The sequence below is a fragment of the Apodemus sylvaticus genome, chromosome 16 (genome assembly GCF_947179515.1).
Source record: "Apodemus sylvaticus chromosome 16, mApoSyl1.1, whole genome shotgun sequence".
Lineage (NCBI taxonomy): Eukaryota > Metazoa > Chordata > Mammalia > Rodentia > Muridae > Apodemus > Apodemus sylvaticus.
In genome coordinates this window covers 28,580,462-28,652,550 of record NC_067487.1, presented here as the reverse complement: position 1 = coordinate 28,652,550, position 72,089 = coordinate 28,580,462, and positions in this window count along the sequence as shown.

The window sequence follows — 72,089 nt, the reverse complement described above, 5'->3', positions numbered from 1 at the left end:
AAGTTGTTAGACATTTTGCTTCCTTCTAGGATCTCTCTTTAGTTTATGAAGATCTCCTTCTGTGCTATCCTGAAACTATTCCTCAGTGAGTACATATGCTTCTCCCTTTGCTTTAAGGATAGAATTCCTCTTGACAACTCCACTCTTTGACTTTCACGGCTTTTCTAAAAACCAGAACTATTAGGGACTTAGAAGAATTTACATGAGAATGAGCTGTGGTTTCAACAATTGTTACTAAGATACAAAGACAGATTCAAAACTTTGTTTGTACTTTATGGGACAATATATTTAACAGAGCTTCCTTGGTAGAAAGGATCATGACACTTATGCTCCCACTTCTCCTAGCTTGTACTTTCTGCATTTTGATGCTACACAGTATTGAGACTCACATCTTCCTTAATGGTTCCATTCCCACTACTTAGAGTCTATCTCTAATAATGTCTCCACTATTATGAATCAAAATAAATCTGCTCTCCTTTAAGTTGTTTCTGTCATGTCTTCTGTTCCAGTTGTAAAAATAAAATGAAATGTATATGAGTTCCATGTGGATTTGTAGTTTCGCAATTCAATCACAATGAGTCATTTTTGTTTGGAGAACTACAGAATTCTGATAGATCATAATCTACTCCCTATGTTACTTCATACTTTTCACAGTGTGTGTTATATCCCACATGTCTGCTCTCATAGAATGAGAAGTCAGTGCTCATTAGCTCCTGGGATTCAGCTCATTTACATCACAGTGCTGCACAGGATTTCCATCAGAACTTACAATTAACTTTCATTTAACTTATTCTTGCAGACATTACAGTGTCTTCTGAATACTCATCTCAGTACTGATATTCATAGCTTGGAGTGGCCATGCCATTAGGAGATCCAAATCATGATGAAGACAATGCTTCATTGAAATCAACGAGTTCCATTAAAATATCATTAAAATGAATGAACTAATTAAAGTTTTAAAAAGCAGCAAGGGCTATAAGTTACTGAAATTTCACTTCTATAAAAATAGATTATTATTATTATATTATTATTATTATTATTATTATTATTAATTTAAACGAATGGGAGCAAACCTGATAGCATTCTTGTTAAAATAATCCTAATTAAATGTATTCTTCTCTACCAACATTTTATTAATTTAAGACATTGTTAATACATATAACACTTTTCTGGGATTTCAGGATAGAAAGATAAATAAATAAATAAATAAATAAATAAATAAATAAATAAACAAACTTCTGATATCATGAACATTTGTTCTATCCAGATATAATTAATCAAATATTAAATTTCAGTCCATAATTCAAGACTGTTTCAGGGTGGTTAAAGCATATTTATCAATATTCAATTCATAAACATACATTTATACTATTGAACACACAAATTCATATACTATCACATTTCAACAAAGACCTTGATATACATAATATTAAAAGATAAAATAATAAAAACATCTATTCAGTTGTATTTACTAATTGTAAATGAGAACATGAAAAGACAGCCAATGTATAATTAAGAAATTAGGCTTGTTGGGGAGCAAGGAATTTTAAGTTCTCAGTGTTTTCTCCTCAAAGGAGAAAAAAAACAAAAACAAAAAAACAAAAACAATAAACAAAAAAAACAAGCATATATATTTCATTAGAAGGCTGGTGAAAGCCCTAGTGCTTTAGCTAATAACCTAGCAATATATGCACTACCTGTGAGGCTAGTCTACAGTAGTTTCTCCCCCAAATTATTGTATTGAGCATGCTTGTCTCAGTTTCTCTCCAGTGGAATTCTCCTTCAGGCTTTATCTTAAACTTATCTTCTAAATTAATCTACACAACCTATCTTTATGAAAAATGTCACTTGTACTTTAATAAGAATTACAATGTAGTCATGTCTTAATCTGTTTTCTGCACGAGATTGAATTACTGATCATCAGTAAATGTCTTTTTGATCTTGTGCTTAAACTCTTCCAATGTAAATTATTCAAGGTAAGACATGAAGTTTGAACCAACAACTGTTACTAAATCATGTTGTACTGAAATACCTTCTTTTTCCCCATTAATTAATTGATTTATTTATTCCCTTTACATCTTGACCACTGTTTTTCTCCTAGTAACCCCTCCCACAGTCTGTCTACATGCCCCCCTTCCTTCTACTCTGAGAGGGCAAATCCTCCCCCCACACCAACTACCTCCCACCACCACCATTTAACATCACGTCTATATAAGAGTTGCCTCGGTTATAATGTTTTTTCACAGCAATGGAAACCCTAACTAAGACAGAAATTGGTACCAAGGTCTGGAGATATGGCTATGATAGGCCTGATCATGTTTTTATTTGGAGGAATAGAGATTTTGGTACATTGGATTTGGAAAGCAGTGCGATGTTTTAAGAAAGCCTTATTGGGTCATCCCACTAGAAATATTGGGGGATATTGGTGCCGAGGAAGATTTGAACTGGCTCAAGAGTTTCCAAAGGAGAAGAATATTATTGTGTGGGCTACAGACTATTTTTTGTGATGTGTTGGTGAAGAATATGACTGCTTTTTGTCCTTGTCTGGAATCTCTGCCAAAGTGAAAGTTTCAGATTACTTGCACCAACAAAGGTAGTCTCAAAAAAGCCTAGTTTAGACACGATGCTGGGGTTCAGTTTTATGAGGCATGTTTTGATCAAGCACAGCAAGCTTAAAAACAAAAACAAAAACAAAACAAAAAAAACCTATAAAATGTATGGTCCAAGTTAAAAAGGTACAGCAGGAAGTGAAATGGAGTTAAGTCCTATGTTCAAGGAGATAAACAGAACAAGGGAGTGGTGACTTTGTGGCGAGATGCCACCCAGCTAAACTTATTGTTTGCTTAGTTATGGTTTTCATTTGGCTTTTAATCTGAAATGAACTACAATCTAGAAATGGAAAACGCATGCTGTTAATCCGGATCTTGAAGTATAGTGGCCATGCAAAGCTTAGGCTCAGGCATGGTAGCACACACCTTTAATTCCAAGAGACAAGGAAACAGATATCTGAATTTGAGGCCAGCCTAGTATAGAGCAAGTTACAAGAAGAGAAAGCCTAGGTGCAGGTGTGGTGGTATACACAATCTTTCATTCTAGAACATTCTAGAAAGGCATGCATATCTTAATTTAAAGTCAGTTCACAGAGCAAGTTGCAGGATAGCCAAGCTTAGGCAATGAAGGATATAATAGAACAAAGAGGCTGTGTTCCAGATCCAGCAAGCAGCAGAACTTTGGCAGCTTTAGCCACATGTCTCTGGCTTTAGAGTCAAGAAAAGAAGGAACTACTCGGGCAATTGATGCTGGTTAGCTGGAGCTAAGAATTAGCAGTGATTAGAGAGACTAGTTTAATTGAAGTGAAATCCTCTGGGAAGTGTTTTATGAATGTACAAAGCAGCTGTGTTCCAGAAACATCCAAGGTTTTGCTTCATACTGCAGCTGGACTTGGTAATATGTACCAATCACTCGGGTGATGTTTATTTTGAAGGCATGAAGGGATCATGGAGAGCAACTGATGCGTGGCACTGTGAGAGGCCATAAAGGCCATTGCTGAAGGTGCAGCCTCATTTGCAATTTGGCCAGGACTGAATGAATCATGCAAAAAATTTGAGGTTTGACATCCTGAATGGAGACAATGAAAGAACATGGATAAATCCTAGTTGTAACCTAAGACTCCAGGAAATTAAATATGTCAATACTTAGGGATGATCACCAAGAACAGCAGCAAAAGTGGAGTGGAATCAATTAGAGCCTAGAGTATTCAGGAGGACAGAGATGGAGAAGAGACCCAAACCATTTGGAGGATCCCAGATCAGCTGCAGATCCCAGGCATTTGATAAAGAAGTTGTGAAGTTGAAGTTGCCTTAGAAATTCCAAGATATTTGAGACGTAGGAGTTGTGAGATTCCTGTTTTAGAAAGCTGCTGTCAGGGAGCAGAATCAGTCAAAGGAAAACAATTATGCTGCAGACAGCAAAGCAGAAAGGAGATGGACATCTGAAGAGTGCTTTGACATTAGATATGTGGAAGCAGAGTTTGTCCAGCTGGCTTTTGGTCTTGCTTTGGTCCAGTATTTCCTCACTGTGATGTTTTGGAATGGTAATGAATAATTTGTAATGTTGGAGGTATGTGATTTCTTTTTTGATTTTGGTTTTATAAAGGATTACAGTTAAGACACTGCATAAATCCCAGAAGAGACTTTTAACCTTGGGCTTTTAATATTGTGGCAACATTTATAGAGTATGGGACTTTTTAAGATGGGTTAAATATATTGTGCATTATGATATGTGCAGTATGGCCACCATAGACGCATGTGTTTGAACAAACCTATGTGGTCCAGGGAGTAGAATGTGATGGTTTGAATATGCTTGAACCATAGGGAATAGTATTATTACAAAGTGTGACCATGTTGGATGAAATATATCAAAGTGTTGGTGGGTTTTGAAGTTCTTCCCTCTGCAGATGAGTCAGTTTTTCTCCTGCCTGCAGTCAGGTTCAGTTTGAGAATTTTAGCAACTTCTAAGACATGCCTCCCTGAAAGCTTCAATGATTCTACCTTGATGATAATGGACTGACCTCTGAACCTATAAACCAGGGTCAATTAAATACTATCCTTTATAAGAGTTGTGTTGGTCATGGTGTCTTTTCACAACAGTGGAAAACCTAAATAAGATATAGGATAAGTGGTGACTGTTTTCTCCCAATCTGTAAGCTGATAGTTTGTCCTACTGAGTGTCCTTTGCCTAATAGAAGTTTTTTAGTTTCCTGAGTTCACATTTATCAAGTATTGATCTTAGAGCTTGAGTCATTGGTTTTCCGTTCAAGATAATTTCTCCTGTACCCATATATGATCAAGAATATGTTCTACTCTCATGCCTATTATATTTATTGTCTCTAGTTTTATGTTGAAATCTTTGATCCACATGGAATTGAGTTTCATGCAAGGTGATAAACATGTATCAGTTTGCATTCTTGCACACTCTGACAACCAGTAAGACCAGAAACATTTGTAGAAGATGCTATTTTTGTTGCTGAAGTGTGTTTCTTATATGTAACAGAATGAGGTTTACTTATCCACTCTGTTACTCAGTCTCTTTTTATTGTTGAATTGAGTCCATTGATGTTGAGAGGTATTAATGACCAATAATTGTTAGTTCCTGTCATTTAGATGTTGGTGGCATTAGTGTGTGTGTGTGTGTGTGTGTGTGTGTGTGTGTGTTCTCTTCTTTTGGGTTTGTGTTAATTTCATGTTTTCTTGGGTATAGTTATACTCCTTGTGTTGGAGTTTTCCTTCTAGTATTTTCTTGTAGGGCTGGATAAGTAAAAAGATACTGTTTAAATTTTGTATTGTCATGGGGTGTCTTGGTTTCTCCATCTATGGTGATTAAAAGTTTTGCTGGGTAAAGTAGTCTAGGCTGACACTGATGTTCTCTTTGAGTCTGTAAAATATCTCTCCAGTATCTTCTGGTTTTTAGAGTCTTTGTTGAGAAGTCAGGTGTAATTCTGATAGAACTGCTGTCATATATATATATATATATATATATATATATATATATATATATATATATATATATATATCATCTTTCTTTCTTTAATCTGTACATTTACTGATTTGAGTTTTATGTGGTTGGAGGTTTTTGTTTTCTAGTTCATCTATTTAGTGTTCTGTAAGTTTCTTTTGTGTTTACAGGTATGTCTTTTTTTTAGGTTAGGGAAGTTTCCTTCTATGATTTTCTTGAAGATATTTTCTTTTTTTCTTTCTTTTCTTTTCTTTCTTTCTTTTTTATTTTATTTATTTATTTATTTATTTATTTATTTATTTATTTATTTTTGTTTTTTTAGAGACAGGGTTCATCTGTGTAGCCGTGGCTGTCCGGGAACTCACTCTGTAGACCAGGTTGACCTTGAACTCAGAAATCTGTCTGCCTCTGCCTCCCAAGTGCTGGGATTAAAGGCTTGAGCAACCATTGCCAGACCTGAAGATATTTTCTTGAAATTTGAACTAGGAATCTTCTTCTCTTCTATTCTTGTTATTCCTAGTGTATAATTTTCACAATATCTCTAATTTCTTGGATGTTTTGTGTTAGAAATATTTTAGGTTTGGCATTTTTTTTTTACCATGAATCAGTTTCTTTTATTGTATTTTCTAAACCTGAGATTATCTTTTCCATCTCTTGTATTTTGTAGTTGATGCTTACATCTATGATTTCTGTTCTTCTTCCTATGTTTTCCATCACCAGGGAATCCTACATTTGTGTTTTCTTTATAGCCCATTTTTCCATTTTTAGGTCTTCAGTAGTTTTATTCATTTCCTTTACATGTTTGATTGTATTTTCCTGTATTTCTTTATATTTATTTGTTCCCTTTGTAGAGGTATATACAGTTTGTTTGATTTTCTTTTGAGGGATTTATCATCTTCATAAGTTCATATAAAGATCATTATCTTACTTTTCATGTATGCTAGGATACCTAAGGCTTGCTGTAGTAGGAGAGGTGGGTTTTGATAGTGCTATATTGTACTGGCTTTTGTTGGTTTTGTAATGCTTAAAGAATCTCTTCTCTCAAGTTTGTGTACACAAATCTTACCATTTATTCTTTGTCTGCCAATAAATGCTAATCATTCAAAGGGAATTGTTTTCCATTTTTAATCTGGGTCTACACCTGGCTTTGCTTCATTTCTGTGACACACACATCTTTGGTTTTTTTGTTTTTTTTTTTCCTCTAAAGACATCCTATCACTGACTTTATCAATTTCTGGAATTCTTCCAGTCTTTCTCCCATTAGACGGAGTTAGTTCTTTTCATATCCAGACTTACCTTCTCTACTGAGTGACTCAGAAGCAGTTTCTAATGTTTTGTTGTTGTTGTTGACACTATGGTATTCAGATCAGCTGTGACAAACCTGTGACATTAAAACCTGATGTCATCGCAAAAGAAGTTTATCCTTTAGATTTATGCAAAAAAGCAATAAAGATAAAGAATCACAAAAAACTTTATTGTATTTTACGTATGCTTATGAATTTGTGTTAAGCTCAATTCTTGTATATACTTTGCCTCATATAGTTGCAGATGATATTCTGGTCACAGGTTGAATGTGCCTGCCAGTATAAGTCTATTTATAAAGTGTGACAGAATCCTTGCCCTTAAGCATTTAAATGACAGTTTACTGAATCATCAAAAACTGTGCTGAGATAGGAATTCTTAGGTACTGCTGTGTAATCATAATGAAAATAATAGTAGAGTGTGAAAAAAATTTTGAAGATGACCATGTTCATGCCACAGGATAGTTATGTGTGTATTTACGTGAAAACTCTTCAGTATTTATAGGTTGATTTTAAATAGCAAATAAGTTTAGGATTATTTTAAGGAGGTTGAAAGTTTGATATTTTATATTGTTTGAATTAGCTCAATTTTGTCTCTCAGTTGTTCAAAGTTTGTTTCTAATATTTTTATTTATACCAAAATAAGGTTGAGCAACAATTTCTTTGATTGAGCATGCTCTTTTCTATATTTTACTTATTATCTATTTTATGTCTATCAATAAGTATCTACTTACCAATCTTATTATAGTGATAGCCTTAAGAATCTTTAATAAATAAGTCTCTGGACCTATTTTAATACTCTGAACCTGCTTCAATACTCTCCCTGTCTCTCTCTCTCTCTCTCTCTCTCTCTCTCTCTCTCTCTCTCTCTCTCTCTCTCTCTCTCTCTCTCTCTCGTGTGTGTGTATGTGTGTGTGTGTGTATGTGTGTTCTGGGAATAATATCAATGCTACATGTTACAACTGTGTAATGTTCTTTACTTCCTCCTTTATTTATAGTTCCTGATCAGGAAGTCCTTAGAAAATATATTATGTCAAGTTGTGTGAGAATGTGCATACACTAATAATTGATGCTTTCTGAAATATAAGAGAATCTTTCAATGTCCCCTGTGCACATGTCAGCTTCAATTTTTTGTTTTTACATTCTTGGTTGTCCTTTTGTTAACTCCAATTGGTAATGCCACCTTAAATAACTGTAGCATTAGAAAACAGCTACTAATTACTTTTGACAAATTCTCCACAGGTAGGACTGTGGTCACACTGAGAGCGCAAAATCAAGCAAAAGAAAGAGAAATACTGGGAACAGAATTTGTTAACAATACTCAGTCTGATCTCTTGGTCTGTAAATTAAATTCCATCTGATCTATCAGAGTGAACATTTGGAGAACTGAGTTGTATGTTTCCCCATGCCATCATTTCTAGAGACTAATGAATCTTCCTGTGTGTCTATTGATCTCTAACCCTGCTATGAATGCAGATAGAAGAGGTAAGTATCAGAACACTTTGAAATGCATAAATATTTAACATTCATAATCATTTCCTTTAATATAACTAAGCTAAATATTTTTAAACATTTTCAGAAAATCTATTTTAACCTCTATATACGTTAGGCAAATCATTAGTTTCCAAGAGTCTTTGCACAGCTATTCCTGTAGTTGTTCCCCATATATCGTTTCATGATTTTGTGCAACTTAGCTTTCTTCAAATTATACCAAAACAACACTTGACCCAATTATAATTAAAGGTTGTGCTGTTCAGCACTTTTCAGAGACAAGGGGGAAACACGAGTTTGATATTAGTTCCCACATCAGTACAATGCTGTCAGCAGAAATCGACCTACAGGAGGCACAGTGTGATAGGTCTTCTATTATAAGTGTATTATACAGGGAAGATACAGGATGGCTAGAAAAAAAGTATGACTTCAGTCCATGGGAATCAGACTGACTATCACATCTAAGCTCACCTGAGTCTTGGGAGTGACACTCAATACCCTTGCAAAATAGATAAAGACTCAAAAGAATACAGCTAAGTCAGATGATTCAACATAAATTAATATTGTAAAAAGAGAGTTGTTTGCCAGCTTGATAGTACAAGTGGAGGAAAAGTGGAAAATTGGTGATATCCAGTTTGTAGCCCCTCATGTGTTTATTTTACAACACATTTTTAAATGTAATCTAAGTTGTTGGCATAAATAGAATCTGATCACTAGGATGGTAAGGCAATATTTTAAAAGGATCTCATTACCATTTTGAGTAATTAGCAATATACTGGTACAATAAAATACATTTTATGAGGAGGTTTCAGTCAAGGTAAATGTTAGTAGGTTTCTTAAGCTAAAACAACACATTTAAATAAATTCAAAAAAAGCATTAATTATAGCTGTTACACGTGAAATTCTTAACAGTATTTTAAGACATTATAAACTAATTTCACTAACATGAACTTTTCTAACATGTTATTTGTCAAATATCAGAGAACTAGCTTTCAGTGAGTATAGTGTTTCTTATTTCTGGTAATTTTTTAAGATATTGTTACCAAGGAATTGTTCCATGATAGGTTATAAAACTCAGGTTATTGACCCTAAACCATGAACATAAGAACAAAAATATCTAGTATTGATAAGATATGTAGATACATAGATATGTTTTATATATATATGAAACAATAATGGTTGGAGAAAAATCATGAAATGTATAATGGAGAAATATACTAATAATGTGAAAACATTAAAAAGAATGGTAGTTAGAAGTCTGAGGTTTGCAGGTCAGTGATAGAAAACTTATCTACTTTGTTTCTATAATACCTTTGTTTTAGTCCCACTATTGTAACATGTAGTCATGAGATAGTAATAGGGGGAGCAGATTGGAGGTTTCATTATTCAGTAAGTCAATACATGCAGTTCCTGGTTTAGTCAGGTAAAACTATCCTGATTTTATATAACAATGCAGTAATAATATAACAATACATTTTACTCTTTCTATTGTTTGTTTGTGTTCACTGGGAATTGAATTACCTACTTCACATAGAGCAAGTAAATGCCCTACATCGGTTTTAAATAAACTCTGAGGTTTTCTTTTTATATCTGACAGTTAGTACAAACTATTTTAAGTTAGGTAACTATTAGCAATAGACATTTACTTGTCATGATTACAGATACAGATCCTGTAATTAGAAATCAGTATGACATCATATTCAAGTGACAGAGAAAGAATGTGAACAAAAAGTATTTTAAAATATTTTTGATATTATAATTATACTGTTTCCCTTTATTTATCTCTCTCCAAATCCTCCTACATTTCTCATCTTCCTCTTTTTCAAATTCATATTTTTAAGTTAATGGTTGTTAAACACATATGTATAAGCATATATTCATAAATATCTATTCAATTTACAAAATGTTACTCACATACATGTTTTCAGGTTTGGCAGTCTGGTTAAGATATATGAGTTGCCTCTTGGGACTTATCATACATGTATTCAGGTATTTGAAGCAAAGAATAAAATCATTATATTTGCAGTTTAGAACAAATAGCTTCCAGTATGGCAAATAATGGATTTAGCATCATAACATCCAGTGCAACTTCCCTCAATGATTTCTGTGACTGTGATCACATCATTCACATATTTTTATTTATTGAATTCTGAAGAATATAATAGGATTAAAAGAAACATAGTACCTGCATGTAAAAGGATATAAGTATAAACTACAAAAGTCTTCTTTCTCTACTGGACAATACCTTCTGGTGACTTTATTTTTTTAGGAATACAGAAAGCGCCAAATGTTTTCCTGATACATATTACTTTCTGTCTACCCAAGGAAATTTGGCCCATAAAGAAAATATTCTTGAAATACTAAGGTAGGATGTCCACTATAAAATCTTAAACTTTAATGTAGATTTCTTTCCATGAGTCATTGCTCCTGAAGATTTTGTTTACTCTAATTCCTTTGAGGCCTGATTCTATAGGAATATCTCATTCTTCTCTATTATGAATGATTGGGTCTATAAATCTTAAAAAAGCATGCAATTCAAGATCTTTCAACAATTTTATTTCTTACCACCTGGCAGATATCTAGATTTAAGTCAAATCATTAAACTATGGAACATATTGGGTTTGGTAAACAAGAGATTTAATCAAATAATTTACAAAATTCTATGATACCTGTCAGATGCAGCTTGAGAGATATAAGTAGTTCTTAGATTAGATAGTTATTCATCAAAGAGTAAAATATAAAACTGGAACAGAATAATTTATTTACCTAATATTCTCTGGAGGAAACTGATTTCATAAAACAGCATAACTCATAAACTAATAAGATAGCTCCCGGAATCACAGTATCTCAGTGTCCAAGCTGAGAAACTTCAAGGTGCATGAATTGCCTTGTCAGATGATGGATAAAGGAATTAAGAGTTCAAAAAAGTGGACTTGCTAGAGTGGATTTAATACGTGCAGCCATAAGGCACAAAGGATGATGAAGTTTCTTAGGATGGCCCTAAGGACATATGATCCATCAAATACAAGCAATGTCCTGGTATGAAAGGCAACTGCAACACAAAAATGTTCTAAGATGATTTTTCTGGTGCAAGGCTTGAAGGAGGAAACATGGTTAGCAGAACTTCTCAGTTTGATTTCTGAAAATTCTAGGCTTGAAAGAACATTGAAACATTACAGTTCCTAGTGGTAGCACTTATCCAACAGCAATAAGGAACTTTAGCCACAGATTGTGTAGTAACTATTTCAGTGTGGGTAGCTGCTCCAAGCATCAATACAATAACCCATTTAAGGATGGTTAACTGAACATGATATCCTTAGGTATACAATATGCAGGAAAACTAATTCACTCTGTTGCTTAAACCAAAAGAAATAAAAGCTGTGCTACAGAAGTTAGGAATGGTGTATTTTTAATGAAATAATATTGTTTTTGTATAGCTACTAACAATTTTTTGTTAAAATTGAGGCCTACCAAAATACACTATAGTTTTCTGAAATAAACTCTGCTGGTTAGATTTGATCAACTTGACACAAACTAATCACTTAGAAAAAGTGATCTTGGTTGAGGACTTACTTCTATGAGATTGTCCTGTAGGCAAGTTTGTGGCCAGTATTCTTGTACAATATTCTTGATAATTAATTGGTTATGATTGACTGTAATGGGCTCATCCATTGTGGACCATGCCACAACTCAGCAAGTGATTCTCAGTTGTATGTAAAAGCCAGCTGAACATGAAATGGGAAGCAAGCTAGTAAGCACCATTTCTCCATGATCTCGGAATCTGTTCTGGCCTTGGGGATCTGCCTTGTCTTTCCTCAATGACAGATTTTGATTCAAGTATATAAGTCAAATATAACTTTCAACTCCTAGTTGTTTTTGTTCGGTGTTTATTACAGCAATAAAAATCACAGTAGGATGCAAAGTGACACTTCATCACTACAGTATGAATGTATGGTTACTATTTCTTCATCACTCACACAAAATGAAGTACATTTACTTATTCAACTATACCTGAGAAAACAGACTGCACACATGCATGTACCATGCCTATAATAGGAGTGGGTCAATACTCTGAAGCATTGTTAAATACTTCTTGATCTTGGAGGCACTTGGGAAACAAATAATAAAGCAGTTTACACAAATAATTTGTGGGCAACCTATGAAGCTTGAGTGATTAGTTGTCCTTTTTATATTTAGAAAGTTAGCACAGTTTCCTCTAGCTTCCTTGGTCATGGAAGAAAACCTTCACAAATGTGAAATTTAAATGGAATCCTATGAAACTGCTGATTCATAATGATGCTACTTAGAGTATATATATATGAGTATATATATATATATACTGTATACATATACGTGTGCATGCATTGTGTGTATGTCTGTGTGTGTGTGTGTCTGTGTGTAAGAGTAGAAGGCATTTGAACTCCTCAAAACTGTGGAGATAGTCACTCTTATTCTATTTCAACTTAAGTTTTCTGGTATTTGCTTTGAATAGACAAAGTAACTTTTAGAAAGTAAAGTGATGTCAGCTACAACCAATGTGTGCCCTAACTTTCTTTCTGTGACAGTTCTTGGAACAGGTTTTATGGACCTTTATACAAGACATATATTGGTTTTTTCCTTTTAAATGAATAATTTTAGAAAGAATATTCATGTAAGATGATGACGTTTTCAACATTTTATCTTTGGCTATATTAACTTATCTTCCATCTGCTATAACATAGTCCAAATTAATTTGAAATATCAATACCTTTCAAGGAGCATAAAGGGACTCCATTACATTGAGAATAGCATGGTGACCTGGTCACATGACTCATAGCATGATCACCGGAGTGAGAAGTAGTTATATGGCATGGGCAGAGTGGCTGTTGGCAGGGATACCAGCCAAGAGCCATTATTCCCACTGACCTTCAAGAGGCAGCCAAGATGCAAGCAGGACCACTTAAAAATATGAGGCTTCAAACAAAGTTACTATTTTCTTTTGTAAAGAGTAGCATATTCATCAAGAAAGACAGGAGCTGAAACTATTCTATTAGAAATAGAAATGCATTCTGGAGGGCCACCCCCAACCTCCTATATTTCAAGGTTGCCTGTTTCCATTCTTTCTGCTTGTCTTCAGAGCTTCAATCCTTTTCCATCCCCAAATGCCAGATCAGGTTCCCCTCTTCACCTACTCTCCCAACTCCAGTCCACTTTCCCTCCCAGATACCCCCTTCTCCCCACTCGTGATTGCTTTCTTCTCCCTCCTAAGTGGTGCTGTGGTGTCCCCACTTGGTCACTTCAGCTTGTTGATCATTTTGAGTTCCGTGGACTGTATCTTGGGTATTCTGTCCTTTTTTTGGCTAATATCCACTTATTAGTGAGTACATACCATGCATGTCCTTTTGTGTCTGAGTTACCTTACTCAGGATGATATTTTCTAGTTCCATCCATTTGGAACTCAGCAAATAGCTGAGTAGCATTCAATTGTGTAAATGACCCACATTTTTTGCATCCATTCTTCTGCCATGGAACATCTAGGTTGTTTCCAGCTTCTGGACATTACAATTAAGTCTCTATGAATGTAGTAGAACACATAACAGTGTGGCATCGTGGGGCATATTTTGGGTATATTCCCAAGAATGGTATAGTCTGGTCTTCAGGTAGATCTATTTCCAAATTTCTGAGAAACCTCCAGATTGATTTCTAGAATGATTGTACGGGTTTACAATCCCACCAGAAATGGAGGAGTGTTCCTCTTTCTCCACATCCTCTCCAACATGTGTTGTCACCTGAGGTTTTGATCTTAGCCATTCTGATTCGTGTAAGGTGGAATCTCAGGGTCATTTTGATTTGCATTTCTCTGATCACTAAGGACTTTAAACATATGTTTAGGTGCTTCTCAGCTGTTCAAGATTCCTCAGTTGTGAAATTTTGGTTTAGTTCAATAGTTTTTGACTGGGTCGTTTGGTTTGTTGGTGATTAATAAATTTTGAATATTAGCTCTCTATCTGATGAAGGGTTGGTGAAGAATTTTACCCATTCTGTAGGTTGCTAATTTGTCCTATTGACTATGTCCTTTGCCTTACAGAAGCTTTCCAGTTTCATGAGGTTCCATTTATCAATTCTTGATCATAGAGCATGAGCCATTGAAGTTCTGTTTAGGAAGTTTAACCCCATGCCAATGAGTTCAAGGGTCTTTCCCACCTTCTCTTCTTTTAGATTCAGCGCATCTGGTTTTATGTTGATGTTCTTATTCCACGTGGACTTGAGCTTTGTTCGAGGTGACAATATGGGTCTATTTCCATTTTTTTACATACAGACATCAAATTAGACCAGTACCATTTATTAAAGATGGTTTCTTTTTTCCACTGTATATTTTTGGCTTCTTTGTCAAATATCAAGTGTCTGTAAGTGTGTGGTTTTATTTTAGTATCTTCAATTCTATTTCATTGGTCAATGTGTCTGTTTCTGTACCAATACCAATGTTGGGGGACCCTCCAGAATGCACCAGAGACCTGGGAGGTGAGAGAGACTCACGGGACTACAAGGGAGAGACCACAGATGAAATGCTTGACAATAAGGAGAGGGAACTTATAATGCCTACTTCCAGCAAGAAGGCAGGGCATCAAATGAGGGAGAGAGAGGACTTCCTGTCTGAAAGAATTACAGGGATAGAAATGGAGAGGAGTATAAGGAAAAGAAGGTCTAGTGACAGGTTCAAAGTGGGATCCAACCCAAGGGGAGGTCCCAAGGCCTGACACTATTACTGAAGCCATGGACTGTTCACAAAAAGGGACCTAACATGACAACACTCCAGGAAGATCTGACAAGCTGCTGAAAGAGCCAGGTGCAGATATTTGCACGCAACCAATGGACAGAAGTTGCTGACCCCTTTTGTTGAATTAGGGAAGGCTGAATGAAGTGAAGGGTGACCCTGAAGGAGGACCAGCACTCTCAATTAATCTGGACTCCCAGGATCTCTCAAATCATGGACCACCAAACAGGCAGCATAAACCAGCTATTATGAGACACGTAACGCACATACAGTAAAGGACTGCCTCATCTGTGTTCATTCAGAGATGGTACACCTATCCCTCAAAAGACTGGAGGCCCCAGGGTGTTTAGAGGTCAGGTGTGGTGGGGCGGATATCCATGTGGAGATAGGGGGAAGGGGAGGAAGTATGGAATGTGGAACCATAGGAGGGTGGACAGGTGGTTGGCAGAATGGGGAATAAAATATGGAGTGTATAAAAATAATTAATAAAAAATGGAAAAAATAAAATGGGGGAAGAAGTTGGTAGGATTTAAATGAAGTTATTGTTTCTAATAAATTAATCATTATCAAAGGGAAAAAAGAAATGCATATATCTAAGAGTGAAAAACTTAAAAAACAGGAATTAATTATGCAATTATCAAAGACCTAATTTCAGTTACACATCATGTGTGTTCATAGAATGTGAATTTTGAAGAATGAGATAATTGAAGAAGATGATGAAATGTTTCTGTATTTAAGCATATAAGAATCTATTTTGAGACTATGAAATACTAAGTACTTGAATTTCCTTATACTAAAGTCTCTTACATTGTAAATAAATCAACTTGTTTATTACCTTTATTTTCTTCTTGTATTTTTGCATAAATTTAAATTTAATATTTTTATTGTATTAAAAATGTATGTATAATTTCTATAATATGAATAAATGTTTGGGTGGCTTTTATAGTGGAAGTGGTTAAATTCTTTGTGAAAATAATTCATATTGTTACATTTATTTTGCTTCCTATATTTTTTCATGAAATTATAATATAGTTTTCTAATTTCATTAAAATGGTTGTATGGATTTTTGTATGGCTTTTATAATATTAATAAATATATGTACAACTCTTGCAATGGGAGTGGTTAAATTTGTAGATCATCCTGCCAGTGTATTCCTGTATGGGATTTTAATTTTAGTGGTTAAACTAAAAAGAGATGACTATTCACCATGATCTCAGAGGCATCATCCACCAATTGAACACCTAATTAAAAATAATTTGAAAAGGAGAGAATTAATGGGTAACTATTGAATAGGGCTCAGTCTTTTTTATCATTAAAATAACTAAAATATACATTTTAAAAATTGATTTTAAACTTGTAAGAACTTCATATATGAACCTAATATTTCCACTATTGTCACTTCTTCTTCTCTCTCCATCTTTTTCATAAACTGCCTACCCTCACTCAAATTCATCATTATTGTTTTACAAGGACACACACACACACACAAATTCTAAAAATATTCATGCAAACTGACACAAATTAGCTTATACTACTTTGCTAGTTGAAATTTTGGAGATGTTTAGTGAACTTCCATTATCACCCGAGTCAATTTCAAATGTATATGTGTCACAATTGGCTTTCTATTGTTTTTTTTTTTTATTTGATATAATTTACTTACATTTCAAATGATTTCCCCTTTTCTAGCCCCCCCCCCCACTCCCCGAAAGTCCCGTAAGCCCCCTTCTCTTCCCCTGTCCTCCCTCCTACCCCTTCCCAGTTCCCCGTTCTGGTTTTGCCAAATACTGTTTCACTGAGTCTTTCCAGAACCAGGGACCACTCCTGCTTTCTTCTTGTATCTCATTTGATGTGTGGATTATGTTTTGGGTAATACCATGATCAAGGGTAATTTGGGAAATTACGCAAATCAATGAAAAATGGTTTCTTTGATTTATACATCCCGGATCATAGTCCATAACTGAGGGAAATAAAGGTAGGACTTTAAGGAAGGAACATTCAAAGAGTAACTGAAGCAGAGACCATACTAGCTTACTCTTGATAGCTTTTTTTCAGTTTGCTTTCTTATTCAATACAGGACTATCTACTAAGGTGTAGTACTAGCCACAGTTGATTGTAAACTCCCATTCAAATCATTAATCAAGAAAATTTTGGACAAACTTTTTTTGTTTTTATTGAATTCTTTTTTTATTAAACATATTCTTTCTTTACAATTCAAACATTGTATACTTTCCTGGTCCCCCATGAAAATCGCATAAGCCATCTCTTCTCCCTCTGTTCCCCCATAATCCCTCTCCTGCTTCCCTGTCCTGATATTCCTCTACACTATGGCATCGAACCTTTCCAGGACCAAGGGCCTCTCTTCCATTTGTTGTCTAACAAGGCCATCTTTGGCTGCCTATGGGTCTGGAGTCATGGGTAACTCCATATGTAACCCTTTGGTGGATGTTTTTGTTCCTGGGTGCTCTGGGAGTATTGTTTTTCCTCCTGTGGCATGGCAAAACCCTTCAGCTCCTTGGGTCCTTTCTCTAGCTCCTCCATTAGGGGCCCTGTGCCCAGTTCAATGACTGGCTAATAGTGTTCCCTTCTGTATTTCTCATGCAGTAGTAGAGCTTCACAGGAGACAGCTATATCTGGCTCCAGTAAGCAAGTACTGTGGGCATAAATAATAGTGCCTGGGTTTTGTAAATGTAGGTGGGGTAGTCTCTGAATGGTCTTTTGTCGCGACCACCCTCGCCAGCAAGGAATGACGCAATGTAAGAAGATATTCTTCAAGCAGTTTATTCCCAGGGGGGATTAAAAAAACACAGACACGGGTCATTCTGCAAGGAGAATTCCCCCCCTTACCTTACTGAGAGACCAGCAATATATATACTAGAGGCCAGGGAACGGAACAGGAAAAATCAATTATAGTCATAGGTCAGGCACCTGGGAAGTCCGTACCACACCGGTCAGGAAGGCAGTAATCAAGCTAAGCCACGGGATGTTTTGCTCTCAAGAAACCTGTGCAAACAGCTCAGCTGGGGGCATTGAGCCAAGCTCTCTGGTTCCCAACAGCTCCCCCTTTTTATTATTATTATATTTTAAGAATGAATAGCATCTGTCTTAGAACACCTTCTGTCCAACTCTCATTACCCATCTCTGGGAAGCTCTGCCAGTCCCAGAGCCCCTGTCTTAGGTTGGTGTGGACTGCAAAGGAGTTGCCCGTCATAGACTAACTATTCTTCATACAGGCTGAGCCAAATTTGAGCAGATGTATTATCCTGTGCCTAAGCACTTGTTCAATTACTGCTCTGGACTGGTTTTGTTGTTTGCACATATGGTTTAGCAGGAACAATCTCAATGTGGCAGCTCCACAAGCCAAAAACTCCAGTGTCATGGACCCAGACATTTTTTAATCAGGTGTGGCAATAATCCCTCTGATGGTACTACAAGGTGACAAGGAATCTCCCTTCATTATTTAGAGGCATAGACACAATTCCAGGAACTCTTCAACCACAGCAGCATCTTCATACTCTCAGTAGTTTGTCAGTACACACAATCTGCTAGAACAATTCAATTTCTTCTTGTCTTTCTGTTCATTAGAGATTTTTCAAACTACAGAAGAATGGGACTAAAACACATGGTTTAGTATTCATAGAAACATTGCAAAGCACTCTGTTCTACTTTTAATTTAACTGCAGTCTTCCGTAGTTCTTTTATTCTCGAACATCTGATCCTTAACCTTTGTACCCAATAGAAGAAATAACCATCAGCCTACTTGCTCTAGAACTTGAGAAGCTGCTGGCCCTTTTTAAGAGCAGCTTTTCTCTAGCTGTGCTTTACTTGTCCCATTTACCCGGGAATTTTATAGTCTCTCAATACTGAGAACTTTACTTTGTCCCATTTACCCAGGAACTTACCAGCGCGCTACCCTGACTGCAAAAAGTTCTGAGCCGTTCCTTTGAGAGGAGAGGTCTGTGTCCCCGTACGGCCACCACTTGTCGTGCCTATCTCGACCAGCGAGGGAAGATGCAACACACGAACTCTTCTTTAAGCAGTTTATTCAGGAACCTTGAAAAATCTTCTGACTTCTGACTTCTCCCCCCTGACTTCTGACTTCTGACTTCTCCCCTCTTCTTCTTCTGACTGCAAGAAGTTCTGATCCTCCAACAACTGAACGAGAAAGTTCCTGGGTTTCGGCACCAGTTGTCACAACCACCCTCGCCAGCAAGGAATGACGCAACGCAGGAAGATCTTCTTCAAGCAGTTTATTCTCAGGGGGATTAAAAAAAAACACAGACACGGGTCATTGTGCAAGGAGAATGCCACCCCCCCCTTTACCTTACTGAGAGACCAGCAATATATATACTAGAGGCCAGGGAAGGGAACAGGATAAATCAATTATAGTCATAGGTCAGGCACCTGGGAAGTCCATACCACACCGGGAAGGAAGGCAGGAATCAAGCTAAGCCACGGGATGTTTTGCTCTCAAGAAACCTGTGCAAACAGCTCAGCTGGGGTTGAGCCAAGCTCTCTGGTTCCCAACAGTCTTTCCCTTCGACTCTGCTCCATCCTTTGTCTATGTATCTCCTTCTGTGGGTATTTTCTTCCCTCTTCTATGAAGGGCCAGAACATCCAAACTTTTCTTCCTCTTTCTCGGGCATCATTTGATATGTGAAATGTGTCTTGGGTATTCTAAACTTCTGGGTCAATATCCACTTATCAGTGAGTGCATAACATTTGTGTTCTTTTGTGGTTGGGTTACCTCACTCAGGATGATATCTTCCAGTCTGTCCATTTCTCTAAGAATTTCATGAATTCATTGTTTTTAATAGTTGTTTAGGATACCATCGTGTAAATATACCACATTTTCTGTATCCATTCCTCCGTTGAGGGACATCTGGGTTCTTTCCAGCTTCTGGTTATTATAAACAGGGCTGCTATGAGCATAGTGGAGCATGTGCCCTTATTACATGCTGGGGAATCCTCTGGGTATATGCCCAGGAGTGGTATAACACAGTCCTCCAGCAATATTATGCCCAGTTTTCTGAGGAACTGCTAAACTGATTTCCAGAGTGGTTGTACTAGCCTGCAATCCCACCAGCAGTGGAGGACTGTTTCCCTTTCTCTACATCCTTGCCACTGCTGTTGCCTGAGTTTTTGATCTTAGCTATTCTGACCTGTGAGAGGTGAAACCTCAGGGTTGTTTTGATCTTCATTTCCCTGATGACTAAGGATGAACATTTCTTTAGGTGCTTCTCAGCCATTTGATATTCCTCAGGTGAAAATTCTTTGTTTAGCTTTGAACTCCATTTTTTTAATAGTTTTTTTTTTTTTTTTGGTTCTCTGGAGTCTAACTTCTTGAGTTTTTTTTTGTATATATTGGATATTAGCCCTCTAGCAATGAATTACTAGATGAAGAATAGTTTGAGAGATATAACACTATATTTTAATACAGTTTCTTTCTTCTTAATTACTATAAATAATTTTCTTCAGTGTGTTAATAATTACCATAAACAAAAATTTAACCTAATAACATGTTAGAATGTCTTCTGAAGTATCTGAAAATTTATTAGAGTTAATTTTGACAGTCTATGGCTACCTACTGTGCTGTGGCTACCTTTTCTCAACACCAAATCATTATTCTAATACAGAATGTGTAATATAAACAGTTTAAAAATCACACATTCTTAAAAGATGCTGATTTTTTTAGTAAAAATATATTTGACATTTATATATAAAATTACAGATGGAATCGAGGTTTTTTTCACTCTTTAAAAATTAACTCTAGTGTATGTTCCACAATTTCTTTGAATTTCACCATCCACTTATTCCACACATTCTATTTATCTTTCTCTGTGCCCTGTGAACCAGACTTCATTGCCAGTTGACTGGTAGCAGAATTTCCCAGGGTGGCTGCCTCTCTAATCTTATTTCCCAGTGCAGTCACTAGAGAGAAATGACTCTGTGTTCTGTTTAGGAAAACACCCTCTGACAAATTGAAGCATCCATACAAAAGACAATTTTTATGTATATGTCATTACGTGTACGTGTGTGCACGCATGAGCATGCATGTGCGTGTGCTTGTGTGTGGATACATAGCTAATATTTTTAAGGCATAAGGGTTTTTATCAAGGCCATTATCTATTCCATTGTAAAGATGAGTAAATTCATTCTTTATTAGGTAAATTTAATGTGTTAAAGTGAAGCCATGATGAAATGGAGCATCATGGAATAGGGTTACCACCAAGCTTGACAGCCTGAATTAATCCTTAAACCCTATCTAAATCACACACACACACACACACACACACACACACACACACACACACAAATTGAGAAGGTCCGGAGAATTGGTGCAAGTTTGTAGAACACAGGTTACTCTAATGGACTGGAGTTTGTTTCCCAGCACTTATATATGGTAGATTACACCTGCCTGTAACCTTAGCTTAAGAGGATCTAATGTTATCTTCTGAACTCTGCAGACACTGAAGCCACACACACACACACACACACACACACACACACACACAGACACACACACATACATGTTCACTCATGTATACACACATGTATAGACAAAATAACACATTTCAATAACCTGTGATTTACAAATTAAAAATATGAGCTTTTACTCACATTTGTTGTTACTAAAGAAAATTGTTGTTACTAAATTCATAGATGATTTGAAAAAAATCTAAAAATGTTTATGTTTGTTCTAAAACCATTCTCTATCATAAAGCTTTTTCACTCTTACCTAGAAAATAAATAACTTCAAATGTCCTTGCAACAGTCTATAGTCATTAAAATTAAAAAGTTTCCTCCAAAATTGTCTTTCTTTATACTCTTGTTCCAAAAATTACACTAATATAACTCACCAGTGAACCATGATAATAAATTTGTATTTCTATTTTTCCTCTTTTTATTGGGTAATTTTTTATTACTTTTCAAATGTTTTCCCCTTTCCAGGTCTCCCTTTCTGAAACCCCCTATAACACCCACTCCCTGCCTCTATGAGGGTGCTCCCCCACCCACTCACCCACTCTTGTACCCACTCCCACCTTCCTGCCCTGACATTTCCCTACACTGGGACATCAAACACCCTCAAGCCCAAGGGCCACTAAGTTTGTATATCTAAAAACATTATTTAATTAGAAAAAATGATTTGTTATTAAGGACTAAAAATCTTAACTGGACCATATAAATCTCATAATTTCTCTTTTGTTTTTCAAAAAAAGTAGAGCATTTTGCATATATTTAATACTAAACAAATTTATTTTGGAGAAAATTTAAAAAATGACCTATGTATCAAGTACAGATTTTAAAAGTTCTAGTTTAATAGATTTAACATAGTAAATCTATGTTTCTACAAATTAAGCAAAAATATATGTCTTGGATTTCCTGCTTAATTTTCTGCATTGGCTTAAAAAATTGAAAGTGATTACAAATAGGGGAAATTGCAATTATAATAGGAATATTCTTTTTGTTTTGTTTTGATGTTTTTGTTCTTTTTCTTTCTGTTTTTTTTTTTTTTTGACACAGAGTTTCTCTGTGTAGCCCTGAATGTCCTAAAACTTGATCTGTAGACCAAGCTATTTTCAAAGTCACAGAAATTCCCCTGCCTCAGCCTCCTGAATACTAAGTGCATTAAAGTGTGTACTACCATCACCAGTGAAACAGGAATATGTTTGAAGCAATGTGCACAAAATGTGCTTTGGTGAGTTTGCATGAATTTTAATGTTACTTTATTGTATATGCAGCATTGGAGATGCTACATAATGTCTTCAAATGATAGCTCCATCTACTATAAAATGGAGAAAATATTGAGCTCCAAATATACACAAGACAGCTGTGACCCTGTCAACTTAACTGTCATATAATCCACACTTTGGTCTTTGTCTAAGATAATCATAAAATAATATTTGATGTTCCATCTTCTTTTTTTACCTCGAAACAAGTAGGCTGTACTTTGATGAAGAGATGGTCTAAAAGTTGCATATTTTATCACCTTGGCATCACTGCTTGTCAGAGGATAGTTGATTCTTTGCTATCACGGAGCTAACATATCTTTTTTCCTTTAAAAATGTATGCTGCTATTAAATATCAAAACCCAAGTCACATGGAGAAACCTTTTGGCAGGGTGTGCTGCGAGTGTTGTATCATCTGTTCGCTCCATCATTAAGCACAAACGCTTTGAAGTAAGACCGAAAGCCAAAATCCTCCCAGATGTCACATGGAAATAAACTTCAAAAACCATGTACGGTGCTCATTCATAGACAGGTAAACATCTGTGGGACAAAGAAAAGAAAGCAAGGGAGATGGGGAGAGACTTAAAGGCACTGCTGGGAATAGAACAGGCTCAAGGCCTTCTATTTCATATTGATGTCTCTATTTATATGGCTTCCTGTGTCTTGGGTATTTCTGAAGCCTTACATTTGAAGTAATTTCCATTGACCCTTTTCTTGTGTTCCCCACAGTTCTTCTCACAGTGAGGTTTGCTGTCTCTAATGAGCCTCATCTACAAACAAGGGTGACCTAGAAAAAAAATCCCTTGAACAAATCCCATCTGAACTTAGGTTTATTTGTATAAGAAGCAAGAGCATGGGAAAATAGAAAAGCGTACATTTCTTATTGCAGTGGACAGGAAAGCAAACTGTTCAAACTAATTACTAATGTTTTTGTTAATAAAATTCATTTTATATGCTTAGGCTACAGAATAATATAAACAGAACCATATACAGAATATTGCAGACGGTGAACTTTCTGTTTTTTGAACAAGTGGCCAATATTTACATGTTCACTTTAATAAGGGATTTTGATTTTCTTATTACTTTGATCTTATCAACCAGGTGTTATAGTCCTGGTGCCATTACAAAATAAAGAACAGAATCAAAACTAAATTTAGAACAGGTCAATCTATTAGCATTTCTTTCCACTTCTTAATGCCTACAGCTTACTCAAAACGTCCAAATAATTTCATCAAACAATTTTATCACTGAAACAAACAGCCCAGTTCCTTTGAGTTTTCTAGCCAGAAGTCTTCCATTATTAGTTTATCCTATGATACATGCTTCAAAAACCAGGGATCTATCCAATTCCTGCCAGTAAATGTTTTAGTCATTTGAACTCCGTTTATGCTTCAAGGCAAAACAGCCTATGCTGTGCTAGGCTTTTGAAATGCATATTTCCGGCCCTTCATTTACCAGCCAAGCTTCCCTTCCCTTCAAGCATTCTGAAAAGCCTGTTTTCTCTTAACTTCAGTAAGAATGTAGCAAGAGATGGGAGAGATTGTGTGGATGCTGAAGTTTGGGAGCAAGGCACAATATCTCGGAGCTCCACTGAGGTTACTTACCCTGGCTCCAAGTTTCAATTTTCTCCTTTCTTCTATGGATGCCTTTAGGATTGCTTTGACTGCTTGCCTCAGACTCATATGGTGGAGGGTTTCTTTTTTGACTTTACTGCTACTGGATCACGGTTACTTTTGATAATATCTCAAATTGAGAGGTCATCGGTGGAAAAATAAAAGCACAAAAGTATTTGCCTATTAATCAGATAGTAAGAAATTACTTTCCTCTAAGAAATACAATATCTTAACTGTTAATGTTGCTATTATTATTACTATTCTTATCTTTTGATCTATCTGTTCAAAATTCATGACAGTATGATTAAACTTGACTCATAAGCATTATGATCAAGGTAGTTATAAAGGTTTGCAAATGTTATTCAGTTTATTACTGCAAATTCCACTATTATTCAAGTGAGGAAATCCTACAGGCTAAATACTATTGTTATTGTTTTAATTATCTGCATATATCTTAAAAGCATACAATTCCTTCTCTGTATTAACTAAATATACTGACACTGTGTATTAGGAATGCTATGAGTCCCTACATTTCCTATAGTAATCAGAACTTTATTGTTTGGAATCATTGTTCCCAGAAGTTTATGCAAGAGTTTTAGAGTTTTGCCTTTTGGGGAAATATATATAATATTTTTTAAAATAACCAGATAAGATGCTTCTCCGCCATCCGAAGTTCTTCAGGTGAAAATTCTTTGTTTAACTCTGTACTCCATTTTTTAATAGGGTTGTTTGGTTTTCTGGAGTCTAACTTCTTGAGTTCTTTATATATATTGGATATTAGCCCTCTATCTGATGTAGGGTTGGTGAAGATCTTTTCCCAATTTGTTGGTTGCTGATTTGCCCTTTTGATGGTGTCCATTGCCTTACAGAAACGTTGCAATTTTATGAGGTCCCATTTATCAATTCTTGATCTTAGAGCATAAGCTATTGGTGTTCTGTTCAGAAACTTTCCCCCTGTACCAATGTCCTCAAGGGTCTTCCCCAGTTTCTTTTCTATTAGCTTCAGAGTGTCTGGCTTTATGTGGAGGTCCTTGATTCATTTGGAGTTGAGCTTAGTACAAGGAGACAAGGATGGATCAATTTGCATTCTTCTGCATGCTGACCTCCAGTTGAACCAGCACCATTTGTTGAAAAGGCTATCTTTTTTCCATTGGATGTTTTCAGCCCCTTTGCCAAGGATCAAGTGGCCATAGGTGTGTGGGTTCATTTCTGGATCTTCAATCCTGTTCCATTGATCTGCCTGCCTGTCACTGTACCAATACCATGCAGTTTTTAACACTATTGCTCTGTAGTATTGCTTGACGTCATGGATACTGATACCACCAAAATTTCTTTTATTGTTGAGAATAGTTTTAGCTATCCTGGGTTTTTTGTTATTCCAGATAAACTTGAGGATTGTTCTTTCTAACTCTGCGAATAATTGCGTTGGGATTTTGATGGGTATTGCATTGAATCTGTATATTGCTTTTGGCAAAATGGCCATTTTAACTATATTAATCCTGCTGATCAATGAGCATGGGAGTTTTTTCCATTTTTTGAGGTCTTCTTCAATTTCCTTCTTCATAGTCTGAAAGTTCTTGTCATACAGATCTTTCACATGTTTGGTAAGAGTCACCCCAAGGTACTTTATACTGTTTGTGGTTATTGTAAAGGGGGTCATTTCCCTAATTTTTTTCTCAGCCTGCTTAGCCTTTGAGTATAGGAAGGCTACTGATTTGCTTCAGTTGATTTTATAACCTGCCACTTTGCTGAAGTTGTTTATCAGCTGTAGGAGTTCTCTAGTGGAGTTTTTTGGGTCACTTAGGTAGACTATCATATCATCTGCAAATAATGATAGTTTGACTTCTTCCTTTCCAATTTGTATCCCTTTGACCTCCTTATGTTGTCTAATTGCCCGAGCTAGTACCTCAAGTACAATATTGAAAAGATAAGAAGAAAGGGGGCAGCCCTGTCTAGTCCCAGATTTTAGTGGGATTGCTTCAAGTTTTTCTCCATTTAGTTTGATGCTGGCTACTGGTTTGCTGTATATTGCTTTAATGTTGTTTAGGTATGGGCCTTGAATTCCTTTTTTTTCCAAGACTTTAAGCATGAAAGGATGCTGAATTTTGTCAAATGCTTTTTTAGCATCCAACGAAATGACCATTTGTTTTTTTTTTCTTTGAATTTGTTTATTTAGTGAATTGCATTGATGGATTTCCATATATTGAACCAACCCTGCATCCGTGGGATTAGTCATTAGGGAAATGCAATTCAAAACAACCCTGAGATTTGTCCTTACACCAGTCAGAATGGCTAAGATTAAAAATTCAGGAGACAGCAGATGTTGGCGAGGATGTGGAGAAAGAGGAACACTCCTCCACTGTTGGTGGGGTTGCAAATTGGTACAACCACTCTGGATATCAGTCTGGCAGTTCCTCCGAAACCTGGCCACCTCACTTCCAGAAGATCCTGCTATACCACTCCTGGTCATATACCCAGAAGATTCCCCAGCATGTAATAAGGATACATGTTCCACTATTTTCATAACAGCCCTATTTATAATTGCCAGAAGCTGGAAACCATGTATCCCTCAACAGAAGAGTGGATGCAAAAACTGTGGTATATATACACAATGGAGTACTATTCAGCCATTAGAAACAATGAATTCATGAAATTCTTAGGCAAATGGATGGAGCTGGAGAACATCATACTAAGTGAGGTAACCCAGACTCAAAAGATGAATCATGGTATGCACTCACTAATAAGTAGATATTAACCTAGAAAACTGGAATCCCAAATACATGAGCCACACATCAAATGAGGTACAAGAAGAAAGGAGGAGTGGCCCCTTGTTCTGGAAAGACTCAGTGAAGCAGTATAGGGCAAAACCAGAACAGGGAAGTGGGAATGGTTGGGTGGGAAAGAGGGGGAGAGAAGGTGGCTGATGGGACTTTTGGGGAGTGGCGGGGTCTAGAAAAGGGGAAATCATTTGAAATGTATATAAAAAAGTAATCGAATTAAAAAAGAAAAACTAAAAAATTCCTCAGAAGACAGGAAAAAAAAAAAACCCAGATAAGATGAAATCATTATTGTACTATTCTTGTAAAATAATTGCATTATTTTTTACAAAGACTAGCAAACTGGGAGAAACTGAGGAAGTTATTACTAGAGCATATATAGTATGCTATACTACTATGGCTCTATTCAGCCCCAGCCAGAGAAAACCTGAGTTTTCAAATGTTGAATGGTGCAAAGATTCTCTTCTGTAGTCTCCATCAAAATAACTGACATAAATATATGTAAGTTTGGTATCTCACTTCCATAATCATGTACAATGGTACAGTTTCAACCCCATTAGTTTGTGGAAAGAATTTTAAAACTACCAAGGATACTTGATATGCTGTGGGTTTTGTTGTTGTTGTTGTTGTTGTTTTGTTTTGTTTTGTTTTGTTTTTCAAGACAGGGTTTCTCTGTATAGCCCTGTCTGTCCTGGAACTCACTCTGTAGACCAGGCTGGCTTTGAACTCAGAAATCCACCTGCCTCTGCCTCCCAAGTGCTGGGTGGGATTAAAGGCATGGGCCACTACCGCCTAGCATTTTTTTTCACCTCAAATTATCCCTGTATGTGCTAGCAAGCCAGGCCAGTAGACTGTTAGGAAACCCAAATTGAACATCACATTTGGTACATCAGGATTTCCATATGATTATGGAAAATGTAATCATATGCATAGCAAAGGCAGAAGAAAGTTCATGCCTAGAACTGTGAATACCCAAATAAATGAACTAATTATTCCAGGTATACTTCCTAAACATAATGATTAATAATAGATTGGCAGAAAGTCTAAAAAAATGCCTTATGACACAGAGATATACTCTGGAGATATGCAATGAAATGTGAGTTCATGCTGAGAAGAACTTCTTTTTACTGACAAACAATAAGCAAACAATCTAAGTAAAGATCTTTGTATATTACATCAATTGACCTTTTCACTTCCTGGACTATGTGTATAGATTTTCAGGGTTATTGTTTCTATCCTCATAAAAAAAGAAAAGGAACTATCAAACTGAAAATCAATACCTCTTCACAGACACACCATAAAGCTTAAACCTGAGCTGCCTGCTTGGGATACAATAGGAAAAGATATGCTCAGTCCTGCTGGGACTGGATGTTCCTGGGTAAGGGAGCTTTCCTTCTCTGATGAGAATAGGAGAAAATAATGGGGGGAAGGATTTGTAAGTGTGGGATTGGAAGTAGAGAAGAGAGGATGCTGTGATAGTTTATAAAATGAAAAAAGAAAAAGAAAGAAAGAAAGAAAGAAAGAAAGAAAGAAAGAAAGAAAGAAAGAAAGAAAGAAAGAAAGAAAGAAAGGGAGGAAGGAAGAAAGAAAGGGAGGAAGGAAGAAAGAAAGGGAGGAAGGAAGGAAGATGGAAGGAAGGACAGAAAGAAAGGGAGGAAGGAAGGAAGATGGAAGGAAGGACAGAAAGAAAGAAAGAAAGAAAGAAAGAAAGAAAGAAAGAAAGAAAGAAAGAAAGAAAGAATTCAATTTTAGAAGACTCCAGTGCAGTTTCCAACACTTAACTGTCTGTCACTCAAGCCATAGTGATTTGATGCCTTTTCTTTGCCTCTGTGTTTACAGGCATGCCAATCTCTCTCTCTTTCCCCTCTATCTCTCTCTGTCTCTGTCTGTCTCTGTCTCTCTCTCTCTCCCCCCTCTCTCTCTGTCTCTCTCTGTCTCTCTGTCTCTCTCTCTCTGTCTCTCTCTCTCTCTCTCACACACACACACACACACACATTCATACACACACACTCATACATATGAATGTGAATAAGTCTTCAGTCCAAAAGAAACCATGTATAACTGTTTAGCCTTACTACTGGGGGAAAGCCAAAAGCGAGGGGTCTTTATGAAGAACTGGGCTTCACTAGATATTACATCAATTGGAGCCTGTTCAAATATCTTGCAGAAAAGTAACAAGTAAACTTTCATGTTTTATAAGTGATAATAGCAGTGCTTGTATCTTGTAAAGCAACTGATGAATGAACTTACTGTAAGAGAAATAAAAATGTCTTTGCAGAAGTAAGGATCTGACAAGAACATGTTGATGAAATAAATATGAATATTGGTATATATCAGTGGAAACTTCTCATACTGAAATAGAGAAGTAGGGGAGAGGGGAGTGAGGGCAAAATTAGGATATTCAGTGTCATGGTACACACATCATTTATCCCAGTATTTTGAAGGCTGAGCTGTTCTCAAGTCAATCAATTCACATTGTGTGACTCTACCATAAAAGGGGACAATAATAAAAGAAGCATTTTAATAAATTAGAAAAGAACTTCCAAACTATTAGCCAATTGTAAAACTAGCAGAGGAAATTATAATATGGACAAATTGGTTGAAGTAAATAATGATAGGATATTCTATATAATTAATTGCAGTTACCAAATATTCAGAATGGAAATCTGAATATTCAGAATGGAAATCAACTGTAGATTAAAAAAGTGAAAGAAGTTGAGAAATGGGTGAAGAACAACTCATGTTGTGGATCTGAGGGAGAAAGAACTGCAATTGACTTCTCAGAAAACAGTAAGAATAAAAACAAATATAAAATACAGAGTTCCAGAGAAATTACTCCTGGAAAGAAGAGATTATTTTTTTTCCAGTAAAAATATAAGGAATTTGCTTCCTTTTTTTTGTTTTTTGGTTTTGTTTTTTGTTTTTTGTATTTTGTAATTTTTTTTTTTGGTTTTTTTTTTTTTTTTGGTTTATTTGTTTTTTTTGTTGTTGTTGTTGTTTTTTTGTTTTTTTCAAGACAGGGTTTCTCTGTGTAGCCCTGGTTGTCCTGGAACTTACTTTGTAGACCAGGCTGGTCTCGAACTCAGAAATCTGCCTGCCTCTGTCTCCCAAGTGCTGGGATGTCACTGCCCAGCAGGAATTTGCTTTCAATAGATCAGCACAACAATGTATTCAAAGAAGCTTCTTTAAAAGTGATAGGGAGCTTGAGAAGATACTTTGATCTAAATGAAGATAGGAAGAACAGTATCAATGGCAAAATAAGCAGAAACAATATATTTTAATTTCATTAGAGGCCTGTGCCATTTTGCAGCTATCTGCTAAAATTTATTAAAAAGTGAAATACCCTTAGAACTATTTGTTTCAAAATCAAGAAAGCTTTATTACACATAGGAATGTAACTGAAAAGAGTACAAAATTATTAGATCCTTATTTCTTTTAAAATAATGTTCATTGCCCCGCAGAGCAATGCAAATTGTCACAAGGTTGGGTTGATCTTCACTAGTTGACTCCGGGGATTTATTTATTTCATAGAAAGCCATGATAGTGATGATAATGGAATTTCTACTATTACAAAGGGTTAAACAGGCCATATATGTATGTTGACTCTGGCTATATCATAGTCATTCTTTTAATGAAGAATTCAGTCTTTATAGGATTACAAAGGTAGTTCTTACTTTAAATTAATGTTTTCATGTGATATATTCTGATTACATTTTCTCTTAGCTCATCTCATTCAAGATCCTCCTACACCCCTACCTCCAGCTTCTTTTGTCTTTCCCTTTAACAATGAAACAACACACTACAATCCATATTATCACAGAGGTTGACTGGTCTATAAAGGACAAGGAAGGAGAATTGGGTCTCCCAAGGAAGGAGAAATAAGACAAAATTCTTGATCACTAGGAAGCTAGGTAATTACCACTTTCTTCCTTTACTCCAGAAACAGTACTGAGTTGGTCAAATTATGAAGACATGGAGTTGAGGGTACCAGCATGAGGGTCAGAACACAAGACAGTCAGCCAATCATGATTGGAGTGGCATGGGAGACAGGGCTGGGTAGAAGAGTCATAATTCCTCAGTGGAAATGAGCAAGTAAGATGACTGTGCAGAAAGGTTTGTAAGGCTCCTGGAACATTGATAAACACATAGTTAGTGATGCCAATGCAAAAGTCTACTGAGTGAAGTAGTTCCCATTCCCAGGAAAGCATAATGGTGTGTGAATTCCTTCAGGACCTAGCCATGAATATCAACACATTTACTGTAGCATAGTTTCAATTTTCTTATTTTGTCTTGTATGTTTCTATTCATGTATTTTCTACCTTTTGAATTTTCTACTTTCCTTCCTCCCTCCCCCTAGCTCCCTTTCCTCCTCTTTTGTGTTCCTTCTTTGATTTTATTTTGTGTGTGTGTTTGTTTCTGTCTCTGTATATGTTTCCATCTCTCTATCATTTCCTGGTTCAACTCTTTTTTTTTCTCCCTCTCTTCAGACAAATACTATACTTTTTACATTTATTTACATTTCAAATGTTATATAATTTCCTGGTTTTCCATCTGCAAATCCCCCATCTCATCCCCCTTACTCTGCTTCTATCAGGGTATCCCCCTACTCATCTACCCACCCCCTCCTCACTTCCCTAGCATTCCTCTACAATGGGACATTAAGTCTTCACAGGACCAAGGGCCCTGCCTCCCACAGTTGCCAGATAAGGCCCATTCAGCACCTTCAGTCCTTCTCCAAACACCTATATTAGTCCCTGTTCTCAGTCCCATGACTGGCTGCAATCTACATCTGTATTGTTCAGAATCAGGCAGAGATTCTCAAGAGACAACAACTTCTGGGGGAATCAGTATCCCAGACCTCAACCAATACTACAGAGCAATAGTGCTAAAAACTGCACAGTATTGGTACAGTGACAGGCAGGTGGATCAATGGAACAGGATTGAAGACCCAGAAATGAACCCACACACCTATGGTCACTTGATCTTCTACAAAGTCGCTGAAAACATCCAGTGGGAAAAATAGCCTTTTCAATAAATGGTGCTGGTTCAACTGGAGGTCAGCATGCAGAAGAATGTGAATTGATCCATTCTTATCTCCTTGTACTAAGCTCAACTCCAAGTGGATCAAGGACCTCCACATAAAGCCAGACACACTGAAACTAATAGAAAAGAAACTGGGGGAACTCTTGAGGACATGGGCACAGGGGGAAATTTCCTGAACAGAACACCAATCTTATGCTCTAAGATCAAGAATTGACAAATGGGACCTCATAAAATTACAAAGTTTCTGTAAGGCAAAGGACATTGTCAAAAGGACAAATCAACAACCAACAAATTGGTAAAAAATCTAGACCAACCATACATCTGACACAGGGCTAATGTCGAATATATACAAAGAACTCAAGATGTTGGACCCCAGAAAACCAAATAACCCTACTAAAAATGGGATACAGAGCTAAACAAAGAATTTTCACCTGAAGAACTTCAGATGACTGAGAAGCACCTTAAGAAATGTTCATCATCATTAGTACATTAGGGAAATGCAAATCAAAACAACCCTGAGATTTCACCTCACACCAGTCAGAATGGCTAAGATTAAAAACTCAGGAGACAGCAGGTGTTAGCTAGGATGTGGAGAAAGAGGAACACTCCTCTACTGCTGGTGGGATTGCATGATGGTACAACCACTTTGGAAATAAGTCTGGCGGTTCCTCAGAAAACTGGGCATGACACTTCTGGAAGACCCTGCTATACCACTCCTGGGCATATACCCAGAGGATTCCCCAGCATGTGATAAGGATACATGTTCCACTATGTTCATAGCACCCTTATTTATAATAGCCAGAAGCTGGAAAGATCTCAGATGTCCCTCAACGGAGGAATGGATACAAAAAGAGTGGTATATATACACAGTGGAGTACTATTCAGCCATTAGAAACAATGAATTCATGAAATTCTTATACAAATGTATGGAGCTGGAGAACATCATACTAAGTGAAGTAACTCAGTCTCAAAAGAACATTCATGGTATGCACTCACTGATAAGCAGATATATCCTAGAAGCTTGGAATATCTAAGACACAATCCACATATCAAATGATGTCCAAGAAGAATGAAGGAGTGGCCCCGGTTCTGGAAAGGCTCAGTGCAGCAGTGTACAGAAATACAAGAATGGTGAAGTGGGAAAGGGTGGATGGGGGAACAGGGGGAGGGAAGAGTGTTTGTGGGACTTTGGGGGAGGGAGATCAAGGAAAAGGGAAATTATTTAAAATGTAAATAAAGAATATATCGGATTAAAACAAAAAAGAGATGTATCAGGCTTCTGACAGCAAGCACTTCTTGGCATCAGCAATAGTGTTTGGGTTTGGTGTCTGCATGAGGAATGGATTCCCAGGTGGGGCAGTCTCTAGATTGCCTTTCCTTCAGTCTCTGTTCCATTCTTTGTCCCTGCATTTCCTTAAGACTGGACCAATTCTGGGTTAAAATTTTGGAGGTGGGTGGATTGTCCCATCCCTCAATCCAGGGACCATGCCTAACCTCTGGATATGATCTCAACAGCTGCTCCCTCCTCTTTGAAGGGTATTTCAGCTGATATCATACCAGTGTGGTCCTGGGAGGCTCTTGCCTTCCTGGCATCGGGGACCTTGTGGTTGCTAGCCCCAGTTCCCCATCACCCACTGCTACACACCTCTTTTCACTTTTCTGACCCTCTGTACATCTTTCCATCTGCTCCCATACCAGATTTCCACCTCCTGTTTTCCCCTCTGCCTGTTCTCTTCCTTCAAAGTCCCTCCAACCCTCTATTTCCCTTGATTATTTTCTCCCTCCATTTAAGTAGGACTGAAGCATCCACTCTTTGTTCTTTCTTTCTCTTGAGCTTCATGTGGTATGTGAGCTGTATTGTGGGTATTCTATGCTCTTTGCCTTATACCCACATATCAGTGAGTGAGTACATACCATGTGTGGTAAGACAAATTCTTACTACACAGCCCAGACTACCTTCATACTTTTGTTTCTCCTACTCCAGCTTCTACATTTCTTTCCTAGAGACCATGACACCACTACACCTAAAGTATTAATTCCTTTGACAATCATATTATGTGAAAAAACAAAAAGTGTACTTAAAAATTGCATTTAAGGGGAAATCATTTGAAATGTAAATAAATATATCAATAAATTAAAAAAATTGCATTTCATCTAGTGATTTTGGACAATGTCCTTCTTCAAAAATATTTGAAAATTATGTCCAATAATTACTGAAGGTATTACTTTTTAATTTGAAAGATATTCTTAGAATTTAAAACAATATTGCTTATTAAAACATTTTACATAAAGTGAAACTTCCACAAGCTTTAATTTTTATTTGTGTAACATTTTTTAATTTCATTTTTTAACAGAAAAGAAGGAAAGACAAAAATATGGAATGAGGGAAGGAGAAAAAGACACAGAGAGAGAGAGAGCATGAAGTTGAGTGGATAGAGAAGATGAGACAAATTCAAGGGGGGAAAAGAATATTATCAAGATAACATTGTATAAAAATTTAAATAGAATATTCATTGATTAATTAAAAATTACTTTGGGTAAAACACTATGAGAAATAGTTTCTTTATGCATTGTTCAATATGTTTCAAAACATGTTTATTAAAAATTTACCTCACATTTTATTATATAATTTCTGTTTTGCTATTTTAGTTCTGCTTTAAATAAAGACTAAGTTATTTTGTAGAAAACATGTAAAGTATATTCATGGAAAATGAATGAAAGTATTACCAGAAAATTAAAGGAAACATTAGTGTAAAAAGATGAACATAAATGTGGAAATGATCTAGAAACAATTTCTGAAGTACATTTTGTTCAATCTACTTTTTTTTACATTATATTACACCCAGTTTATTTTTCCTTCTATAACAACTTACTATTTATGTTTAAACATTTTTTTCCTGCACTTTTTCATGGTAACCTTGTCCCTATTCTCTTGAGGTATGGGGTAGCTTTCACATTTTTTCTGCATCTTGTTTTGTTTCATCTCATGGGAAACCAAGTACTTGAGAGCCTGAATCAGAACCTTCTTCCAGAATGACTTTATGTGCATACTTTGAAAATTTCAGCTGAATGTTGATAAAAATTTAGCACATATGTTTTTAACTTCCCTGTAAATAATGAAAATGTAAACATGAACTAAAATATATTTTATTTTTGATCTTTAGATTCTCAATAACTCAACATATAAAATGACTCCATATGTAAATATTTCATGAAAAATATTCAAATAATATCTATGTTAATTATAATTTATTTCAATAGATTAGAGATAAATACAGGAAAATACTATGCCATTTTCCTCTAAACTAAAGTCATGATGAGGAAATGTAGGCAGAAAGAGTTCTTGCTGAAACTGACAAAATTTAAAATTAAATGATGATTCTGAAACTGAAACATGTATATTTAATCTTGCACATGTTTTAGTCCAAGTTATACTTAATTTAATATACAATGTATATATTATTTTGACACATTCATAGAAATGAATTTAATAGCATACAAATTCCATTGTTTCCCTGCCCCTGATTTTGGATTATGATTTTTATTTTTGATTATAATACCTCAAAAACCTCAAATTTTTATATTATAACTAATATAACTAATATAATATAATATATTATCAATAACATGCAATAACCAGTGGTACTGACATGTCATAAGCAATCATGTTAGTGCAAGTCTGAAAAGATGGAAATATAAAAATGTTTTAAGTAAGAATATTGACCATGTGTACTTTTTGGTTGGTAGTTTTGTCCCTGTGGGGAGCTCTGGGGATACTTGTTGGTTCATATTGTTCTTCCTCTTATGGTGCTGCAAGCTCTTTCAGCTCCTTGGGTCCTTTCTCTACCTTCTCTATTGGGGACCTTGTGCTCAGTCATGTGGTCGGCTGAGAGCACCAACCTCTGTATTTGTCATTCACTGGCAGATCCTCTCTGGAGACAGCTATATCAGGCTCTTGTCAGCAAGCTTTTGTTGGCATCCACAATAGTGTCTGAGTTTGGTGACTGTATATGGGATGGACCCCCAGGTGGGGCAGTCTCTGCATGGTCTTTCCTTCAATCACTGTTCTGTGCTTTGTTTCTCTGTCTCCTCCCATGGGTATTTTGTTTCCACTTCTAAGAAAGACCAAAGTATCCATTCTTTGGTCTTCCTTCTTCTTGAGCTGTGTTTGGTCTGTGAATTGTAGAGTACACATGGAGGGACCCATGGATCCAGCTGCATATGTAGCAGAAGATGGCCTTGTTGGACATCAAAGGTAGGAGAGGCCCTTGGTCCTGAGAAGGCTCATGACCAAGTATAGGGAAATGCCAGGACAGGGAATAGGGAGTGCATAAGATGGCGATCAGGGGGAGGAAGAGATGGAACAAGGTGTTTTTGGAGAGGAAACCAGTAAAAATGATAATATTTGAAATGTAAATAAAGAAAATAACTAATAAAAAATGAAAAAAAGTTTATTTGAAAAAACTTACTCTAATAATGAAACTCTAATAAACCTAAAAAAGAAAAAAACAGCTAACAAACAAAGAAAAAAGAGTAAGCATATTCACATTTACAAGCAGTATGTAACATTTCATTGCCGAGGCAGGGCTAGTGTTAAGCTTATAAGATATTTTAATTGCAACTCATCAATTTAGGTACTTATTTAATTTTCTAGGATGTTAAGATGTTATCACATTGGAAAAATGTTGGACACACAACTGAAGCTGTAGTTTGAATAAGATCCATACATATTAAAGAGCACAAGTTAAGATGTACTGGAATCAAATATTGAATATGCCTGTGACACAGAACTTTCCAGGTTTTCTATTAACATACCTGTATTTTTAAAAATTCAATGAAAAGATCACTTACTACGTATATAGTTAAATATGTAGATATAGAATGAAATCAGATAGAGGGTTTGGATTTGTGTACTGTATTTTCTTTCTTAATTTTGAGATCCATTGCACCTGTGTATACTGCGATGCCTAATGAACAATCTTAAGACCTTCCTGTTTATTTGCATGAATTCCCCTGTCTCTTTCTTAGTCATGCTTGAAATGGTTTTTGCCAGCTTTTCCACTAATAATCTTGTCCCAGATACTCTCGCCTTTTCAGGCATTACTCTTTGAATTGCATAACTGTGGCTGTATCCATGAGGTAATATACAGATATCATACATGCAGGTAGGAAGACAGGCTTGAAAATTGTCTTCCCTTACCAGCAAGTCAAAACTCCTTCTTTTTATTCATTGTCACAGTCACTGGGAAAGGGAAAGGGACAGGTATTTCACTCCTGCCAGGCATTAGAAAAAGTCGTGTTGCTTTTTACTTTAAGATGATGAGATTTTTCCATCTGCTCCACAGAGATAATGTTTCAAGATGCAACTCCCTCAGTCAACACCAAATGCACAAATATCTCTACTTAAGGATGTGCTTTGTTCTTTTCTCTTGCATCATAACCTGTGGTGATGCTTATAATGCTTTGGGAGACCCAAACGTAAGTAGTGCGTTGGAGATGACAGGTTATTTTCACTTCTTCTGGAGTGAGTAGAATGGAACAAGTGGTTTTAGATTGATGAATTTGAAGACTTTATGCAACGGTAGGAAAGAGGAGCTTTGACTAAGTTGTTTTTTTCCCTTGCTCTGTGATAATTTAGGGTGAAAGTATTATAATTTAGAGTATGAGAATATTAGTTACAGGCTTATGCATGTGGATATAATTAATTCTTTAAGGAGAACTAAAAGACCTTATAAAATTTGTCCTCTGAGCATATCCATCAGAAACAGCTATGACTATGGGAGAGACTCTTGAGATTGGGTTTGTTGGAGGGTGATGTTCTCTAAAGCGGGTAAATTTTCCTCCAGCAAAGGTTTATGGTGGGTACTACCAGGGTTTGTTCAGCCAGGTATGATGGAGGCAGAGGCAACGGTGACAGCTACATTCATAAGGACAACCTGAGCTAGTGAGACCCAGGGATCCAGGAGGTGCATGTGGAGAAAATAGGGACTTGTTCCTCTTTATTCCCAATATGAGTTGAGCAGACTAAGTTAGTCTAAGATGAGTTCATTAGGAATGAAGAATGTGAGAATCTATGAAATGGCAGAGGCTTGCAAGGAGCTGATTAAGTTAGCTTCTCCTATCCATGCTTTGTACCCAACCTGTGTTATTACAACCCGGCTGGTGATGGGTTAAAAACTGTGTTGAAAAAAAAAAAACATACAAAGTTTAAATCCAAAAGATTTCCTACAGGGGCACGGGACTGCTCTCAAAGCCTCAGAAGTCATAATGATCTTTGCAGGATGTAATAAATACAAATGCATGGAACCTTTTTATACTGTATTAACCTTTGGTTATGTTTGACCTCATTTTTAGGTGTGGCCTACTGGGGTTATCTGACAACTTGTTCAGCATATATGATAAGAGAATTTAACACTTTGCTATTGGGTGTTGGCTCAGGGTGTTCTCCTATCCTGCTCATCTTCTGGAAAAGAGTTTGTTATATAGAAATAATGTTGATCTCTGAGTGTTTTGCAGATTTTGAAAGCCATTGGTGAGAAAACAAGATACAATGCCACTTCTATTTACTTTATAACCCTGCAGGGGCTGGGTTAATTAAAAGGTAATATGGGTTGTTAAAAGACTAGCAAAACCATTTAAATGCAAAGATTTCCTACAGGGGTAAAGTAGGTGCTCCTAGTGGTTATTGAACTAAAGTCTCAGTGTCAGGAGTGTACTTATGCCTTTGAGTTGTTGGCCAGGGAAGCCCATAAACCATACCTATTCCCACTGCAGTTGGTTGTATGACAGAGCTAGAGAGTTAAAACCATACTGCTGAACTCTCATGTACATGCTTTGACTATAGAACATGAGAGGATAAAGCTGGGACTGAACTGGAAATTCCTGCCCTAATGAACGAGTTTCATCATGTCAGAGGACAACATAAAGAATGTTAGTGGAGAATGGTCTCCAATACCTCTAATGGGCTATGGAACTTGTGTGCTATAATACATGCAAGGCAGGATTTGCCTGTTTCTATAATAGTGGCCCTGCAAACATGAGTAAGACCAACAGTTTTCAGATTGAATTTAAGTCCTTCCCTGAAGAGGGAGTTCATATCCTATCTAGTACCATTATTCAGGACAAAACATACAGCTGGGAGGTCCAAAGACCTGATGTGGAAACAACACCTATTATTTTACTAGATGGATGTGATGTTCTTGTCCAAATGCCACCTAAACATTAGTCTTTATGTCCATAGGTCACCACTGTTGTCAGGTCAAACTCATTATGACTGGTGAAGCTCCTGAGTATGAGGGAAGATGGATTACATCTTAGCCATATGTAGACTTCTGCTGTCACCCCTCCCAAGGCTCTAGAAGCAATGTCTTGGGGGTGTGGAGAAATGTAAGAGATGGAAAAAGGGCTGGAGTGTTATAACTGTGTCCTGTGAGATAAAAACACTCCATCCTACAGGAAAATCCTTAAGTAGAAAAGGAAAACACTAAAAGTGACTTCCTAAAAAGCAAGAAACTGAGAGCATTTTTGTCTCAGGGTTTTACTGCTCTGAACAGACACCATGATCAAGGCAACTCTTATAAGGACAACATTTAATTGGGGCTGGTCTACAGGTTCAAAGGTCAAAGGCAGGAGCGTGGCAGCATCCACACAGGCATAGTGCAGGAGGAACTAGGAGTTCTAGGAGAAAATTGGCTTCTAGGCAGCTAGGACAAGGGTTTTAAAGCCCATGCCACAGTGACACAAGGCCACACCTCCTAATAGTGCCACTACAGGGCCAAGCATATATAAACCATCACAATTCTCTAGACCTCTCATAGTTAGAATAAATGCAAAAACTGAGAAGCCTTATCAGAGGAATACAAAGGAATCAGAGGAATCTGAGCTACAAAGAGAGTGGCTGTGCTGAAAAGAAAACTCTGAAATCAGACTAGGGGCCTAGAATAACAAAACTCAGTCTAGCTCCTGAAGTGTATTTAAACCAACTTGGAAAGGCCATGTTCTAACCTTTTGACCTACATAAAGGCTGTCACCCATTCTGGAGAGCTTTGCTAATACAGCTGTCTTTGATTCACACTTCTCTTGTAGGTAACCTATATCCCTATAAGCAACCAAATAAAAGTCATGGATTAACCAAGTTGGATTTTTTGGGGGTATCTGTACATTGTGATATTTTGGGCTTCATGCCTGAAGTATATGTGTGTAGTCCCTCCCTGGGAAAATTTTTGTCACAAAACATTGGGAAGTTTTGGAATGAGAAAAATGATGTAATTATAATATAAAAAAATGAAAGATTATTTTCTTTGACTTTGTTTATATAGTGGATTATATTGATGCAGTTTAGTATATTGAACTATCCCTGAATCCCTGGGATGAAGCCTACTTGATTGTGATGACTGATGTTTTTGATGTGTTCTTAGACACAGTTTACCAGAATTTTATTGAGTATTTTTACTTTAATATTCATAAATATTAAATTTCATAAATATTGGTTTGAAGTTCTCTATCCTTTATTAGTTTTTGTGTGGTTTAGGTATCAGAGTAACTATGGCTTCATAGAACGACTTAGGCAGTGTTTCTTCTGTTTTTATTTTGTTGAATAGGTTGAGAAGTACTGGTATTAGATCTTCTTTGAAGATCTGGTAAAATTCTTCACTAAAACCATCTGGCCCTGGGCTTTTATTGGTTGGGAATTTTTTTAAATAACTTCTTTTATTTCCTTAGGAGTTGTGGAACTGTTTGGTTACCTGATCTTGATTTAACTTTGATAAATGGTAGCTATCTAGAAAATCATCATTTCGTATAGATATTCTAGTTTTTCGAGTATAGGCTCTTGCATTTAGAAATAATATATGGAATTTCTTCTGCTTCTATTATTCTCTCCCTTTTCATTGCAAAATTTTGTTGTTTGGACAATATCTCTGAGCCTTTTAGTTGGTTTAGCTAATAGTTTATCTATCTTGTTTGTTTTCTGAAAGAATCAACTCTTGTTTTTTTGTTTTTTTTTTCAATTATCAGTATTCTTTGTATTCTTTACTTTGTTTCTAATTGGTTGATTTCAGTATTGAGTTTGACTATTTCCTGTTGTCTACTGCTCTTGGATATGTCTACTTCGTTTTGTACTAGAGCTTTCAGGTATGCTGTTAAGTTACTAAAATAGGATTCTTCAATTTCTTTAAGAAAACACTCAGTGCTATCAGTTTTCCTGTTTTTATTGTGTCTATAAATTTCAGTATATTGTGCCTTCATTTTTATTGAATTCTGGAAAGTCTTTAATTTCTTTATTTTTTTCTCTGCCCAAGTTATTGCTGAGTAGAGTGTTGTTCAGTTTTCAAGAGTGTGCAGGCTTTCTGTTGTTTCTATTTTTGTTAAAGTCCAGCTTTAGTCCGTGATAATCTGGTAGAATGCAAAGAGTTGTTTCCATCTTCTTATATGTGTTGAGACATCATTGTGTCTGATTATATAGTCAATTTTGGAGAAAGTTTCCAGAGGTGCTAAGAAGTCAGGCTATTCTTTTGATCTGGAGTGAAATATTCTATAGATATCTGTAAAATACATCAAATTTGTAACTTCTATTAATTTCACTATATCTGTTTAGTTTCGGTTTCAATCATCTTTCCATTGATGAGAGTGGGTGGTTAAGACTCCCACTATTATTGTGTGTGGGTCATTGTTTGTTTTGAGCTTAATTAATTTTATTTCATGAATGTGTGTGCCCTTTCATTTGGGGCATAGATGTTCAGAATTGACAGTTCATCTTGATGTATTTTTCTTTTGATGAGCATGATGTGTTCTTTCCTATCACTTTTGAAGTAATCTTATTTGATACAGAAATAACCTTTAACAAAAATCTAACAACATTTCATATAAAAAGTCTTGGAGAGCTCAGAAATGTAAGCCACATTTCTAAATATAATAAAAGCAATATAAAGCAAACCAATAACCAACATTAAATGAAATGGAGAGAAATGTGAAGCAATTCAATTAAAATCAGGTCTAAGACAAGACTGCCCATTCTCTCCCTATCTATTCAATATAGTACGTGAAGGTCTAGCTAGAGCAACAAGAAAACAAAGGAAGATGAAGGTGTTACAAATTGGAAAGGAAGAAGTCAAGGTATCACTATTCCTAGATGATATGAAACTATACAGAATTTTGGTCCCCAGTATTGTACCAGAGAACACTTATAAATATGTTCAGCAAAGTGGTCAGATATAAAACTAACTCAAGGAAATCAGTAGCCTTCCTTTGTACAAATGACAAATGGCCTGAGGAAAGAAATTAAGGAAACAATTCCCTTCATATTTGCCACAAATAATATAAAATATCTTGGTATAACTCTAAGCAAGTGAAAGATCTATACTATAAGAAATTCACGTCCCTAAAGAAAGAAATTGAAAAGGACATCAGAAGTGGAAAGATCTCCCATGTTCATGGACTAGAAGGGTTAACACATTGAAAATGTCCTTCTTACCAAAAGCAGTCTACATATTCAACATAATTCCCATCAAACTTTCAACATAATTTTTTACAGCCATTGAACAATTCTCAATTTCATATAAACAACAACAAATCCTAATATCAAAACAATCTGAAAAATATAAAATAATTCTGGAAGAATCGCCATCCATGACTTCTAGCTGTATCACAGAGCAATAAAGGGGAGAGGAGTACTGATGGGTTTTTGTGGGTTAAACTGGAAAATGGGATGACATTTGAAATGTAAATAAAGAAAATATCCTAGGGGAAAAATGTTCATGATATTGGTACATTAAGAAACATGTTGATCAATGGAATCAAGTTGAAAACTCAAAAATAAACTCAAACACCTATGGATGCTTGAACTTTGCCAAAGAAGCCAAAACCACATAGTGGAATGAAAGAAAACATCTTCAACAAATGGCATTGGTCTAATTGGAAGTCTGCACGTATAAGAATGCAAATTGATATTCATCCTCTTGCACAAATTTCAAGTCTAAGTGGATCAAGGACCTCAGCATAAAACCAGGTATACTGAATCTAATAGAAGAGAAAGTGGGAAATGCTCTTGAACACATTTGTATAGAAGACAGTTTCCTGAACAGAACACCAATGGCTCAGGCTCTACGATCAGTAATTAATAAATGAGACCTCCTGAAACTGAAAAGCATCTGTAAGGCAAAGGTCACTGCTGGTAGGATAAAATGGCAGTCTACAGAAAGGGAAAAGATTTTCGCTCACCCTACATCTGAAAGAAGGTTAATGACCATCCCAACTTGAGACCATCATGTGGGCAAGCATCAATCTCTGACACAATGATGCTCTGTGATGCTTGCAGACAGGAGTTTAGCATGTCTGTCCTCTGAGAGGTTTTATCCACCAGCTGACTCTGGCAGATGCAGACACCCACAGCCAAATAGGAGATGGAGCTTGAGAACTCTTATGGAAGACAAGGGGAAGCATTGAAGGGGATAGGAACTCCACAGGAAGACCAACAGTGTCAACTAACCTGGACATTTTGGGGTGCTCAGATACTGATCCAATCAAAGAACAATCTAGGCCTCTCTCTGCACATACACAGCAGATGTGCAGCTTAATTTTCATATAGATCATGAACGATTAGAGTCTGAGCTCCCCAAAAAGCTGCTACCTGTATTAGGGATATGTTCTTTCCTTGTACAATGGCTGCCTTGTTTGGCCTCAGTGGAAGATGATAAGCCTCGCAAGGCTGAGGGATGTGCAGCAGGGCTCTCAGCACCTAAGAGGAGAAGAGTTAGGGAATACTCAAGGATAGTGGAAAGGTATAACCTGGAAGGGGACAGTAGCATGAATCAGTAAAATTAAATAAAAAACAAATCAAAAACACAAGTGACAGCACATGCTGGCAAGGATGTAAAGAAGGTCAACATTTCTCTATTACTGGTGAGACTGCAAAGTTGTTTAAGCACTCTGGAAATCACTCTGTAAGTTCCTCAGAAATCTGGAAATAGTTCAACCTGAAGACTCATCTGTACCACTCCTCGGCATACACCCAAAAGATGCTCTACCATTCGATAAGAACGCATGCTCTAGTATGTATACAGAGCAGCCTTATTCAAAATAACCAGAAAGTGGATTCAAACCCCATGTGTCTCAACTGAGAAATGGGTACAGACAGTGTGGTTCATTTAGACAATAAAATACTATTAAGATATTAAAAGCAAGAACATTATGAATTTCACAAGCAAAGGGATGGCACTAGAAAATATCATTCTGAGTAAGGTAACCCAGACCCAAAAGGACATTCATTGTAAGTACTCACTGGTAAGTAGCCAAAAGGTTAAGAGTACCCATGATATATGCCACAGTCCCAAAGAAGATAAACAAGAAGTAAGGTCCAGGTGAGGATGCTTAAATTCCACTTTGAAGGAGGAACAAAATAATTGTAGGCAGAGAGGAGGGATCTGTGTGGAAGAGAGGAGGGAGGGGGATTAAGCTGGCCAGGAGAGAGGCTCAGCAGCCCATGAGAATGAAGGGGAATGAGCAACTGTAGGGGGTGGAAGTGGAGGAATCCTCTTGAAAATGCCAGGGACCTGTGCTTAGGGAGGCTCCCAGGACTCAAAGTGGGTGACCTTACCTGAAAGTCCAACAGTAGGGATACAGAACCTGAAGAAACCTCCTCTAGTAGTCAGACAGGGATGGAGACATCAAAACACTTACAAAACTTTTAGCCTAAAATTACTTCTGTCTAAAAGAAATACAGAGACAAAAATCGGAGTAGAGACTGAAGGAATGGCTGAAAAGCGACTTGCCCAACTTCTGATCCATCCCATGGGTAGACACCAATCTCTGACACTATTACTCAAGACATGTTGGGCTTGCAGACAGGAGTCTAGCATAGCTGTCCTCTAAGAGGCCCTACCAGCAGCTGACTGAGTCAGATGCAGATTCTGCAATGCATTGGATGGAAGAGTTAAGGGAAGGATTGAAAGAACTAAAGGAGATGGCAACCCCAGAGAACAATGTCAACTAAACTGAACCAGTGGGAGGCCCCAGAATTGGAGCCACCACCTAAGGAGCATGTAATGGTTGGTCCAAGGCCCCTGGTACTAATGTAGCAGAGGGGTGCTTTGTCTGTCCTTAGTGAGAGAGGATATGCCTAATCCTGTAGATTCTTAATGCTCCCAGGTAGGGGGATACCCCAGGGTACCCTTTCAAAGGCAAAAAGGAGGGGGTATGGGAGAAAGAATTCTCTAAGGTGGGATTAGGAGGGAGGATTTGGGATGTAAATAAATAAAATAATTAATTAATAGAAAATATAAGATAATAAAAGAAGAAAAATGAATTTGTCCCCCTCCCCAGAAGTGTGATTTCAACCAATATTAAATCATAGACACAATGTACTGGATTATACACTATGTATCAAATAAGAATTCATTAATCATGCTTTTGTGCATGTTTGTATCTGTAAGGAATGATATTATCCAAATACTGACAGATGCTTAGAACAGGAGAGCCCAGAACCATATTACTGTATGCCAAAAGAGCATAGATTTTGTTCCAATGCTAGAACAGATCACATAAATATGTTAAAAATAGAAGTTCATATTACTTTCACGAAACTGACAGCAACTGTATCTCAGATGGATTCAAATTAAGCATGACATATAGAATATTCAGGAAAATAAAAAACTCTCAAATGTCTTTCATTGTTAGTATAATCTATGTCTGACGACCATGAGGCATTACACTTAATTGGAGAACATGTTTTTCACAGGATTCTACATTATAATAAATTGGATGGAAGGGTGAGAGTTATAGGGAAATTTTGAGAGAAGGGACTGAGAACATTTTATATAGAACAGATTATTTAATATAGGATATTCTCTAATAATGAAGATATTTATTATAGTTACATCTTAAAATTTTTTAAAATCAAATTATAGTTTGGGTATATAATAAGAAAGAAAAGCTTTAGCAATGATGAAAATCAATAATAGCTTGCTGTATTCTCTTATATTTTGTTTTTGTCAAAATCAGCAAATATGTGAATGAAAGAGCTATCATGTGCTGTAAAAAAGATAGTTTAGGTAGTTCCTCTGTAAAATGTGACATATATAAAGTTAGTTAAAATGTACATCTGTCTCAGTTAACAAATTTCATCATTATAAAGAAGGAACAGTACTTAGCCATGTACCATCTTGAAATATCTTGGAACATATAGGATAAAAGATATTATTATATGTTTACATTTCATTTGTTTTAAATTTTCCTTCACATTTTTATCAAAATCTATGGTTTTCCTCTCCCTTTTTTCCCTCCAATCCCACTTATTTTTTCCTATCATGACCTCTCACATTGTTAATTATCTCTTTTAACGTTTGTTACATTTTTATTATTGGTGCATAAGACCTAGCATTTATGAGGACAGAACCACTCTAAAATATTCACTGTAAGATTTTTAGAAGATTGTTAAAAGAAAATCATGCAAATCTAGGTGAGTGTGACTTTAAATTTCATATGTACCATTCTTTAGTTATAGATTTCCTGATTGCTCTGAAGATTTGTTTATTTGTTACAAAAAGTGGAACGTTATTGATTTTTTTTAAACGAGTTTTATGCGGGTTAGAAGTTTTATTTGTGATTTATTCACTTTACATCCCAATATCAGTTTCCCCTTTCCCCCTAGAAGCCCCTCAGTGTGAACTTGCCTTCCTTTTTCTCTTCCCTTCTCCTTTGAGATGTGAAAGCCTCCCCTCTAGGTATCACCACCCCTCCCCCCATGCACACTATTACCCGAACCTTGGCCTATTGTGTCCGTGCAGATACTCTTCCACGGAGACCAGAAAAGACAACCCATTTAAGGGAACTGGATCCACAGGCAGAAGGACAATAGATTGATGGAGAGTCACCACTCCTGTTTCTGGGGATCAAGTTGCACATCAAGTTGCAAATCTGTGTAAGGACCCAAGCTCCAGCCCTGTCCTCTCTTAGTGATTCAGTCGCTGGTAGCCCCCTAGGGTCCTGGTTAGTTGAATCTGTTGGTCTTCCTGTGAAGTCCATGTCCTCTTCGGGCCTACAATACTTCTATCAACCCTTCCATAAGAGGCCCCGAGCTCCATTTCACGTTTGTCTGTGGAATTTAACATTTGTTTCCGGTGGCTGCCTCCTCTGTTCCAGCCTGGCCCAACTGGAATGAGACTGGTGAAGCAGGATTCCAACCTGGTTGGTTAGTCTTGGGGCCCCCAAAGCATTCAACATGGTAGCAGGATGCTCTTGGAGGCCTTCAAGTCTCCTCAGGACTGAAGAGTGAGCTCAGAACTAGAGAATGAAATTCAGGGGACTATCCTGTCTGCTGTGTCCCTGGCAAGCCTGACTGCCTCAATTTTATTTTAAAGTTTATTTATTTTTATTATATTTGTCTTTACATAGGTATATTCATGCAAGTTCAAGTTCTTGTGAGGGCTTGAAGAGGGCTTTGAGTCCCTGTAGCTATAATTACAGGCATCTGGTAGAAGCCCAATGTGAGAGCTGGAAACCAAAATGGCATCCTCTGAAAAAGTACTATGTTCTCTTAACTGCAGAGTCATCTCTCTGTCACTAGTTCTACAGCTTTGATTTATATAAAGGACTGCATTCTGTGACTATGAAAAGTAAAACAACAAACAAATCAGTGTTAACCAGTTTTATAAATATGCTAAAAATGAAAATAATATTCTTGTTTTAAATAGTAAAATCGACCTAATGAAGTATTTTAATTTTTAAGTTTAATTTTCCATAGATTATTTTTTTCTATTTTCTATCTTGTTCACAACTTTCCTTACTCATGTCTAACCTCAACCTTCAGTTCTTCACACATATATGCTGTACTGGTGAATGGTTGTTTACAGAGCAATTATTACATAATACATTAGTGCTTGCTTTTTCAATGTGAGAAAGAACACAGGTGTATGTGCGTGCATACGTGTGTGTGTGTGTGTGTATGTGTGTGTGTGTGTGTGTGTGTAAAATAATTCCTGTAAACACAATGGAATTATTCAGCTAACTGTATTTGTGGGTTTTGAGCTGTCGTAAATATTATGACATGTTACTTTATTTAATCCATGACTGTGTTATTATGCATGCATGCGTGCGTGCACCATTATGATTACACTGCCATATGCTATGTCATTTTGATAGATTATCCACATTATTAAAATTGTTATTTACTCCATTCGCTACTTTTGTTGCTATTTTATTATTTTAAAAGATGTTCAAATATTTAGAAGAAATTTATGGGCAAAGAAATATCTTTGTAAACATCATTCAAGATTTCTAATATAATTTGCTTCCAGCTCTAAAAACATCTGTCATTTGCTATAATGTAGTTATATGTTAATTCATAGGCATGATCATACATAAAATGAGATATACTTTTATCATAATAAATCATAGAAACTTAGTTGTACTTAAGCAACCATACATATTTTACGGGGTTGCAAACAAATTTAGGATGATGAATGATATTTTAATGGAGTACATTCTATTACTAAATTATGAAACTAAATTCTTCATAAACATATCAGAATTCAGACATGTTATGCAATTTATTTTTCTTGGCATAAATCCTTAAGAACAGAATAGAATAAATAATTACATCTACTTCTTAGAACTGTAAACTACCAAGACCATCTACATTACCTAAGTGTTGTTTCAAGAACACTTTAATAATGATCAGTAACATGTGGGAATGAGGTTCTTGCCAGTGGAACAGTGAGAGAATGTTCACATTTCATTCAGTTGTAATGAGTTCATTCACCATTTAATGGCAATGAATCCTGAACTGAAATACAGTGATTTATTTGCTTACAGTTATATTTTTGTTTATTTTGAAGCATAGTTTCATATGGAGCAGAATGGCTGGGAACCCACTTTATAATGAATGTTAAAAGTGTGTCTTTCATTTGCAAATCCTCTAGCCTCAACCTATTAAATGTTGGATTATAAACACATAAGAACACAGCAGGCTGACTTAAGACTTATTACAATGAAACACAGTGCTTAGATTTACAAGCATCATATTACATACATACATACATATATATATATATATATATATATGTATATATATATATATATATAACATGTTGTAAAATTAATATTAATTGGAGTTTGTAAAACCTGCATGTATTTAACTATTGTTATCATTCCAGGTTATTTAAAATGTATGCCAATCTGCTTTAAATTTCTGGTAAACAGAGATAGCATATACTACTTTTTTAATATTGTACTGTTTGTATAATAATGAAATTAATTTTGAATGTAAATAAGATATAGAATAGTGTATGCCGTGCATAAGTAATGTCTTTAAGATTCATTATATCTACCAATATGCAAAATGTCAATCAGACCCAGGTTTGTTGTTATGAAATAATTTAGTCCTTTTACTGGTTGGTTTTGTGTGTCAACTTGACACAGGCTGGAGTTATCATAGAGAAAGGAGCTTCAGTTGGAGAAGTGCCTCCATGAGATCCAGCTGTGGGGCATTTTCTCAATTAGTGATCAAGGGGGGAGGGCCCCTTGTGGGTGGTACCATCTCTGGGCTGGTATTCTTAGGGTCTATAAGAGAGCAGGCTGAGCATGCCAGAGGAAGCAAGCCAGTAAGAAACATCCCTCCATGGCCTCTGCATCAGCTCCTGCTTCCTGACGTGTTTGAGTTTCAGTCCTGACTTTCTTTGGTGATGAACAGCAATGTAGAAATATAAGCAGAATAAACCCTTTCCTCCCCAACTTGGTTCTTGGTCATGTTTGTACAGGAATAGAAACCCTGACTAAGACAGTCAGCAATAATCTAACAAGGGGAAATCATAAAGCTAGATTAATAGTACTATTTTTCAAATATTGAAATCATGTATCTATATAAAATAATTACACATCTACAAACATTTTTCCCCCTTTTTTCATTTTGGTGACTAGGAATATGAGCAAACACTTAAAATTCCTCATTCTTAAATATTCATGCTTACTTTTATTTTAAAGTACTTTTAGCAGAATTGAAAAAATCACTCACTTAGTAAAATGTCTTTTGCATAAACTTGAACAGGAATTTGACCCCAAAATGCACAGTAAAAATCCAGCTTGGTGCACTTGTAATGCCAGTGGGGTTACTGTCAACCAACCTTATCAAATAAATGATGTCCACACTGGGTGAGAAACACTCTCAGAAAATTATGACAGAGAGAGACTGAATAAGAAACACAGTGCTGGGTTTTGTAACTGTGTATGGGATGCATCCCCTTGTGGGGTAGTCTCTGGATGGTCTTTCCTTCAGTCTCTGCTCCAAACTTTGTCTCTGTATCTCCTCCTATGAGTATTTTGCTCCCCCATCAATGAGAGGAGTGGCCCTTGGTCCTGTGAACATGTAGGGGAATGCCAGAACAGGGAAGTAGGAGTGGGTGGGTTAGTGAGCTGGTCTGGGATAGGGGGTTTACTGAGGTGAAAAGAGCAAAGTGGATAACATTTGAAATGTAAATAAAGAAAATATATAATTTAAAAAAAGAAAAAAAATCAAAAAAAAAGAAGGAAAAGAAAAACAAAAAAAGAAAGAAAGAAAGAAACCCAGTGCTGAATTCTGGCCTCCACACAAGTTTGTACATACCTGTATACACATACATGTGCATTTATCAACCCATACACAAAATAAGTATACTGGATGCAAACATACACACACATGTGAAATAAAGAAAATCCAAAATTTACTACTCAAGATATAAATTCTACTTTGGTATTTGCCATTGGCAAATGGACAATGTGAAAACATGTGTTTTCTACAATTAAGGTAATGATTATGTTTTGCTTTGCATTGATAGAAGAAACATAACTTTTGTCATCTATTGCAATGATGTTCTACTAAGTCCCTGAAAGTAAATAAGTCTTATATTATCAAGTTAAATATTTCATTGTAGCTTTGTTGGGAGATGGTTTTGTGCACTGTGTATCCAGATGCTACTTTCTATGCTGAGATCCATTTACATCTAGACATTGGTCTTCTCAAGCATCTCCTGTCTCAATGTTGTACAAAAATTGTTTTCTATTACCTCTTATCCATTAGTAAAGAGCTGGTCAATCTACAGATGGCCAGGAGATAATAAGGTGGCACTTTTGTTCCCAGAGATAGGAATAAAGGGACAAAGAGAGAGTGAGAGAGAAAGAGAGATTGAAAGAGAGAGATATTGAAAGAGAGAGAGAGAAGGAGAGAGAGAAGGAGAAGGAGGAGGAGGAGGGGAGGGAGGAGGAGGGAGAGGGGGAGGAGGGGAGGAGGAGGAGGAGGAGGGAGAGAGAGGGAAAGGAGGAGGATGAGGACGAGGAAAGGATGGATGGAGGGAGAAAGAGAGGGCGGGAAGATTCAACATGAAGATTCACCATGAGCAGGTCAGCAGAGGAGTCCCCATGAAGACACAGATGAAAGAGACATGGCCAAGACCAAGATGGCAGGCAATGGGAACTGTGGATGATGAGTTGACGGGCAAGCATGCCATGTCCGCATAGTCAGAATACAATAGCTAGCATAAAACCTGCCCACTTAGAGCCTAAACATTTCATAAATATTCCAGGCCTCCTCATTGAACAGGGAAGAAGCATGAGCATAGAAAAGCCCTACACTTCTACATGGCTTAATTCATTTTTCTCCCTTAGGATATTGTTTTCTCTATATGCATACTTTCCTCTTGATATTAAATTCTGACACAATTCTGTCATTTAACATTTTGTTTCAACTTTGTCACATTTCTAAAGTTGTAAATGACCCATGAATTCTGTGACTATTAAAGTTTAGCAGTTCTGACCTAATTTATTCCATAATATATAAAATATTATCTAATATATATCCCCAAATAGCATCATTTTAGTAGAAGTACTACTGTTTCCTAACACTTATTTACAGGCTTTCTTTTGGGGGCATTCTCAGCTGTAAATTATTTTCATACAACCTGTTTTAGAAACAAAGTATAATAGAAGAAAAAAATAATGAGGTTTAATTAGTTTAAATAATTTAGTATTATTTAAATGTAATACACTATTAAATAATAGTAAATTATATAAATAAATTAATTATAATAATTAATTAAATAATAAATAATATTAAATTAAATTAATAGTAAAAATTTTACATAAATTAGTTAGATATTTAAATTTAATCAATTAGATATTTAATTGTTCTAAGCTTCTATATATCTTCAGTTCAATCTACTTGCACTAGAAACATGATATTTCAGGGTGTCTGTAAACTTTCCTATACAGGTACAAAAATAACCTGGTATTTAAAAAGAATTCGTACTTTTCAAAAATTTTCATACACTTACCAAACAGACAGTTAAATTTTTTTCCATAATAGTTTTCATCTCTTCTTAACTATGGAAATAAGCTTTTCAGTTTCGTTAACAATTATTTGTAAATAAACAGAAATACTATTTGTTTTCTGAAGTTTCTAACAGTACTTTATAAAAATTAGTTATTATCTTTACACACACATGTGTTTGAGAGAATTTACATTGGTGATATACTGACCAAAAGTTTGACTTCATTTTCTTTTAAAATTTCTACTCACTCTCTGAAGATTGTGTCGTTTGTGTCACATGCTCCCTTTCTCTATCACATCTCATTTTTTCTTCATAAATTGCGTAATTTCACAGTCTTTGTCTGTTTTTACTGGGGAATTACACATAATGCACCCCAATCCCCCAATCACACTGACTTCACAAGAGAGAGAGAGAGAAGAGAGAGAGAGAGAGAGAGAGAGAGAGAGAGAGAGAGAGAGAGAGAGAGAGAGAGAAGAATATAAACAGAGTCCAGTTTTCACTGTCTGTATATTCACTGGAGCATGATTAAAGTCAGAATATATATATAATACATATATTTATATATTTATAAATTCACTGGAGCATGATCAAAGTCAATATATGTAATATAAAAATATATCTATATATTATATATATTTTATTATATATATATATTATATATATATAATTTTGAGAATTTTTTACATGCTTTCTGTAATAACATTATTCCATGCTTACCCTCTCCCACTTCCAGTTGATCCTGTATCTTTCCCATTCACTTTCAAATTCATAGCCTTTTTCTAAAAAACTCATTTTTGTTTTACACACACACACACACACACACACACTCAAAGACATGCATATAATGTCTTACAGAGTTCATTCATTGTTCACCATATATATATAGCCATGTGCTTAGGTATGAACACATTGCATTGAGTTATTGATCAGGAGGCTTTTCTGTGGATTAAACTATTTATCCACTCTCAGCAGACAGTAATCACTTGAGTTCTTTATCTAGGCCTAGGTCTATATGAAATCTTTCTATGCATAGGAACATGTTTACTGGTATAATGCTCCCATTCACAGAAGCTTATTTTCTGCTATGGTTAGACCCAAGTCCCCATGCTATGGCAAAAGACAGTAACTTGCAGAAGCCACCCAGGTCTTCTGGCTTTTGCAGTCTTTCTAGCCCTTATATTTCTCTTACAACTTAATAGATTAATAATGGGTATTATGCTTACTGTAAGTTTTCATGGTTTCTTTTATCTTTACAATAGATATTAATCTCTGTTCTTTCCACAGTTCCCTCTTTAGCATTATTTTAAAACCTGTGTGATCACTGACTTTAATTATCCATTGAAGCATGGCAAGGTCCTTAGTGAATAAAAACCTGAAGACAGTGGTTGGTCTCTTTCTACTCTTAATAGTTCAAACAATTGTTTTCCATACTTTGGGAAAGTCCAAAGTTTAGTCTTTAACCATGTCACCTCATAAAGTTTGAACAAATGCATTTCTCTATGCAGTGCATTTAGCTCATTTGTTAACTTTACTTAGCAAGTTTGAAAGCACATGAATTGTTGATGCATTGAAGCATCATTTTTTCTCTCTGGATAAATACTTTTCTGCATAAATAGTTTAACACTTCATTGATAACTGTTTTTATTCTTGTTTAATTGACCCCAATTGCTATTCACAAAACTTACTGATATCATGATAATAAGGAAATATAATAACAATATGGAGTGCTTTATGACTGTATCTTTTAACTTCTTTCATTAATATTTTGATAGTGAATTATTTCCATCAACTATGTCTGGATGCTTTTTTTATGTAGTTGATATATCTTCCTTACAGCATGAAAGATTCTTATTTACTCAAATGATTGGATTATATCACTGTATTTTCATTCCGTCTGATTTTGGCCTTCTAGAGAAGAAGCCTTTCAGGGCTCTCTCCCTATATTTTGATATTTTTTTATTTATTTTTTTCTATGATCTTTGTTTACATTCCAAATGCCTTTCCCAGTTCCTCCTTCCCATATGTCCCATAAGCCCTCTTCTCTCCACCTATTCCCCAATCACCCCACTCCCACTTCTCTGTTCTGTTAATCCCCTACATTGCTGCATCAAGTCTTTCCAGGACCAGGGCCCTCTCCTTCTTTCTTAATGAGAATCATTTGATGTGCTAATTGTGTCTTGAGTATTCAGAGCTTCTGGGCTAATTAATATCCACTTCTCAGTGACTGCATTCCATGTGTATTCTTTTGTGATTGGGTTATCTCACTTAGGATGATATTTTCCAGTCCCAAACATTTGCCTAAAATTTTCATGAATTCATTGAGTTTAATTGCTGAGTCGTATTCCATTGCGTAAATATACCACATTTTCTGTATCCATTCCTCCATTGAGGGACATCTGGGTTCTTTCCAGCTTCTGACTATTATAAATAAGACTGCTATGAACATAGTGGAGGATGCATTTCTTATTTTTTGTGTAACACTCATGGTAATGACTATATAAATTCAATATTCATTTAATATATGTCACATATTACGTTTATTAACTATTTTAACCTTTTGACTCTATTCTTGTTTGTAGTTCTGTCCTGTTTTAGTATTTTAGAAGAAAATGATATTTATATAACAATATGATCACAAGATACATCAATAGATCCTATAGGATCTTTTAAGTTATTTCTTTGTTTTCTCTCATATGTAAAATAAATCATCTATCACACATTTTCAATCATCTTTCAACTATCATTTATCCATCAGTCAGCTATCATCCAGGCGTTAAAATTTATTCATATTTCATTTACTATACCATCAATTTATTATGTATGAACAGTCAAAAATATTGTTAGTATATACTGATAATTCTAATCACTACAAAGTCACAAACATTTTCCCATTTTTCATCCATTTGTCTTTTCCATCTTCATATAGCAGCTGTGATTCCTCAATTCATCATTTTTAATCAATATTTTATTACTTTTACCATCACGCAATAAAACTGAAAATTGTCTCAAAATTCTTTATGTGAATTAGTGAGAAACAATAAGTAGTTATTTCATAGAATTTATTGTCTGTGTAGATTTTGTTTATTTTAGCATACACGATGAAAACATTATATCATTGAAATGATACAAAAATGTTATACAGATATAATTTTTGGAATTTAATTCTTTTATATTTGTGTTTGAAGAGATAGATTTTATATTTCTTTAATTTCTACTCCTTAATAGTATTTTATCCTGTCCATATAAATATCACTGTTTTATTCCTGTTAACCTTAGATTCCCTATTTTAAGCATTTCCCTGTACATATAAATATAGAATCAATATTTATTTTACATAAACTAATAAACTTACTTGTATTCATATTGGACATCTAAGTCAACTTGAACAGTATTTCTTGGAAATACACTCAATCACTGAACTTTGAGTCTTTATTACATTAGCAAGATTTGATTTGATTTTTTTTTAATATCTTTTCAAATCTTTTGCTAAACATATTTCTAGGCCCATGGTTCAGTGTTGAATATGCAGACTATTTTGCTAAAATCTGAATGAGCTGAAAAAATACTTTTGATAATGTTTAAAGGTAAAACAGGAATTTAACATTAATATTTCAAAGATACTGATATCATACCAGTCATTTAGTTTACATTTATATTTTGTAGATTTCATATGATGTCTGTATACAATTATTTTAATTAATACAGTTTAATACTCTAGTAAACACCTTTGACCAATTGGATTCTGTGTTCTAATAGACTTTAGGTTTACTTCTGCATCTTCATAGTGCTTTGGAATTCTTTAAGTTGGGCATACTTTACTTCTAGGACACTTAAGAGACCTCTTGTACAAACCTTGCCTCCAAATGACTTTGTAGAATGTTCTGTAGATACTTTCTTTTGCAAAGCAAGTGATGTAACAATGAATCTGGGATATATGGACACACTTGTGAAGCTATAAAAACTGATGACTATACATTCCTATGGAGGGGCAGATAGTTACCTCAGCTGATTATCCTTCTGTTGAAATTTAACACAATACAAAGAGAAAGCATAAGCTAGAAAAGAGTTAAAGTTTAAGAATATCATAGAAAGTATAAGAATACCAGAAAACTAAAAACAGGAAAAAAAAGAACATGCTAATTGAAAAATAATATGAGTCGGGGGAGTGGGGCTGATTGAGAAGTGACAGCTTCTTTCATCTAGCCTAATGACTAAGGTTGGAACACCAGAACTCATTTGGTGTAAAGAGAGGACCATCTCCTCCAAGTGATTCTATAATTTCTCATTGCTGCCTCCATTCTCTCTTAAACATTTAATAAATTTAAATGAAATAAATAACACATAATTATCAACATACTTAAGCACATGATAATAAAAGCAGCATAGATGTTCTTCTGGTATGATGCTGTAGGCAAAAGTTGTTACCAATCACCCTGATGACCTTAGTTAAATCCCAGAACTGTAAGTGGAAGGAAAGAACTGATTGTGTTGTTCAAAGAACTGCATTCGATCTCAAAGGCACACACCTGTTACACTTTCACCAATAAATAAATAAATATTAAAAAATCTTATTAGAACAAAATTGTTTTAGTGTTTTTAGTCATTAACTATTTCCGTGTTATAACTGAAAATGTAAGACCTATGTATCTTGGATGTCTACTATAACTATATTATAATTTCCATGTGAAACCATGGATTTAGGAAAGTACAAAGAGATAAGACACGTTCACATCCCTTTTTTCTGCTTTATGTTACTTTTTCAATTTGTGACCACACCAGAAAAGGAAGCTAGGATGTGATCTTCATTGACAACAAACCCTAAGCAATCAGCACTTATAAACTTCTACCTCAGGAGGGAGAACACTGGCATCATGCAAACAGGAATGCATTCAAGGATAGAAAGGTGTGTTCATTCTCTGTTGCCAAAAAAAGAAGCATTTGAGACTCCTGAACAAATGCAAACTCATATTTTAGGAGCTACATCTGAATGAAGAGTCAGCCTACAATATGAGAAAATTTCCTGGCTATGCATTTGACAGAGGGTTAGTATCTAGATTATAAAAAGATCTCAGAAGGGGGAAATACTAAATATTTACAAAACAAATAAAATATGGTTCATGGAACTAAATACATAATTTTATAAAGATTAAACAAAAATTGGTTGAAAACTTCTTAAATCATGCTTAGCCATAAAGAAAACATCATTTAAAGTGACCCTGAGATTTCATCTTCCTGCATCAAGAATGGGTAAGATAAAAACAAAACAATATCGACAACAAAAAAATAACAAATGCTGTCATTGACTGGATGAAGAGATGAAGGGATGAAGAGGATAATGATTCTTAGCTGCTGAAGGGAGAACAAACTGATTCATTCACTACGGAAACCAGTGTGAAAGTTTGTCAAGAGCAAAATACATGCTTTTCATTTTCAATTTGGCGTAGCTCTGTCACTCTTTGGAAATACTCCTAATATTCCAAATCCCACTTTAGAGCTATTACCTGATCCAAATTTTGAGGTGCTGCATTTGAAATATCTGGGTGTAGTAATTTGGATGAAAATGGCCTTTGTAGTATCACAGGGAATGGCTCCATTTGAAAGAATTGGGGGCTGTGACCTTGTTGTAGTAGGTGAGGCATTAAAAAGGATGTGTCAGTGTGTGGCTGAGGTTTCATGCTTCAAAACTGCAAAAGAGTCTAATTGTTCTCATTTTATCTCCAGCTCTTGGATTCAGATGTAGGAATCTGAACTATTTCCCTAGGATAACAATGGATTAAATCTCTGAATTGTAAGCCAACTCTAATTAAATATTTTTCTTATAAGATATACTGTGATCATGATGTGTCTTCCCAGAAATGGAATGCTAACTAAGAAAAAAATTGGTAGTAGAAATCATGGTATGGTTGTTAAATGCCTAGCCTTGTAGCTTGTTGGAACAATGTGTACTCTGTGAAAAAGTAGCTGAATATTTTAAATAGCTTAATGGGCCACAGACAGGAGTGTGGAATACAGTGGTACTGAGAGAAATGCAAATTATAATGATCCAACCTGCGAGGTTTCAGAAGAGAAGAATGTGATTAATCATATTCTAGAGACCATTCTTTTGGTGAAGAATGTGGATATTTCTGCCCTTGTACAAAAAATCTGCCCCAGACTAAATTGAAGAGTTTTCTTAACAGTATTAGCAGAGATTTCAAGAAAAACTAGTATTGACTTTGTTGTGTAATTATTAGTGGTCACTCTTGTAAAAGTGTATTTTATTAACCTGATGTTTTGCCCTCATTGATGTTTACTGCTGAATAAGGTCTTCCTGACTAGTACTTTCTGAACTCTCATTGGCTGGTTAGACTGAGCAGTTTTGGATCAAATTCCTTTCCAAGATGATTGATCCAATCTGGCTTGTCTTGACTTCCCACTGAATTGCTCTGCTTGGCCTCAAACTAACTCTTGATAATTTGTTCTACTCATCTGGCTCTTTTTTTTTTAAAGTTAGATATTTGCTTTATTTACATTTCAAATGGTATCCTCTTTCCTCATTACCCTTCATTTTGTGTTTGTGTCACATCATACAGGATGATATTTTCTAGTTTCATCCATTTGTCTAAGAATTTCATGAAGTCATTGTTTTTAATAGCTGTGTAGTACTCCATTGTATAAATGTACCACATTTTCTGTATCCATTCTTCTGTTAAGGGACATCTGGGTTCTTTCCAGGTTCTGGCTATTATAAATAAGGCTGCTGTGAACATAGTGGAGCGTGTGTCCTTATTACATGTTGGAAAATCTTCTGGGTATATGCCAAGGGATGGTATAGCTGGGTCCTCAGGTAGTACTATGACCAATTTTCTGAGGAACCACCAATCTCTAGTAACCTGCATTGAATTGCCTGAACTCATGAATAAACTCAACTCCACTGCACTGCACTCACTGTATTGAACTAAATTCCTCTGTGCTGAACTTAGCTGAACTCAAGTGACCTAACAGAAATGATTCAATTTTCTCTCTCTGTACTTTTCTTTGGTAGACTCTTTTAGCTATTTCTTCTCATGAGAGGTGGGCATATTTTATCTCTGACTCATTCTGTCAAATCTTTCTCCAATTTATCATTTTGTCTGGTCCTCAATTAGAAGGCAGTTTTGAACACTGCTGCTTTCTTCTATGAACTAAAAGTATTCACATTGTTTAGGAGTAAAGGTGTTTTTATATTCCAGCCAGAGAAGCCATGTTGCTGGAAAAAATTGTCTACATTCTTTTATTCTACCTATAATAAAAAGGATCAACCTGAGCAAGGAACAAATAAAATGCACAGTTTGTGAAGAAAATACCAGGAAGTTAATGGGTATAAATCTTGTGCTCAAGGAGATAAATAAGTTTAAAGAAAGGCCCAAGCCTATAATGAATAAATAAAATGTTGGGCAAGATCCCACCCAAATAAGATTTTAACTTGTGAAAGCAATTAAAGAATAGCTAAGCAGTGAAGGAGACATGAAATCCAGAAAGATTCTGAAGTAATTGAAGAAGGAGGCTGAGTTCCAACCCTAGTGAGCAGCAGAATTTACCATCCAACAATTGGTTTTGGCTTTAGATAAGAGAAAGGGGGTGTCCAGTTTCCTTTCATAGCTAATAAAAGCTGTCTAAGCTAAATATGGATCAAGTATGTCCTAGCATTGAGTCTCAGAAATGACATTGAATGAACCTGTGAAGGTAATGCCTGGATTTCTTTGTACATCCCAAGAGATGACACAGTTAAGATACCTGACAAGGAAAATTTCTAGCAGTAGATGGAAATAGTTTAAGAGAGTTAACATGTTTTAGTCAACACTGCTAAGAAGGGTTGGAGTTCTGGAGAGTGCTGTGACATATGACATTGAACTGCAGAGTGTGAAATTTGCCAAACTGGTTTCCTCCTTTTTTGAATGGTAATGCATATTCTGTGCTAATGTTAGAGGTATGCTCTCTACTTTTGATTTTGAAATTTCAGGGTGTTGTTTATAAGGTATGGTAAAGGTCTCAGATGAGATTTTAACTTTTTAAAAGAATGTCAAGACTATGATAGACTATGGGCAGTTTTAAATTTGGACTAAATGCATTTTGCATTATGCTCTGACCCAGTAATTATTTGGCGATTTCCTATAGATGGAAACTTCCAAAGTCATATAAATATATGAAAGCTATCTAAATGAAATCCCCAAATTATGAGGAAAAGACATTCCATATATTTATGTCTTGTCAAGAAAGAAGCTGTTATTACTGAGATTAAGTTGTATCTAATTGAGTAATTGTCCATAAGAGTTCCATTGGAATATCCACAAGCTTATGCAGGTGCCAAGAATATAAGCTGCTCTCCTGAAGATGAAGGAAAGGATTTATTTCACTAGAGACACTTATACATTTCATTTAATATGGGTGGATAAGTGCAGCTGGTGTCACCTTAGAACCATATATTCTAGCATCTTTAGTATAAGAAGGAATTCTACAGTCCATACCACAAATACTTTGATCTCCATTGGCTTCGTGAAAGTTGTGATAGAATGAAGGTGGCAGAAAGCTTGTAGGCATGACAAACCAATATATGATTTTATTTAAGTCCCTCTCTACCACATGGAACCCATATTCCTCAATGCTTGTGACACCGAGAAACTAAAACTACATAGCCCAGGTACTTACAGATAAAACTTCACACCACTGTTCTACTAATGAATGTAGGAATACAGTGACTTATAATGACATTTGCAGAACAGAGCCTTGCTCAGCCATTATCGGGAAAGAGTCTCCCTGCAGCAGTGAGAAACAAATAAGGAGACCTACAGACAGATCACATTCAGAGAGTGAAATAAAAGTAAAACACTCAACTTTAAACTGTGTATATCTCCAACAATATCCTCCTGTCAGGTATCAGAAAACACAGCATAAAGAGGAGGTAGAAAGTGTGTAAGAGTCATCAAGAGCCATCAAGGATGAGGACACCAAGAAACAACATGATCAAAGCATTATCTGTTACTCCCAATCCTAAGTATAAAATATAAGCTCATTATTTCCATCATCATTATAATGTATTAAGAACTGTGATTATGTTATATATCTCCAAATTTGTATTGATTTTATTAGTTAAAATTGAGACAAACTTCAGCTTTCTTTTTACATAGCTGAGCTTAACAGGCTTTGGCGCTGGTGTGTGTCACAACTATTCTGTTGCATTTTCTTTTATGTTAGAAAAAAGAAATAGGGGGTAATGAGGCTAAGTAGGCATTAGCCTGTTGAAATGTTTGTAAAGTCATTTCCAGCTGTCGTATTCATTTCCACACAAATTTCAGGAAGACAGTCCTAATAATAGTCTCATTTCCTTTCCTGTTAGGCTCTTCACAAAGGGTCTGGTACTGAATATTGGCTCATAAAACATTTAGTAATGAAGGAGCTTGGCTTTGAGGAAGGAATCAAAGAGTAGTGTATCAGTAGCTTATAAGTGAGAGTAAGGTTATTAGAAAAAGATTGATCTATTGAACATAAAAGACTGTAGTCATGTAATTTTCAAAGCCTAGAAAAAAACCCTAGTTAATAAACAATAATTCTTTGCTCCTCCTTTTTTGTTTGACTGAAATTTATAAATATATTCTATATGTATATTGTTAATAATTGAGTACTTGGTCCTGTCATGTCCAGAAGACAGTCTCTTTCTATTCCTTCCTTAACTCTGGACATTCTAATATTTTTGCTTTCTCTTCCACAATGGTCTCTGAGCTTTAGCTGGAAAAGGTAAGGATTACATGGACTCTTTAAGGATGATTACTCCATAGGCAATTATTCTCTGCATTGCAACTAACTGAATTTCTCTGTGAACTGCCAGTCACTGCACAAAGATGCATCCTTTTCTGATTGGGACTTGAGCTGTAGAGAAATTTGAGAACCAAGATGCGTATTTAAAGAGAAGTTTGGTAGTATGTGCATTTAATCAATAGTGGTTTTGAGGTGTTTATTCGGTTTTTGATGATATTTGTAAATCTCAATTTGCTACTTCATAGAACCACATAGGAAGAAAGTATAAATGGAGGAATTACACATATCAAGTTGGTCTATGAATATGTCTGTAAGAAACTGTCTTAATCATTAATTAATCTGTGACTATCCATCCCTTTGTTTATTGTACCATTCCCTAGGTATGGTTCCTGCGATAAGTAGAGCAAAGAAGAAGCAAGGATCCAAGTACGAGCTCTTTGTGGTCTCTACTGAGAAGGAGATGCTTTTAGTTCCTGTCCTTTTTTCCTGTCAATGATTGTTATTTTCTAATTTTCTATTGATTGATTTACTTATTTACACTTCAAATGTTATCTTGCTTCCCAGTTTCCCTTCTGAAAAACCCCTATCCCACCCCTCCCCCTGCTTATGAGGGTGTTTCTCTACCCACTTCTGCCTTACTGACCTAGCATTCTCCTATGCTGGGGCATCAAGGTTTCATAGGACCAAGGGCCTCCCCTCCCACTGATGCCAGATAAGGCCATCCTCTGCTATATATGCAGCTGGAGCCATGGGTCCCTTCATGTGTATTCTTTGGTTGGTAGTTTTGTCCCTGGAAGCTTTTGGGTGTCTGGTTGGTTGTTAATAACTTGAAATCTAAAACCAAATAATTGCCATTCTCATGTAACTTGTTTTGGAATAACATGGATTATTAAGTCAATAGCCATAAAATTAAGTTCACTTTTAAGTTTGTTCAAGTATTTAACTCACACAAGTTTTCATTACAGTATTTGTAAACCTACAAATACTTTGAATGCTAGATAATTATTTTGAATTTCATTTAACTTGTTAGCTATACAATCATATTTTTAATAACATTTCCTAAAATGCACATTATATTAGACAAATTTTCTTACTATCAGTCTTTCTTATTCCATATTTTGCACTTTCTTTTTATTAATCACACATCTTCTACAGTACACAATTTATTTTATGATCTCTATTCCATACTCTTAACTCTACATGAAGACAAGAACAATGTTTTTTATAAATTAGTATCAGGCTTGCTTGTTTCGTTTATCAGCCTATATGATTACTGTTTTTGTTACTTCATTTGAAGTTTATTACATTTAAACTTATTACTGTGTCACATACACAGTTTGTAAGAACTACATATCTCGGAGTTTAAGCCTATGAATTTAAGGGTTACACAGCTATCCCTTTTCTCAGAATGAAATTTAATATGGAAATACCTCTTGTTCCTATCTTTAGATACAGTATTTGGTTCTCAAGTGCAAATAGAGTTGGAAACAGTTTGCCTGGTGAATTACTGGTCCAAATACAGTCTTAAAAGTGCATATTTGTTTTCAGACATTACATAGGTTTAGATCTTTTCTGTATTTAGAATTATAGGGTTATGTTGGAGATTTAAACTGTAGGGTTATTGTGCTACAAGGAGCTACTTCAGGGTACTCAGTTATATCTACAGTACTGCCAAGTATAATGACATTGTTGGAAGTAGTGAGAGTCCTTTTATATTATTTTATATATCAACTGACAGGAATCAAAATCAATTCTTTGCACTGTTTAACCACTGTCTTCTAGAATTTCTTTTTCTGTAGATTTGACCCTGGGACAAAACGTTAACTCTCTCAACAGCTTTTTCAGACGACAGGATTATTCTTAGGACATAGTGGAGGAGGGATGAACCTAGATTAGGGAGAGCCTGATCCTTACATTCAGAAGCTGAGATAGAAGAAGCATGCTCTTGATGTACCCAGGATATATAAGCACTCAAAGTCTCATAAAATACATAAATAAATGGATAGATATTAAATATATCCACACATATATAAATACATACCATACACACATACATGCATACTATATTAGTTACTTTTCTTTTTCTGTGAATGAAAACTATGACTAAAACGATTGTAGAGGGGATAGATTCTTTTGGCTTATAGCTTCATAGGGATATGTACATCATGCTATGGAGGAATGTCCGGAGCAGATAGTTGAAAGCCCACATCATTAAGTGGCTAATAGGAAGCCGAGAAAATAATCTGAAAGCCTGCTCTTAATTACGTTCTTCCTTCAACATGTCTTGGACACATAAACTTCCCTAAACAGCACTGCTCAGTCTATCAGGGTTTGAACTCTCTGAAGCTGAGGAAGATATTATTTTCTTCAAATTACCACACATAGGTAGATTGAAGAAAGACTAAACTTAGTATTTCTGACTGTGTGGCACAGAGGAAAAGACTTATCACTATAGATCTCTGGGAAGATAGAACTTATGGACGATGTTGTGAAAGGTGAGAATTGGATAATATTGCCAGTTCAACATCGTGATCAATGAAGCCTGGAGAGATAGCCCCTGAGAGCAGAGATGAACCTGATCCTTTTGGTCTCCCTAAGAAAATGACCCTGATGTAGAATTAGGCACAATGAATGTTCTTTCAATAAGAGCCACAGGAATTGATTGTTGTATTGTAAATAGGACCACATTTTGAACTGTCACCCAGTGAGGCCCTGATGTCTAAAGTGGTCCCACTTGAACTTATATTCTATTGGAGTTCCACAAACTTCCCCCCTGGGTTTCTAAGCCCTCACAGAGGCTTTTTGGCCATCCACGCATGCCAAATTATTGTTTCTAAGGCATAAGGAATGCCATGCTCTACTTCACTGTCTTGCTTTTTATTATCTTTATTCTAACAATTTAAGTCTCTGTCTTCTTCATATGCAAAATGTACCCCATTAATAATTGTAGATACAATTTTTATCGTTATCAATCAACTTTGCTTTGTAGATAGGTCATTGAGAATTGTAACTTCTAAGTAAACATTTCTAGCTCTATATTAAATGCATAATATAGCTTAGTGTTATTTATTGGATTTCCTTATGATTTTCTTCATCTGTTGATTTCTCTAGGCAGATGAATCTGTGTGACAGCTCCGGATTTTTCCAGTTCTTTTCTTACTTCATCAATAGTTGTTCCTGGACTTAACACAATCTTAAACTGGGCCTAGCATATACTTCAAATGCTGATGCATATTGTTTTCATGTATAACTAGCTGCCCTTTGAAGAGATAGAAAATAATAATCTCAAGCTCAACTCCAAATGGATCAAGGACCTACACATAAAGCCAGACACTCTGAAGCTAATAGAAAAGAAACTGGGGAAGACCCTTGAGGACATCGGTTCAGGGGGAAAGTTTCTGAACAGATCACCAATAGCGTATGCTCTAAGATCAAGAATTGACAAATGGGACCTCATAAAATTACAAAGTTTCTGTAAGGCAAAGGACAGCATCAAAAGGACAAATCAGCAACCAATAAATTGGGAAAAGATATTCACCAACACTACATCTGATAGAGGGCTATTTTCTGATATATACAAAGAACTCAATAAGTTAGACCCCAGAAACCCAAATAACCCTATTAAAAATGGGGTACAGAGTTAAACAAAGAATTCTCACCTGAAGAACTTCGGATGGCAGAGAAGCATCTTAAAAAATGCTCAACTTCATTAGTCATCAGAGAAATGCAAATCAAAACAACTCTGAGATTTCACCTTACACCAGGCAGAATGGCTAAGATTGAAAACTCAGGAGACAGCAGGTGTTGGCGAGGATGTGGAGTATGAGGAACAATCCTCCACTGCTGGTGGGGTTGCAAATTGGTACAACCACTCTGGAAATCAGTCTGGCGGTTCCTCAGAAAACTGGGCACGTCACTTCCGGAGGATCCTGCTATATCACTCCTGGGCATATACTCAGAGGATTCCCCAGCATGTAATAAGGATACATGCTCCACTATGGTCATAGCAGCCTGATTTATAATAGCCAGAGGCTGGAAAGAACCCAGATATCCCTCAAGAATGGATGCAAAAATGTGATATATATACACACACACACACACAATGACGTACTATTCAGCCATTAGAAACAATGAATTCATGAAATTCTTAGGCAAATGGATGGAGCTGAAGAACATCATACTATGTGAGATAACCCAGTCTCAAAAGATCAATAATGGTATGTGCTCACTAATTAGTGGATATTAACCTAGAAAACTGGAATACCCAAAACAATCCACACATCAGATGAGGTACAAGAAGAACTGAGAAGTGGCCCCTTGTTCAGGAAAGACTTCGTGAAGCAGTATAGGGCAAAACCAGAACAGGGAAGTGGGAAGGGGTAGGTGGGATAACAGGGGGAGGGAAGGGGGTTTATGGGACTTACGGGGAGTGGGGGACCAGAAAAGGGGAAATCATTTGAAATATAAATAAAAAATATATCGAATAAAAAATTTATTTAAAAAAAGGAAATATTAATCTTGGTAATTAGTACATATAATATAGGTATAGATTTTAATCTCATATATTTTAATTCATTCATGGAAATATACATTTTGCATATAATGCTTTTTCTTGTTCCTTTTTGCATTTTTATTGTTTATTTTATTTGCTTATATTTCACATATTATCCCCCTTCCCAATTTCCCCTCCACAAGATCCCTATACTCTCCTCACTCCCTCTTGTTTCTAAGAGGGTGCTCCCCATCTGCCCACCCACTCCCACCTCAGTGCCCTGGCATCCCCCTATCCTGGATCATCAAGCCTCCACAGGACAAAAGGGCTCCCCTCTCAGTGATGCCAGATAAGACAGTCCTCTGCTACATTTCCAACTGGAGCTATGAATATCCCTTAGGTACTCTTTGGTTGGTAGTTTAGTACTTGGGAGTTTTGCGGGTTCTGGTTGGTTGATATCGTTTTTCTTCCTATGAGGTTACAAACCCTTTCAGCTCCTACAGTCCTTGCCTTAGCTTCCCCGGGATCCATGAGCTCAGTCCAATATTTGGCTGTGTACATCTGCATCCATATTTGTCAGACTCTGACAGAGCCTCTCAGTGGACATCTGTAAAAGGCTTTTGTCAGTAAGCGCTTCTTGGCATCTGCAATAGAGTCTGGGTTTGGTGTCAGTAGATGGGACGGATGCCTAGGTGGGGCAGTCTTTGATGGCCTTTCCTTAGTTTCTGCTCCACCCTTTCTTTGTACCTGCATTTCCTTTTGACAGGACAAATTCTGGATTAATATATTTGAGGTGGGTGGGTGGCCCAGTCATTCAACTTGGGTCATGCCTATCCACTGGATATTGTCTCTACAGCTTCTCGCTCCCCTTTGTTGGGTATTTCAGCTAAAGTCTTCCATGTTAGGTCCTAGAAACCTCTTGGGTCCCTGGCAACTTATACGTTCTAGTGGCTACCCCCAGATTCCCCTCCCTAACTGCTATATGCCTACTGTCAAATTCCTGACCCTTGGTACTTCTTCCCCCTCTCCTCCCATATTTGAACTGCACCCCCCTTTGCCCTTTCCATCCTTTCTCTCTCCCAGATCTCTTTCTCCGTCTACTCCCCAGAGATTATTCTCTTCTCCCTACTGAATAGGACTGTAGCATTCATACTTTTGCGTGGTCATCTTTCTTCTAGGGTTTCAGATCATCTGTGAGGTGTATCATTTGTATTTGGAGGTTCTTTTTGGCTGATATCCCCTTATTAGTGAGTACATACCCATACTGTGTGTGTCTTTTTGTGGCAAGGTTACCTCACTCAGAATAATATTTTCTAGTTCCATCCATTTGCCTGCAAATTTCATGAAGTCACTGTTTTTAATAGCTGAGTAATACTCGATTGGGTAAATGTACCACATTTTCTGTATCCATTCCTCGGTTGAGGGACATCTGGGTTCTTTCCAGCTTCCCGCTATGATAAATAAGGTAGATATGAACAAAGTGGAGCATGTGTCCTTATTATATGTTGGAGAATCTTCTGGGTATATGCCCAGGAGTGGTATAACTGAATACTCAGGTAGAACAATTTCTAATTTTCTGAGGAACCTCCAGAGTGGTTTCCGGAGATTTCCAGAGTGGTTGGAACAGCTTACAATGCCACCAGCAATGGAGAAGTGTTCCCTTTTTCCAAACCCTCCCCAGAATCTGCTATCACCTGAGGTTTTGATCTTAGCCATCCTGATTGGTGTGAGGTGTACTCTCATGGTTGTTTTGATTTGCATTTCTCTGATGACTAAGGATGTTGAACATGTAAGTACTTCTCAGCCATTTGAGAATCCTCACTTGAGAATTGTAGTACATACCTATTCTAATTAACTGTCAGTTTTCATTAGTCTAAATTTGACTTGACATTCATTTTTCTTTTGTATGATATCTTTTGCTAAGTCTTGAATGCTTTGTTAATAGATTTTGCATGTCCCTTCATTTACTTTCCTTAATTTAAAAATGGTGTATGTTTTTATCTTCAATAGTATTCTTATTTTATCAAAAATATTGTATTAATATAGTATTCCTTTGTTTGCAATGTACTATTCTTTCTTTGGCTGCTTTTTATACATTTATTTTATATGAATGAGGCTCAGTAAGTTATGATTTTCTCTAGTGAGTTTTTCTTATATTTCATCTTTATCTAGCTTCTAATAATCTTTGTTTATATGTGTTATGAAATTTGTGATAGTTTTGTCTCTATGTTCTTGTCTTTTCTGTTTTTTGCTTTTGTAGTTTAAGATCATAGTAAAAAACTAATAAAAGTCAAAATGGTTCTAATTTTCATTTGCTTTGAATTTTCTTCTACATTATCTAATCTTCAAGCTTTCCAAATTTTATCCCATTAATAGTTTTCTACTCTTTAAATTATCAAATATTACAGTATTTATCATTAGAATGTCTATTTAGTTCATTTCCCCATAAACTATTTTTTTCATAAACAGCCTTTAGGGCTTTGAAGAATTTATAAAACTTCAATTCTCTGTTGTTCTAATTCTGTGACTTCTCAAATTTCTATATCTTTTTATTAATTATCTTAATTTTGTTCAGCAATCTTATTTGATAAGATAAGAGCAATGAAATGAAATAATGAAATAATGAAAAGAGCAATCTTTTACATGGTGAATAATTTTTATCTTAGAGGAGAAATATTTTGTTTCATACTTATTACAATTTCTGTTCTATGTTTTATCTTTTTCTTTCTTTAGTCAAGTTACATTGTGTTTCTCTGCCTAGAAGTTAATTTTTAAAACATTATGACTTATTTTTAAGCTTTCTTTTTGTGGGTTTAAAATAGTTGTGAATTCTTAGGATCATTATATATGGTGTTAAGAAAAATTTTCCCTTTGTGTGCTCTAAGAATTTTTACTTTATTGCACAGTAGAGAATCTATGAAGTTTGATCATTTTTCAGCATAAGAACAGCTGTAGGCAGCTCTTGCCTCAGGCAAGAGAATTAGAAGTTTCTCTTTTTTAATCCTATTCTGCATAATGCATTTTCAGGTTTGGCTATGTCTTTATCTCTGTAGAATCTGAGAACTTTTTTCCATGTAGATAAAATGCTAGTCTTCAGTTTCAGTGCCTCTGAATTTTCTTGGGGAGAAAAAAAATCATTAGATACCATCCTGAGGGTGAATTATTGATTTACCTCATTTGTTTTTATTCTCTCAGAGTTCATAGTTTTATTCTGTCCTTTGTTAAAAGTATAAAAATAGACACAATTAGTTCAATAATTTGTTTGCCTTATGAAAAAAATCCCATAAGGTTCACTTTACTTGAAGCATTTTTTTGTGGAGTTTTCAATTAATGTATGTATAACTACCCAGATGGTAAAAGGTAAGCCCTTGGCACTGATTTCAAAGTTTGTATTTTAGTATACTTCCTCTTCTTCCTATATTCCATCTCTTTACGACAACTTTTCTAGGGGCTATTTTTTCATGCCCAACTTTGAGACATATTTTTTTCCATTCATCTCAAAGTTGCCCATTGCATAGATTTTTAAATGAAATCAAACTCATAACTTCTTACCCACATCCATCTTTCCCATTTTGTGATCTTTTTCTGCTATTGGTCTGTTTTTAGCTAAAAATGTTCTTTCTGGTGCTAACTAAATATTGTGTTATTCCCATTATTCAACATTATTTCCAAAACCTGCTCCTCAGAGCATATCACAGCTCAATCTTGAACTTAACTTTAAATTATAGTTAACTGAGCTAACTTTAAATTATAGTTATTTGGGAATGTCAACTTGAGACATTCTAGAATCTTTTGTGACAAGAGTCTCAGTGAGGGACTGATAGTTAGATTTGTTTGCCTTGCAGACATGTCTTTGAGGGGTATTTACTTTATTGATTAATTGTGGTAGAAATATCGATTAATGATTGATGAATTAGGAGGACCCCTCAAATGTGGACAGAATCACTTTATTTGCCAGGACCTGAACTGTATAGTAGTGACAAGAGAATGCTTGGCAAGAGGCCTATAAACATTCATTTTCAGCTCTTCTCTGTGGGTGTAACTGGCTTCAAGTCTTTTCTACTTTGGCCTTCCTATATTGGTGGCCTGTAACCTGCAGTTGTAAACTAAAATACTCGTTCTCTACAATTTTTTTTTAAATATCAGGTTGTTTTTATCATAGCAACAGAAATGAAACCAGACATTAGAGCTTTCCCACTTATCCCTCATTTTCAATTGCCCTACTTATCGTATAGTAAGATACTCAAATTACGTTAACCACTTGCCATTTCTTTTTTATTGCCTTCATTATTCATGGCAGACAATTTTTGTAACCAAAATAGTGCACTTGTGTTTACTTCCAACTGGTGAAATTGAACACCTGATTAAGGCAGGTACAAAAGGAAATGTTTATTCTTCTTGGTCAGAGTTTGAGGGGACAGCTTGAAAGCCTTGACAAGAACATGAAGAAAACAAGTTGTGTCAGGAATCATGAGGCAGAAACACATGAATGTTGCTGCTCAGTTTTATTTTTCCTCATTTATTTTCTTTTATACAGTTAATGCCCCACCACATAGGTTGGTGCTTTTCTAAATTCAGCATGAGTCTTTCAACTCAGTTAAACCTATCTGAATATACTCTCATAGATATTCCCAGACACTTGTCACATAGACTGAGGTAGGAGATCGAAGGGAATCTCTCAATTTTTGAGACCAATTTCCATTCATAAGGAGCAACAAGAGCTCCTGTCTCAATCAATGTTGGAGGCAATTAAATAAGTACAAGGATTTTGTTTTTTACTTTCCCATCTAAGTAATTGTTCACCTATATTCATACTCACATGCTCAGACACATACTCTCTCTCTCTCTCTCTCTCTCTCTCTCTCTCTCTCTCTCTCTCTCTCACACACACACACACAGAATTCCACGGATTCCCATGAGGACTACAAAACTAACTGATTTTATTTTATTTTATTTTTTTGGTTTACATTAATGCTGATTTTTCTTAAGAAGTATTTTTTTGTGGAATTGCAAAATGTGCAGAGACAAAGATTGCATAAAGATGGAGGCAATGGTCAAGTAATGACTGGCCCAAACTGAGACCCATCTCATAGTCAAGAACCACTCACTGACAATATTAATGATACTGTTATGCTTGTAGACAGAATACTAGCATAATTGTCTTCTAAAAGGCTCCACCCGGCAGTCAAAGGAAAGAAATGCAGAAACCCACAGTCAGACATTAGATGTAGCTCAAGAAGACCTGCAAACCAGCTTGAGGAAGCATTGCGAAACTCAAAGATGATAGGGTCTCTGTAGGAAGACCAACAGAA